Below are 72089 nucleotides of genomic sequence, written 5' to 3' on the forward strand. Positions count from 1 at the left end.
ACAACACAAGGAAGTGGCCAAATATTTTGATGGAAAAATATTTTTCTTTGATATTAATCAGTTATACACAATATTACATAGATGAAAAAATAATTAATAATCCAATTCGTACGTCCCTCACTTTTGATGGAGAAGTTTCATGATTCATAAATTCATATATATATATATATATATATATATATATATATATATATATATATTTTGTATGTATGTATGTGTGTGACATGACTAGCTGTACCCGTAGAAAGAAGTTCTGGAATGGTAATAAAAGTCGTTTTGCAATTAGAGAGGTGCATAGCTAGATGAAAAGCACAAGAGTCCAAAAGGGAGACAAATAAATCATAACAAAACATAATCAAGATTAAAAAAATTAATCCACAAAAATAAAATAATGTTCCCATCATGCTATTGAGATGAATCCACAGCCGGCTAACAGAATACATCCCTAAGCAAACTTCTAAGACTTTTCCACTTTACACCACATTTACTTGACCATCTTTAGGTAATGCCTATGTCCTTCATTTGTCTCTTTCTCAAACCTTCTCCACCTTCTCCTTTCTATAATACTCCTCCCTCATCTTAGACCTTTACCCCTCATATTTTCACCCCAATTAACAATTATTTGCTCTCCGATCTTGTTGTTGTTCAGCATGGAATTCGGCTACCAAGAAGATTCCTCCAAAAGCTCGAGCGACGAAATCGATCGATCGTCCGAACAGAATGATGAGACGGGCATTGGCAGATCCTACGAGTGTGTGTTTTGCAAGAGAGGCTTCACCACTGCACAGGCTTTGGGGGGACACATGAACATACACAGAAAAGATAGAGCCAATAACAAGGCCAAACCCAATTTTCCTCCTTCGAGTTCAAGCAAGGTTGTTGATGAGAGTAATAACTACGCAAATCCAAGCTATCTTACAAGAGGGAATTACTATTCTTCTACTCTTCCTGATCATAGGGAGGTAGATGTTAATTACAGTTACTACCATCAATTGTATTTTCCCTCACACGCATGTGGTGCCAAATCACCTTCACATGTACAATATAGTAGTGAGGTTTTGTGTGTAGAGAACCAAAGGGATCCTCATCTTCTGTTTGGACAAGATTGGAGGCAAAGGGGTTTGAGTTTGTACACTAATCCACTATGTGTATATGAAAATAAAGACAAGATAGAAAACAACAGTGAAGAGGATGATCTGGATTTAGAGCTTAGACTTGGTCATCATCCATAGCATAATAGAGTACATATATTTATGTTAATATATATATATATATATATATATAATATCTAGTATAATATATATAACTATGAGTATTAATGTCTGGATTTTAGGCCTATATATATTTTATGGCGGGCAGTTGTATAGAGAGATGAGTTGCAAGTTGGAAGCAGAAAGAAGCAAGATTTCTATAGCATGGAGGCTTCTTCAAGGAAAGGTTGCAAGATCGTGTTTCTGGTAAGGGAAGGTACTCAAGATATATATACGTTTTCAATCTAGAGAAAATATCTACCTCTACTATATCTAGGGTTCTATCAGAAGTTCTTAGTTATGTGAATGTTTCTTTTGCTGCACTTTTTTTTTTTTTTTGCTTAATTAATTAGGTATGCATTTTCATGACTGTCGCAATAAAAATTAGGTTTATTACTTGATTGTGCGTGTACTTTTCAATTTTTATAAAATAAAAATTCTCTACCTCTATCCAGTCTGATCCTTGATATGGAGACTATTGTTTCTTGTCCATCCTCTCTGCATTGTTTGAAGCATATGTTACACCAACCAACGGATTCTTACATTAATTCAAAGACAAATAAAGATGTAACACTGACTTAGGAGAGAGTAACTGTCATTAGTATTTTTTTAATACGTATTTTTTTATTAATAAATATTAGTTATTAATTTTTATTAAAGTGTTAAAAGGGAAAGATTCAAACCACAACTTCTCTCTCCTTCCTTCTTCTTTCAACTACCGATCAATCTTATAGTTCATTTTTTTTTTAATATGTAGTAACTAGCATTGGTATAAACTCACAGTATAGAGGAGTACATAATTGCTCAAACATAAAAAAAAGTCCAACTAACCATGGATGTGTGTGCAAAGCTATTGTGTTAAATGTAATATATGTGGCTTAGTAAATTTGATTTCAGCCGTTTGGATGAGAAAGTATTTATATGCTTACTTGGTATATCTTGTTATCAGCACTTGAGTTCGAAGTATCTTGGTCATGGGATGATTGCATCAATAAAAATAATGTTTCTTGGGGGCACCATTTTTTTCATCTCCAAATTTTATTTTATGTTTTTTTGTTCAGCAAATTAAACAGGTATGTAAAGAAAATTTATTAATTAATTAGAATCTACAAATATTGTCAAAATGATATGATAAAAATAATAGGCAAATAAGATTATTGTTACAACAATGAGTGGAAGATATATTTGTGTTATTGTGTATAATTTTTTCTTTGACGTGGCGGGAAGGTGACTGAATTGTAGCCTTTGAGACATGCTCCTCATATCCTCACCCAGGCCCCTCCTAATGTGGCTGTACTTTCCAGGTTTTTTAGATGAGTTTCTATAGAATTTAATGTTTAAATTAATTTTATTATACAAACATTTACACAAGTGTTTGTTTAAGTTTATAAAAGAAGCTTATAATTTTCTTATAAATTTAGATTTTGAGGCTAGCTACACCAAAAGGTGTTTGGACGTCCCAAAATGTATAAATTATCTTCGACACAACATTATGACGGCAAAACATATTTTTGTCTTGAAAAAGTGTTTTCTTATATTTGTGACCAGGATCATCTGAAATAATCTCTCAATCTTTTTCAATCAATCTCTATTTCCATAAAAGTGATATTGTCATTTTTCTCTTGGCTTTCCTTTTTCTCTTTTGTCATGCATCTAAAAATTATATTATTCGAACTCTAGATTGATCTTTTATTGAGTATTATTGCTGATGTTTAAAAAGGCTATTATATCTAGTCGATGGTGATATACATGGGGTTAGATTAACTCCCCATGACGGGACCAATTCGATTTTACTACTTACACCAATGAACCTAGGTATAAGTTTTATAGGATTTTACTAACACCAAATAATTGTAAGTATAAGTTTTTTGAAATTTTACCAACACTAAACATTTGTAAGTAGAAGTTATTTTAACTTTTACCTACATCAAAGAATAGTAAGTACATATTTTTGAATTTTACTTATTTTTTTATTTTTACATTTATGTGTGTAGGCAAAAGTCTTCGTAGACATATGTCATTTTTCTTATAAGATATTTAATAAATATTTAATTTTTTATTTATTTTTTAATAAATTTTAATAAAATAATAAATTTATTTTTTATTCTTGACATTTTGTTAACTCCTGATAAATTATTAAATTTTATGTTTATTTTCTGATAAGAAATTCATTTTTTATTAGTCTTTTTTAAGGAGATTGATAATAAATGATTTTTTTTTATCAAAAAATAAAATTTGTTAATTTTGAAGGATTAAAAAAAGTATCAAGGATCAAAAATAATTTTTTTGTTTTATCATAAAACAAAAACAATTTTTTTTATTAAGAAGTAAACATAAAATTTGAATATTTACTAAGGATCACAAATATATTTTAGCCTTTATAAAATATGGGTTTTTTTATTATAGTTATTACAGGTACGAAGTATATATTAAATTTGTTAATAATTAATCTCTCTTGATAAACTTGTTTGATCATCTTTGATGAATTTTTCTTCCTTTTTTTTCCACAAGACTCAAAAATGATATCTCTCTTAAGAGAATCAAATTCAGTATCATTCTAATCAATGATGACTTATGAATAAATATAAGTTGAATTAAGTAGTCAAGTTATTGCTTTTTAAACTAAAGCTAGTTAATTTTAATCCATTTGGGAAATAAATTTTTCAATCAAGTTAATCTTAATCACCATAAAATGTAATTTTATATATTTTAATATACAATGAATTTTTTTAAATAATCTATCACGATATACTTCCTAATTTTGTTTACTTAGGTCATTCAAGTTGAATAAATTAACTCAACTATGATCCAGTAAAGAAAAAAAGAGATGTCTTTTATCCAACCCAACCTAACAAAAGTTAATGATCTATTTTTGACTTGATTAGCAAGTGCATTTTAGAAAATAAAATATACTAACAATGATCGATTAGATTTTTTTTCTTTGCCTAAAAGCAATTCATCTTACATTATTAGTCTGAAAATTATTAATGTTGCGTGAGAAAAAATAATAATAATAAATATATATGATATCATATTTTCGTTTACATATTTTTTAAGACATTTATTTTTCAACTGATTGTTAATTCTTTATCTATTTAGAAGCCTTCTATCATGGAAGACTTTCTCATTTCCCCCAAAGTAGGAAATTTTTTATAACCATCATATCTTTATTCATTTTAATGGATGGATGTGATATATTTATTTATTTTCTCTCTTTTTTTTCTTCTTATCTCACCCTTCCATCTATCCCCACAGCATGCCCTCATCTTCTTCCTTCTTACACTAATTGTTGCAGCCCATCATGCGTCACTGTCGGAGGTGATTTCCAGTGGCGGCATTTTGTATTTATTTTTGTTTATTTCTCGATAACTGTCTTCCTCTTTCTTTCTTTCTCTCTTCTCCTGATTTGCAAATCCATTTTCTAAACCAAATATGAAAATTCAGTCCAAACCCAAATCCCAACAACCCATGTTTCTTCTTAGATCTTGTGCACAGCGAGGTGACGGAGGTGATGCGAAGATCCTTGCGAACGACCAACTGAAAACCTCACTATGCTCACAATAAAACCACTATGTTCCTTAAAACAGGAATAGAATCGAATCATTAATATTGTGAACCATCATATACAAAACCCACCACAAAGCCTATCGGAAAACCACCATGACCCATAAACAGGATCAGAACTAGATTCCATATCACCGTGTACCACCGCGATCCTTCGCAAAACCCACCACGAATCACAACAAATACACCACAAAACCATCATAGATGATGTGATTGTACTTGCAACAACAATATATATATATATATATATATATATATATATAACTTATTTAACTTTTAACTATGCAATAATTTTTGCAAACCATTGAGATTTACTTGAGAAGAGTCCTTAGTCTTTATATTGTTTTTAAACTATAATTTTTACTAAATGTTTTTTTTAAAAAAATGTTGTATACCTGTATTCTTTATTTCTTGCAGAATTATTGTCTGCTAGCTCAAAATTAGACGTTTGGATACGAAACAATACTTGAGCTTCATGAGCAGATTAATTGGTTCTAATACAACAGAATTATTATGTTTGTCCGTGTCCTTAGGCAGAATTCCGTACGTGGTCATTAACCAAACTTTCATAGAATATGTAGAATGAAGATGCAAAAGAACAAATAAGAGAAAAGAAATTAAGTTTGAAGAGAAGAAAAGGGAGCAAATGCATTGCATATGTAATCTTAATTTGAAAATTGAGAGCAGGCCATGGACGGATCTCTCTCTCCTCTTGACTTAGACTTCAACGTTCTTAGTTTCTTGTTTTTAAATGATTGTCACACTCGGTTTGGTCATGCTCGTGCACATGCGTCGTTTCTTATATGCATGCGTATTTCTCAATCTACCCTTTATTTATCTTTTTGCCATCTTTTCATTAATCATTAGCCTCAGCGCGCAAATTAATTGATGTTTATAACTTGTAACAATACAAACAAATGCTACTATCTCTTTTTCCGTTTTTTGCTTACAAGAATGTGATGGAATAAGAGAATTAGGAAGCTTACATGCATGCATAAACATCATGAAATAAATAAGTTATCACATAGGTGAATTAAGATTCAACGAAAAACTTGAGAAGTTCAAAGTTCTAAGAATGACAAACTTGAGAGAATTAAACCTTAATTTCTAAATTTTTATTTTTAAACTTAATATATTTATTTAACTTTTTTAATATATTTTTTAAATAAATTATAATTTTTTATATTTTATATTTTTTAATAATTTTAATAATTAATTTTACTAAACACTTATAATTTAATAAATTAGATTTGTTAACAAAATATTGCATAATCAAAGAAGCACCAATGGTCTAGTGTTAGCATAGTATCTTCTACAGACCAGAGTACAGTTCCGGGCTGGTGCACGTACGGCTTTGTATTTATTTTTATAACTTTTTTAAGTTCTTTTCTTATAGTCAAATGTACAATTACATACCATGTTTAGAAGAAGGCAACAATGGGACCCACAGAGGTGGGTGGATTAACAAGACAAATTATTTTATTATAACAAGGCATGCTTGCTGTAATATGAAGCAAGGAGTTACTAAGACACGTGGATCAAAAGATGAAGACAAATAACCTCCAATCAAGTAGAAAAAGATGCCAGTGCTTGGGCTAGTATACCAGTACCACTGTATTGCATGAGTACCATAAAAATTGAAACCCATTGCAAGTCTAGCTGGCACCATTGATCATGGCTTTGCCCAAAGAGGCTACCCCTCCACCAGTCCACTCCCACCCAAAAAACAAACAAATAAATAAATTGGACTACTCATTCATTCACAAAGGAATAATAATATATTTTAATGGTATCAGCCAAATTCATGAAATAATAGTTCAAGTTTATAAGATAAACATAAGAAGCATTGTTTTCTTTTTAATATATTTTATGTTACATTTTAATAACTACGTACAGTACAATTCAGAATTTTAGTTGTTAATTTATTCATTATTTATGATTTTCACATACGTTGGGGGGACAATTGGTAGAGTTTTGGTGTTTGTTGCTTGTTGGAAGCTTGCATCTCATCTCTGCCATCAATATGCACGGAGCAGCTCAAGGTGTTGGTGGTTTCCATTGGTATTAATGTTTGGCAAATGTTGGTCAATTTTTGTGAAGGTGCTACATTTGGGTGACTTTACTTAACGCTTCCCATTTTTTGTTTGGTGCACCTTTTAAGAAATAATTGACACCTTAAAGGGAAGTTTTTACCCTTCATTTTGTATACCCTTTGTTGCATGTCCAACCTCATTATTGTAGCAGTCCCGTTCGTCGGTGAAGGTGAAGGGACCATTGCATTTCGTCACAATTCCTTCCATTGTTTGCTAGTCACCAGACCATTCCCATTGAAGGCACTGCAAAAGACACACTCAAAGGTAAGTGAGTGTGCATTATTGCAAATTACTGAATCCGGAACTATGTGAGGATGACATGGTGTCGATGTTTGAGTGTCACAATAATGTGCGTGGCGGTAGCAAGTGGTTGGTTGACGGCATGGTGGAGGGTTTGGTGTGGTGTGGAGGTGGTGTTAGGTGGTTGCGGTGGTGGTATAGGGTGGATGCAGGGTGTGGTGGTCATGGAGGTTTGGGAGAGAGAGGCAACTAGTGTTTGCTTGCAAGAAGGATAAAAGGGGAATATTAGGAATTCTGGAGGTGCACCTAGCAAAAAAAGAAAGCTTTAAGTACATTACCCATTTGGATGTGTAGCACCAGATTTATAATGTTGAATGGACCTTTTTTTGTTAGAGTTTTAATTAGGAAAAATGTTATTCTCACCTGCTTTTGTTATTCACACCTCCACGCGAGTTTAAATGAGTTTATTCTCAAAATATCCTTTTGACATAAATATGTTTTCGTTGTACGAAATATATAACAGGATGCCTAAATTAAAAATATTTTAATTTCAAATTAAAGCATTATGCAACAAACAAATCTCTTAAAAATTTACTAAATAAAAAAACATATTTTTAAAAGATTTGAATTATTGTTAATTCATCATCATTATCATCATAATTGTTGTCCTCATAATTGTTATGATTGTTGCTGCATCCTCCATCATCTTTGTTTTACCACCATTGTCATGATCATTGTTGTCCCAACGATTATAAAAAATCACTCAAATTAATTTTCTTCTAGTATGGTTACCATGCCATGGATGCATATAAAATATATCTTAGCACCAAATAAATAGAATATATAAATATTGTTTAAAAATATATTTTTAATTTCAAATTTTAAATATCATTCAAATAAAAGTTATATATGTTAAATTTAAATATAAATATAAATATTTAAGAGTCTTTTGACATATAAAAATCAATAATTATAAAAAATTAAAGACCCACATGAATTTGTCCGAATATGATGACTAGTGAATAAATATAAATATGGATTAGTGTAAAATGCATAAACATATAATTGTTTAAAAGTATTTTTTTTAAAACTTTCAAATTAGATAAATGAAGGATGTTTTATTGCAAAAAGATATACAAACATCATTTATATAAAAGATGTATAGATTAAATTAAATATAAATATCTAAGATTCATTTGACATAAAAAAAATCAATGATTATAAATAATAAAAAAACAATGGATTTTTCCTATTTTTGATTTCCAGTTGGTTGTATGTGCAAGAGATGTAAAGATGGATTAGTGCAACATAATTAAAGTATATAATAGTTTAATTTTTTTTGTAATTTCAAATTAAAAAAATGAACGATGTACATTTTGATATAAAAAGAAATTTTAAAAATTATTCATATAAAAATTATATATATTAAATTTAAATACAAATATAAAAAAGTATCTTGACAAAACCCATGAATAATATTTTCCTACTCTAATATAGTTACCTATGTGTGAAATGCATATAAAAATGAATTATCACAACATAAATAGAATATATAATTATATAAAAATATATATCTTTTAAAAAATTTCATATTAAAATAATCTTAATTATCTTAATTAAAACATATGTATGTGTTGATAATAATTAATTTAATTATTTTAAATCAGAAAATGTATTTTTTAATTAACTTAATTATTATATATAATTTTATGAATAAAAAATAGACAATTTTTTTTTAAAATTTTGTTTCACTCAATTGCATAAGATTTCTCTTCTAGATTTATTTATTTATTTTTATTATTATAAAAATAAAGATAAAGATATCTCTTTTAAATTTAAATTCATTTATCTTTTTTATTTTGATATATATACTAATTATAGGATATCAATCATTTTCCACCCTAAGCCAGTAAACCCTAAAAACTAACATCCTAGGAGTTTTAGCATCACAGTAGACAGTTCACATTCTTCATAGATGAAAAAAGAAGCAGCAGGACGAAGCTGCAAGATTTGCCAGAAGAATGCATCGCAGAAATACTATGCACTCCTGTGGATGTGTGCAGTTTCTCCCTTCTGATTTGTCCTCTAACTCTATGAAGGCTCTCTTTTTCACTCTCTCCGACCGTCCCACCATCGTCGACCAGGCTACCAAGGTCCAAGGTAACTAATAATGCCATTACAAATTGAATTCGATGACTTTCCCCATACACTCTTCTTTGGTTCTCTTCACCTTTGTTGGAAATCGCAGCAGAGGAAAATTTCCTAGCTTGACTATAAGATCTTATTGTGTATTACTGATAACTTCGTTCAGAGAGAACGTGAGCTATTATATTGCTTATGCAAATATTTTTGTTCTAAAAAATTTCTGATATTTTGATTTAAAACATTATGTTGTTTTATTTCTTTTCTGATTTAAACTATTTTTTCCTCTCTCATCTCAAATTTGAAGAAATTTTTTTCAAAATTTCTTAGAGATAAATTATTTTTAATTTTCTCACATTTAATTATCTATATCTCATATCTCATTTAATAAGTTTAAATTACTTTATCTTTTTTCTTGAATATACTACTATCTGATATAAATATTTTATTTATATCAAAATTTATTTAAGATAAAAGATAAAGTAATTTAAATTTTAAAAATAAAGATATAGATAATTATTCACCCTAGCTAAACCCTAAATATAAGCATATACGGTAGAAGGTTTAGCTTGACAAATCACAATACATATTAGGCATCTCTAATGGGAGGGAAAAGAAGCAGGACGAAGTTACATAATTATACATATGGATGTATATCATTTGTCTTTGTTAAGGAGTATTTGATAGAGGAGAAATTTTATTATACTTGCAAATCTTGATTCCTGGAAAAGTCAGATTATTAAGAATTATAATTCCTCAGAATAATATGTGTTTAAATTTTTTTTTAATTAAAATTGATTCTTGATAATTATAATTTCTTGACAATCTTTTTTTTAATTGTATATCAAACATAAAAATCATAGTTTTCCAATTAAAGATTCTTGAAAATGTAAAAAAAATTCATCCATGTGTCTTGACGAGCATTAACAAAATTAATTTTGCAAAATTGATTTCTAATTTAGGTTAAAAATTGATTTTGAAGCACTGCGATTTATGGCACACACTTAATCATTAATTTTTGGTTGAGAGTGGATGCTTTTGATCAAAATTATCTGAAATGAATTGTGTTATGTGACTGGAATTAATTAATGCAGAGTTTTGAATTGGACAAAAAGACTGCGAAGAAGTGTTACATGTTTTCGGCCAGAGATCTCAGCATTGAATGTAAATCGGGTAACTGGACACGTACAAGTGCAAGGATGCAAGAGTCCAGGTCTACACTATTATTCACATTTTCCTTTTGTTTTACTATGTTTTGCGGATGTTTTTAATTCTGTGGCGTATATTGTTGTACATGTGTTGCCTGCAGGTTCAAAAAAGTTGCTTGGCTCCCTTCTGAATCCTTCTTTTCCATTGGTAGGATGATAAACACGGGTATACAGCTTTTCTTGTGTTCAAGTTGATCGAAGCCAGCAAATCATTTTCTAGTGCCAGATCTACAAGTGTTACTTACTGCATATATAAAACGTCCTATGGAGAGAAGGGATGGGTGGTTGGAGATTAAGATTGGGAGCTTCAATTCAGGCCTAAAAGAAGACCAAGTGCCATTGAAAGTGAAGTCAATTAGAGATAGATGGACCCCCAGTAGTTTCATTATTGAAGGAATAGAACTTCGGCCTCCATGTTAGGCCTAGAAATAATATAAGCTTGTTCCTGTAAACCGTTTTTATTTAAAAAATAAATTTTTACTTATTTTAATAAAATAAGTAATTTCCTGTTTTTTTAGTATGTTTTTGCTTTTAAAAAAATTCTGTTTATTTTAAAAAGGAAAACAAATATTATCTGCTATTAAAAATTATATAAAAAATATTTATTTTTAAATTTTTTTCTTAAGTTTAAAGAAACTCGGCTTGTATTTATCAATTTACCGAGGGTTGCCACGAGGTTTTTTTTTTCTTTTTTTCTTATTAGGACACTTAACAGACCCTATGACCATTTTATGTTGAGGTTCTATGCGGATCATGTTGTCCCACAGTTGCGGGATGAGTTTTTTATTTTTATTTTTTTTATCAGCAAACAACTTAACAATTTATTAGAAAGGTACCACAGAAGTACCATGGAGATTACATGGTGTCAAAGAGGGCTATTGCCTCTTCATCCTTTATCAAGTACATATCCAAAATTCTGCCACTATACCCGTACATGTTTTCCTCTACCATAGTAATTTTGTCTTTTCCACACTATATCAGATCAATGTGTCCATGTTCCCATAATCCTGGAATATTACTCTTGCACTCACACAATGTATATATACTCACCAAATCCATCTACAGTATAAGCTATATGCATTGGATACATATTATTGGGTTGGGAAACCATTCAAAAAAAGAGAACTGGAAATTCTTCCCATTATGGGATGAGTTGAACCGCTAAGAGTTGAAGGTGTTCAATTATGGGAGCAACATTTTATCCTTGCCAAAGCAGGAGCAGCTGAGGCCATATGTAGAGGGTTGGGGCCTCTTATATAAAATTTATAATGTGATATATTATTATGTTTTAAATTTAAATTCATTTATCTTATACTTTGATATATATAAAAGAAGGGATCAAATTATATGGATGTAACTTTGAAAATACAATCACAATTGCAGTTGCATGCTGTCGAAAAACTGTCACGCTGCTGACAGATATTTAAAACCATGTTTCCATTGATTGGATGATAAACACGAGTATCTTGTCCCGAAATACCCAGTATGCAGCTTTTCTTGTGTTCAAGTTTATCGATGCCAGCGGATTTCGGTACCTTCCTAAGGTGTTATCCGTAGATTTTTCGGCCTCACCATCATCAGCCATAGCAGTAGCAGTCATAATTTCGTGGTGCGACCAACAAAACGTACTAATATTACTAATTTGAGAAGCGATGGGTAGTTGGAGACTGAGTTAGGGAACTTCAATTCAGGCCTAAAAGAAGAACACCACCGTCTGCTACTGCTGCTGACTAATGTTGTGGAGTCATGGAGGGATATATGTAAACCCGGTGGTTTCATTCTTGAAGGAATATAAGTTAGGCCCAAGCATGTTTCATCCATCAATTAACTTAGTAGCCAATTAAGATAGATAAGTCTTTACTCTTTAACAATTTTTAATAGGTTTAACTACTCATTTGTTTAGTGTAGTTTCACTATTCGTATTTTCTTAATATTTATGATTTAAAAGTAATTTTTTTAGTCTTATAATTTATATTTTATTTTTCTTTTAATCCTTATAATTTGTATTTTAATTTTTTTTTAATTCCTATAATTTAAAAATGGTCTTTTTAGTCTATATATTTTATATTTTAATTTCATTTTAGTTCTTATCATTAAAATATAAGTAATATTATCAATTACAATTAACTATAAAAATATTAACAACTAATTCGTAATTAATTTATCGTAAGATAATTTATAATAAAAAAATAGTTGATAATTTATAATTAATTTGTAACTAATTATTTTTATATATATTTTGTGTAAGGACTAAAAAGTAATTAAAATATAAATTATAAGAACTAAAAAGATTATTTTCAAACTATATAGAATAAAAAAGAATTAAAATATAAATTATAAGGACTAAAAAAATACTTTTAAACTGTAAGAACTAAAAAATAATTAAAATATAATCTATAAAGACTAAAAAAATTACTTTCAAACTATATAGAGACTAAAAATATCATCATAAATCAGTGACTCATGAATAATAATTAAGCAGCCAAGTTATTAATAACCTCTTTACTATTTTTATAGGGTAGCTGAGATTGTGGTTCAATTGGATTTGCTCCGATTTCCAGCTAAGTATTCCCTCGAGTTGGGTGGGAGATAGTTTTAATTTAATTGCGTTTTGGTTTGCCTATTTTAAATGCCAAATATGCATAGATTTTACATTTCAGAAAAGGGTTGAGTTTGCATTCCTGAGAGAAGAAAAAAAAAATTGTGAATGCTTCCCTTTGAATGCCAAGTTGCAATTGAGTGGTTTACCGTTTTCAGGATCAATGAACATGATCATTTTGAAGGACCTTCAGATCCCTCTGTTACATTACATCATTAGTAAAGTATCAGCAGTAACCTTGTCAAGCTAGTTGTGTACTTTAAGATGAACTACGTACTTTCACGGTTACAATTCCATTCTCATGTATTAGTTCTCTTCAAGAAATGGAGCATGTGCAGCTTTTCTAGCAAACTACGTACCATTCAGATTTTGCTGCAAGAGTATTAGGAACTATGATTTGATTAAACTGGAAACAAATTGAAAGATGAACCAAGTAAAGTGAAAAAAATATATATTAGGATTCAATTCAGATAGGGATGGGTGGTTGGAGATTGAGATAGGGAACTTCAATTCAAGACGTAATTAAAGAAGACCAAGTACCAATGAAAGTGAAGTCGATTAGAGATTTATGGACCCCCCGGTTGTTTCATTATTGAAGGAATAGAACTTAGGCCCTAAGTATCTTACATAGGCCTTGCCACGAGTTTGGTTTTTCCTTATTACGACACTTAAACATCCAACTAATGTTAAGCTGTGATGTTGCTTGCTGATTCTTAATCAACTCTTTAAACTCCTATAAATGTTATAGACTTGTAGCATGTTTGGATAATCATTTTGTGTTTCCAATTGCATCCATATATTGACGAAGCCAACGAAGGGAAGGGACCCACAATGATGGATGGATTAACAAGACAAATTATTTTATTATGGGAAGGATAATAGCAAGTCATGCTTGCTATGCTGTAATATGGGGCAACGAGTTACTGAGACTAATGGATCAGAGGATGAAGACAATAATAGCCTGCAACTGGTCCTAGAAAAAGATGTGAGTGCTTCACCGAAAATCAGGGGACATTGAGGAAAGAGACTAGCAAGTAGCAACACGTTGGATGTTGATACCCAGCACTATCAACAGATAATCTTAGTCATTAAGCTTTTCATATTTTATTGTTTAAATTTGCCTATGAGAGGCAATAGAATGCCAGAGCATTGAGTATCAATTTAGTCAATGAATTTTGAAATTCTATTCTCTTCCTCTTCCTCCGGTGTGCGTGAATTTGTGTGAAGCAATTATTTTTTTCTCTCTCGTCTTCCGCTGTGCATGTGTGGGTTTTCAATTTTCTTGTCCACTGCAATCAATTTTGAACTAAAAGGCTTTACAACCAAAAGCTCTCCAAATTCATTATGTCAAATAATGTTGTTAAAACCTTAAATTGAACTGCTATACTTCAGTTCAAGTTCAACTTGAATCAATTGATAATATCAAAAAAGTGATAAAACTAATTTACATATAAAACAAATTTATTAAACATGTAAAAATATCAACTAATGAGTTAATGGTTATCAGTTCGTTCAATTAATTCAGCAGAGTTTTAATTCATTCGAAGTGGTCTACACGTCTATTAGGATGAGACTAACCATAACCAAATAAATTCAGGATCAGAACGATAGCATTACTAGATCCTCTTTCCTCAACAATGATCAAAATATTTTTCTTGATAAATAGAGTACGAATCTTCTAGAGAATAGATGAAGCATATACATAATCTAAACCAAAGAGAAAATATGCACAAACTGGTTTTTATTTTCTTGTACAAACTGGATATGGACATTACTCGTTGGATTAAACGAAACAGCAAAGTCTTTATACAAACATAAGGAAAATCTTACAAGTAACGCTAATTACAGGAATAGTGCGAGTAGCCTCCTTTTCGATCTAACATAAAGCTGACAAGTGCGTGAAAGACCAATTACCTAGTCAGATAGTATATTATAAGAAAAAGCACGACAAAGGATGCTACAAGTGAAAACATTCTTCGGCTGGATTTTGTCTCAAATACCTGAAAAATGACACAAGATCATTAAAGAAAGACATGGAAAAATAAAAACTTGATCGTGAGAGGGAAGACAACACTACTCCTGCCACATCTATTGACATTCTCCCGGAGCAAAAAGGAAAGGAGAAGACAACAAATGTATATATTAGTGCATTCAGGATTTAAAGTCCACATACCATTTTGAATTTATCCATAGTGCCTGAGAGGACTCCTCTCGAAGAATCCATATCGTTTCCCTATATAAAATACCAACAGATTATAAAAAAATAATGCGATATAGCAGAGAAAATGCAAATGTTTTCAATAAATGCAATAAGCAGTACGCACCATACGATCCAGCATCCGGTTATGACTATCCACTTCCTCATTTATATCACCTGACAACTGTTGCAATTATGCTCTTCAAAACTTCAATATAGTTGATAAAGTAAAAGATATTAAACCAGCACAAAACTGCACACTGTTAACATCTTTACAGGATACAATTGCGTGCATTCAAGGTCTTTAAACACTCTAAGAAAGGGTTTCAAGAACCTAATACATATAATAGTACAAAACTTAGATGCAATTTCATATATACTTTTGGTGCTATTCTCTAATTAGGGTTGGAGTTTTACTTTGATATCTGAATTGATATTTAATGGATTTTTTTATCAAGTGATTTTTTGAGGTACTTCAATTTTGATTAGAGAACAACACCAAATACACCTATAAAAGTGCATCTAAGTTTTGTCCATTATAATGCTCAACAAAGTGAACAGCATCAGTTACACTTACACCATAAGAGAATAAGATCTAATGAATGATTTGGGTCAACAGTGATTCTGTGAAAAAGTTGGAGTAATTACAAGATTTGAGTAATAAAATTACTCAAAGCAAGGAAAAAAAAACGACTTCTAACCTTTAACGCATTATACATAACGTATATTATAGGAAGTTCCAATTTCAAAGTACAGAAGATTCCAACAAAATGAAGAAATGATTACGAGAAAAATTAGATTATAAACATTGAGATGTTTACCAATAGTTGATACAAAATGAAGAGACAATTATTGGGTGCATCAATTATTAGATACAGAAAGACATAACTGGGAATATAGGGCATGTTGCAAGCAATAGTAAGCTTACTCTTTTCAGCAGATTAACTCTATCTTGCAATCCATCCAATGCTTGTTCATTATCATGTTCATCAATTTCATGGGAAGAAGTTGAGGAGTAAAGAGACGATGCTCTGATGCCACCCTCCTCAATACCATCAAAAAGAGCAACTCTGTTGTTACGACCATCTCTGAAACAGAAAAAATAGAAAGATAATAAATACAAGCAAGATAATTTTCACTTCTAGACATTTGAACAGTTTCAGACTTATCAGAGTCATCTGACATTTCCATAAGTGCATAAACTATCAAGGATTCAAGATAGATAAATTAAATCAAAAGGAAATAGAAAGGCTGTCTCAGCTTTTCTGATATCAGGGGGGAAAGACACATCATACCACTTAAACATTTCTAAAAAATAAAATTATAAACAGAGACCAAATAACCCCTAAAACTGATCAAACAAAAAATAAGAATAGTGCAGCAGAACTCTTTTTCCACCAAATAATGAGAGAGACAAATGAAGCTTGAAATTTGAGTACAAAATCTTTTATCACCTCACCCGTATCCTGGGCAGCAAAAGGTCACTCGATATTTACTAAACAATAACAGAGGAATGACATTTTCATCTATTATGTTACACACTCATATCCATTATCCAACCACAACTTCATCATAGTCTTTTGAGTACACGGGAATACTTGCATAAAGCTTGTTTCTCTGTGAGCATCAACCACATCGTTATTTTCAGTATCCATGTCCATGGCAACAGATGTGTTAAGTTATGCTAATATTTTGCTTGAATCTGGGTGTACAGGTGCAGACAACACGTGCCCAAGTCCATCACCACTGCACTCAATTTTGCGAGTTTTCTCTCACATTCAAAGAACCGACTCAAAAAAGCATCCACTCGAAGCCTCCAATACATATAATGACATAAATAGACAGTAAAAAACAGGGTTAATCCAACACTAATAAAATACTGCCCAGCAGTGGTAACTCTTTCAGGAAGCATACACTGAGATAGGAAAAACATGGAAAACACGGTTTAATTATTCAATCAACACAATTCGACCACGTCAAGTTATAAAACATCTCCCCTCATATTTGTTAGAGGAATCTAGATGCCAGATTGCCAGTGATAACTTAGTCATCACTGATCTGAGAATCAAAGCTATTCTTATTCATTCCAATTGGAAGATGCAAGGAATCATTCAACAGTGGAATTTGAAATCAATAGTAGCACCGAAACTAAACTCATCCACAATTCACCACTCCACCTACCTCCCAACACACAAAACAATTCCAAATTGAAATTAAAAAAACCAAAGCCACGAAACAGCAATTCACAAACAAACCACACTCATCAATCGATTCAAATAGTCACGAGACAGAAAATCCAAACCCTCCAACGACGCCGTATCCACGGATCTGAAGCAACAAACAACTATTTCCCAGCGTAACCGAATCAAGTAACGACCGACACTTTATTTTCAGAACATATTAACGAGAGAGAACATGAATTTAATCCACACTAACCTCCTAGCATTCATGATTCACCAGATCACAAATTCCAACACCGTTTGGCAAGTTCTAGATCGCGTTTCCTAACCCAACAAAAAATAATCACGATTGATTATAGGAAAATCGTAAGAAAATAAATGAAAAAAATCCAGATCTGAAGATGAAAGGAAGAGGATTAGGAAGAAGAGAAAGATGCGAGAAGGTACGCGAACCTCTGTTGAAATAAATAATAAAAAAAAAAACTCAGTGAAAAGCAGAAAAAGAGAGGTAGAAGGAGAAGAGAGTGAATCGGAGGTTTATATACGATACGAGCTTCACGAGTGTAACACTGTAATTACCTTTGAGTTAAAAGACTTTAAAAGGTGGTAATGTGCAGGGCCAATACTTAGACTCATGTTATCCACGCACGCTATTAGTAGTAACCGTGTATGTGTTGTCTAGTATTCTTTTCTTCTTAATTGCTGGCTTGAAAAATGGAAGAGGTGGATCTTGTTCTTTTCTAGGGTCTGTTGTCCAGCTAGTTAAGTCTTGTTTTGAAAGTAACTATGAGCCTCACAAGAAAAACTTTAAATTGTTATAATTCATCAAATTTTAATATTCTCATAAATCATATAACAAATCATCTGGTTGGTGCCAGTGAAATAGATTCAAATTTGTTAATATTTTAAGTTTAAGTTTTATGGATAAAAATAAAAAAATTGAAAAGAAATTTCATTAAAAATCATCAATTAAATTTTCAATAAAGATTATCAATAAAATTATAGATATTTTAAACAAATGTTACAATGAAAAAAAAAACATATGTTAAACGTGTTTGGTGACTAAATGTTGCTCACAGTTGATGGTTAAACCAATATAAATTTTTGGTACACTACTCTTCTTTATCCTTACACTTAATAACATGTTTGATTGAATTTGTGGTTCTTTATGCTCTATATTGAATTGTTTAGGGCTTTCACTCCTCTCTATAATTACGTCTTTCACAATTTCACAATTGAAGAAAAAGTATTTTGTGGAAGAGTTTTTGACAAACTCAATTTAGGTAGCACACTATAATTGAAGGATTATGATCATTTTCTTACCTTTTGACGGAGACCAAGTTAATTTTCTCTCGGTGCATATAGAACAAACACCAAATAACATGTGAATGTTTTTCGAAACAAAATCTTGTTGTCCTTTGCGGTGAATAACTCATGTTTATGATAGCCATTCAACCCAACTTTTGAGGCCCTGTTTGTTTTCGCGTTCAACCACATTGAACACCAAAGTTTTTTCTCACAAAAATTACGTTTAATGTAACTCAAAATGCGTGATTTTTGTAAAACAAACACACTATGTTTAATAAATGTATAGACTTGTCTTTTAACTATAACAGTGGTCTTTTATGGTTATATTATAAAGTGAACAATGATATCACCGACTATATATTTTGGGAATACTCTTTTAACTACTTCATAAAAATTAATAAATTATCTTTGAAATTGTTATTTTTATTTCTTTTTACTTAATTAATTAGTGCATCTCCACTTTATTTTTTTTTAAAAAAAAAATCAATGCAATAAACAATTTAAAAGGTCTATTTTAGGATTAAGATGTATTTTTTTTAATGAAATCTTATAAACAAAAACAGAAATAGAATATGCCAAGACATTCCAGTAGGTTAAGCCAAATAGAATATCATACACGTGAGAGGGAAGACTCCATAAACGTGGACTAGCACTAGATCATAGGGTAAGGGCAAGAAAGTTGTAACACAGATTGAAGGGTAGCATTAATGAAGCTCAGTGACTACCTCTATTTTAATTGCAAAGAATGAGGAATATGTACATTAGACATCTTAGGTTGCTGTCTGGAAAAGCAGCAAAAATCCTTCAAACTAAGATGTTTTTTTGATGAAGTCACAGTTTTAAACAGTTTTGTAACATTTAACGCTTTTTTGTACAAACTAAAGAATGAAGAAGCCTGGAAAATTTGGCCACATTAAACCATGTTAGCATTCACAAAATCAGATCACTAATTCCAAAATATGTAGTTCCATGTTGAAAGGCATTAATGACATAATCAACTTGTATTTGAGCCAACCGGGTTTTGAATCGAATGCCACCCTAATTGAATCTTGGTTTGCCATATGGTAAGTGACTAGTCCCTTTTACTAGGCCACCTTAACACCGCATGGTAATCCTTATCCCATTTGATTTGCAAGGTTCCAAGACAATGAATACAAGGATTCCAAACTGGAGGTTAAGATTTCTCCAAATAATTGAAGTGTAATAACTGATATAACAATAACCTAACTCGGGAAGAAATAGATCACAGTTACCTGAGTACAAATTTGTACAGTCTTGACATGGGTTTTGGTTTGGTTCCCATGTTATGTTATCTTCTCTTTTGATTTTTGATTATATATATATATATATATATATATATATATATAAATTGGACATAAAATCCATTCACTTTTATGTTTTGTTAAATTAATTGTAGGGATGTTGATGTAATTAAGTATTCCATATTTTTTAAAAATAAAAAGAAACTTATTTATCTCTTCCCACTCATTTGTCTCTTCTCTCCCATTTATCATATCAAACCATTATAGTTACCGTTCTCTCTCCTCAATTGCTTTCTCCGGTGACAGAACATATGCCAAGAATGTAAAACACCGTTGTAGCAATAATTAGGAATAATACAAATGTTTTCTAAAAAAATAGGAACAACACAAATGTAAAAACTACTTTAACAATAGAGATAAGAAATGCACCAAGTGTTGAACGGAAGAAATAAATATTCTATATGAACAAAGTTATGCGGTTTCATCATCTTCCACCCGAAAAAAAACTTGACCTCTTGGCAATTACCGCGTCCAAGGACACAGTGTGGGTGGAAGCATCGTTGCCATCACCGTAGGAGGAAGTGATGGAGGAGTGTGATCGTCCCTTCACCGTGGATTTGCAGAGGGAGCACTGATTTAGAGAGGAGAAAGAAATGAGAAGGGAGGAGAGAGAAATCTGTTGTTTTATTTGTTTTTCTCTTACAAATATTAAATACTTAATTACATTTACACCCTTATAATTAATTTATTATAACAAAAAGGTGAATGGATTTTCTTTCCAATTTTTTGGATGTACAATACTAATTTACTCTAACGTGAGAGTATATTAGGAATCCACATATATATATATATATATATATATATTCTGAGGGTTGTTGGCAGAGGATCAATATGGAGAAGGGTATCAATATAGTTAGGATACTTCTATCTATTGTGTTATCCTCAACTCTTCCTAAAAAAAAAATTGGGAAGAGAAAAGTTTAAGAACATCTATTATAAACATACCGATAAATTAAAACCTTAGTAGAAGAGCACTCAATTTTCAGGGATGAATCAGCGTTGTTTACATGAATATAGTGAAGAGGAGAAAAATGACAAACAGTATAATATTATTTGTGACAGGCCAAGTAATGAGCATCATACCAATGGGATTGATGACAATTCACTTGTAGATACCAGACACGATTGTCCAACACCAACAGCACCTTCACCATAGCCTCGCACACTACTGGGACCACCGACTGCAAATGCTTGATATGGAGCAAAGGACCCCATAACTGTTCCACCACTCATCCTGTCAGAAAATCAAGATTGTAAAATTAAGATGATCATGAAATTTGAAATGCATAAATACGATCTCAAGTGCTTCTGTTTTTGCCATTCACTTTAGAATATTTTATTTATCACTTTATATTAACCATTCTATTGCTTCTTAATAAAAAAAGATTATTCTATTGTTTCCGTCTTTCATGAGAAATTATTAATTATAAGGTTAGCTTGATGTGAAAAGAGAAGTAAGTGGATTTGAACCTCTCTACTAACATCCTAACAAAATCTAACCATTAACATTTGATAAAAAGAAAATTAAGTTATCGTCTGAAACTACTAAGTGTTCATAGTTCCTGTCAAATTCTATTTTCAAGTTTTATTAAAAAAAATTAATAACACTTAATATATATATATATATATATATATATATATATATATATATTATATGAAGATTGGTTGGGATAATAGTAATCTTAGATCAATCTATTAATTTCACTATAAGTCTTGACGAATATAATATTGCACCATAACAACTTGTTGAACACATAATTAAACTTCTCCCAGTCATTTACCTAGTGGATAAGGCAGTAATGCATGATAAGCACTGAACGTGGAAATAGAACTAACCGTGAGAAGAAAAATGCTGGTCCAAGTTTGATTCCTCTTGCAGCAGAAGCTTCAAACCATTAGTAGGTTAGCGAGGTGGGTGGAATTGGAGTCCCTAGTTCCATCTGGACACTAAATAACTGAACACAAACAAATAGTTATAAATTGAATATTACTTGCCCATAAATAATAGCATCTTCTCCGAAAGTTAGTTTTAATTTTTCTATAAGCAATTTTTAACTTATATGAAAGAAAAATTTACTTAATTTTTCTTCTTCTTGTAGGAAAGTTCATCCAAACAATTTTCAGGACTTTAATTTCTCACTTTTGGATTATCCAATGAAGTTAACTTACGTTAGTAAAGCCGTGATCACTTTCATCTTCATAACGACATTCTTGACTAATCACTATCATGTTGTCAGATGGACCTCCACTAGGTCGAATTTAAAAATGTGGTAAGTCAAAATTATTCATAAAGGTCAATTTAATTTCTGAGAACTGAATCGAATAAATTAAATTTCATCAACCTGCTAGTCAGTTGAAAACCATCTCGATCCGTGCTTATAGAGCGTCCTCCGTGGTGCGTAAAGTGAAAACGCTGCACAATTGATCGTAGTATCATTTTTCCAACCCAACAAACATGACCAAGAATATTCTCTACATTAGAGAAAGGCATGCATGTGGAACTTAATTCAATTTAAATGCACAATATATATATATGCTTTTTTTCCTTGACCCTTAGATTAAGCAGAAAAACTAATATGGAGTTTGACTAACACATAAATAAAGTATTACTAAAAATTGTTCTCGTCAAGAATTAATCATAATATTTAAACCAACATTAACTTATAACTCCGCCAACCTTAAAGTATACACCGGTTGCTTTGGCTTTGGTCGAATAAGATTCTGAAGGCACAATGTAATCAAACCCATCGACAACTCGGACAACCTTACACCTCGACTAAGGGAATGTGAAAAATTGTTCATGGGAATTCCATGGACTCCAACCTCGGGCGAAACTGAATGCTATCAAGGAAAAATATTAAATAAATTTTACTATATTTAAAGTTAGTTTATTTATAAGTTAACAATAAGCTTTTAGAAAATTTAACAAGGAGAATTTTTATAAACCAGCCTATGTTTTAACTTATGAACAAACTTATTTCTTTTTTATGGAATGGAAGTAACTCAATTAACAACATATACTACCTTCATGAGAAAGAATTGGTGTTTTTTTTAACTCGCATAATATATGTTTTGGGAGGTACAAATAACTTTAATATGACTAAGTTCCATCTGAGAATTAGTTTCATAATCAATTCAAATGATCCAAGCTTATAAGATACATTAGTTATCAGTGAAAAGTCTAATAATGTCTTAATTACGATAGTTACCAAATGAAAACTTATTTCTTTTTCTATAAGTGCAAATGAAAAGATTTATTCAACAGGCTAGAATGCAACAGTACAAACCTTAATAGTTAAAGACAGGGGACCAAGATGTAGAGGTCTATGGTACCTATTCGTGACCAATATGTCTGAATCATGCAGCCCCTTGTGCCACGACATATAGCAAATCTCTGTAATAAAATAGGCTAGGGTGCTTCAAGCGAAGGCTGCATTGAAGAATGAAATTGAAATAATTGGTTATATATATGTACACTAATTACAGCTACGTACCCAATTTGATGATGTAACCGTGAATAGAAAATTTAGAAACCAAACCAAATCGTGTACCTGCCAGTAGCCATAGAAACCAGAATGCTTGATAGCCTGTTGGAGTTCATGAAAAACATCCTCAGAGAATATATAACTCAACCAAAACATTCCAACGTAGGTATTGAAACATAGATATTCTCAAAAACCTGCGAGGGGAGAACATGCAAGAACTACATAGCTTTCGAGTGAAATCAACTCCAACGTCGAGCTTTGCTGTCATGCACAAAATTTCATAGTGAATGCAATTACTTGGTAACGAATTAATGATATGCAAAGTTAAGTAATTAACCAATTAATTAGACATGAACTAAAAGAAAATGACAAATAAATTAGAACATCTTCCAACATGGATACTTTTGTTTGCTCCCATTTCTGAGGGAGCTATAGACTAGTTCGGTTCAAGAACTGAAAGAAAGAATAGGAAACGATGATGTACAACAAAGTTTAATTTCGTAATTTGGCAGCAAGCTAGGCAACGTGTACATATCTGTTAATGAGAGAAAATGCTATATGTTTCCAAGCTATGTTTACAACAAAGGTGGAGGTTCCAAGCTTTCTAGCTTTGACATTCTTTGTTTGACATAGATGATGAGGAGTTTTGTAACCACGTTGCTTCCTCATTAGTCTTTACCTCGTTAATGAGAGAATTAATATGCTATATGTTTCCGATTATATAATATTATGATCAGTTTTATTATTATTTTTCCTTATTATGATGAGTTTTATATTATATTATAAACTTAAATATATTTTTAATTCTTTAAATTTGATTAATTATTTTTTTATCCTTCAAAGAAATTTTTGTTCCTTTAAATTTTTGAAAAGTTATTTTTAGTTGCTTTATTTCTTTACACTAATATCATAATTTGTAGCTGTTTTTCATCTTGAATTTTTTAAATTTAATTTTTTAAAAATAATTTGTGACAATTTAAATTTATCAAAATACATAAAAAAATCAACACAATTCAACATTTATATTTTTTGTTATTCTTCTTAAAAACTGTCAAAAATATGTAAAATAAAAATGACTACAAATTTGCCTTAGTAAAATATTTTGGTGATTTAAAATTGTGAGAAATTATTTTTTAAAAAATTAAATTAAAATATTTATTTTGGAGTTAAAAATGATCATAAATTATAAAATTATAAAGATAATGAATAAAGATGAATTAAAAAAAATTTAAAAGATAATAAAAACAATTTTATTTTTTGAAGAAAAAAATAATAATTACTTAAAATTAATTAAAAGATTAAAAATATATTTAAATCTAAATCCAGTAAGTTTAAGAAGTTACTTTCAATCTAAATCCATCTTCTTATTTTAAACCAATGACTTAGATTAATTCATTAAATCCCAATCCCATCACCTGACCTCCTTTCATCACTGACCAGTGCTTTCTCATTCTCTGTCTCGCGATAATTACTGCCACTCTTTGTTGCCATTTTTGCTGTGCCTACCAATCTAAGACGCCACCACTCAGTCTGCTTTGCCGTCGTGGTCATTCTTGTTCATGGTCTGTTCATTACGACTTTTTTAAATTTTGTCTTAATGTATACTGGGTGTGATTGGAATATGTAACAACTCTAATGAATAATAGGCTTTGTTCATTTGCACATGAGCTGTTTGTTATAAAATCTGAATGTTCATTCACTGCTATTTTTACGTGTCTGATGTGAAATTAAACACAACTGCCATCTTGTTGGATGAAAGTGAATGAAGGTGCCTTATTTGAAATCTATCTAGGAGGTTATTTTGTCAACTTTGTTGTTTTATTTTTGCCTAACCTTGTGTCACTTTATATAAGAATCCTGAGATAATGTTTGTTACACCAAATTTACACGTTAATTATCAGATGAAATTGTTTTCATTAAAAGGAGTCTGCTTACAAAGGGACCAAGGTACGCTAAAAACGTTGCATGCTTGTCCATCAACTGTGAATTGACCAAAATACCTTCTCTATATATTATTTATATTCGGTTAATACTTAATATTAGTCTCTTGCCATTGTAAGCATCCTGTTACAAGATGATATTATATTTGAGACTTGGACATCAATTCCATCATTATTGTTAATTTTAAGATCTGTTGTGGAATGTTGATTTTGAGATTGAGTTTCTTTCAGATATGGATATTATCTTATATCCCAGTTGATTTTCTCGCAAGGCTTCACTCTGTTCTTTTTTTTCTTGCAAGGTTTCCAGCAGATTTTGAGATATTTACAAGGCACTCAAAATCTGGGAATTCTATTAAGGGTGGTGTTGACTCATTGGCAAGTGCACCAAATCGTGACAAGCAGTAAAGTTCTCGGAAGTCCGAGTGTCGAATCCACAGGGACTTTGTTTGTACTTAGATTAATGCAAATCCAATTTAAAAGCAAGAGATAAGAAATTTAAAATAAAAGATAAAGAAAGATAGAAGATAAGGTAAAGAAAAGATAAAAGATTTAAAGATAAAATTAGAAGATAAAAGAATTAAAGATAAAATTAAAAGATAAAGAAAAAGATAAAAGATAAGAAAGATAAAAGATTTAGATAAAAGATAAAGATAAAGTCAAGATAAGATAATGTTGGGAACTGACTTGCCTAGTCTGCCTAAAATGTATGAGTTTATGATTTTTTCTTTACCAATTCAGGTGATTTTATCTCACCCACATCTATTCATTTACTTGTCCCTGATGTCTCACGATGACAAGCCTATTTTACCTATCTATCCTCCAAATGCCTTTGCAAAGACTCAATAGATAAAATGCATGAAGTTCTAATTCTAGATGTTTACTTTGACGCATGGGCATAATGCAATCACTCTATGCCTAGCAATGATTTTATTATGATATCTTTTCTTCTTGTTCTATTAGAAGTTATCCTCTCCCGAGCGTCTAACCCCTAAAACTAATGCATGCATATCTTCTTTAAATCTTATTTAGAAGTTACCCACTCCCGAGCATCTAACTCCTAACAGAGTATAAAGATGAGTATGCAAGATAAAAACAGAAAAGAAAATAGGAAAGAAAAACCTGGTATTGCATTGATAAATAGTGAAGAGTACATCATACATCACATTGGCTTCTAGGCCTGTCAGGCCTTAACTAAGGGGGTTTAGCCACTCATGGCCATTGAGGGCTTTACAATGAGAATGGGTGAAAGAAAGAAAGGGAGTAAATGAAACCCCTAGGAGAGGGGGTTCTGTCGTGGTGTCTTCTGTCCCTTGGACTGACTCTCTATTTATAGCTGCTGAAGTGGGTTTTGGGCCTTCGTAGGCGTGCTCAGCGCGACACCCCCTCGCTCAGCGCGTGTAGATCGCGCGCTTAGCACGCATGTTGCAGGCTTAGCGCGTGCTTCTGTTAGATCGCGGGCTTAGCGCACATGTTGCAGGCTTAGCGCGCACTTCTGTTGGATCATGGGCTTAGCGCGTGACGCGCGCTCAGCGCACGTATTGGGCTGGGCCTGCTTCAGATTTTCTTCTTTTCTTCAATTTTTCTGGCCTTTTTGCTTGTTACACCTCCAGTTTTTATATCTGCAGCCAAAATTCAACAAAACATCAATTCTTTAATATTTAAGCGCAAATAACTGCTAAATAATTATTTTTAAAGACAATTTTTCCTTATTTTCTATTATCAAAATACAATTATTTAGCAATTATCAAAATCCCCCAAATTAAAACTTTGCTTGTCCCCAAGCAAATCAAATTAAAAGCAGACTCCGAATGCTTCAACACTTTCAATGGCTACAATTTCTCAGATTCCTCCAACTGGTCCTTTCCGCATTTGTCATAATCTCACAATGGAAGCATAAATTACATCAAGATGAAATTGGTTAGTATCGGAAATCAATCAAGTTGGTTTGCCTCACTTTCCTCACAAGGTTAGTGTTTATCTCTACGCACAAGTGTCTGGGATGAGTGTTTAAAATTTATAAGTGTCTGGGATGAGTGTTTAAAATTTATACGACCTGCAATTAAGATTCCCAAATTTGCACTTCATCTCAGTTAAAGTTATTCTTACTTACATTTGGTGGATCACTAAGGACTTTTATTGGCTTGTAATGGGGCCTGGCTAGACAAGAAATCATGGTTTTTCTGGGATTTCAAACTTAAGGTTATAAGAGAGCATTCATCCTAGAAAAACTTATACTTAGCCTAGGCTTTATTTGTTTTTCAGCCTTAACACATATGCAATCTATTTTTCTTATTTCCAACCTTAGCACTTATGGCACCTCTTTTTTTTTTTTTTTGCCCTTATTTTCTTTTTCTTTTTTTTTTTTTTGGAAAGAGACTTTGGGCTTACAAGTTTTTTTTTTTTTTTTGGTGCCTTATTATGTGCTACTTTTACATTCCCTAGACCATCTTCATTCTACCCATCCCCCAAATTAGGGGTTTATTATGACTAAAACCTTTATGCTCTCTTAAAACCCTAAAATAAGGTTAGAGATATCACAATTAGGCTCAGGGGTTTTATTTAAAAATAATAATTACTAATTTTGGCTCAATAAGGGTGCAAGGGATAAATTTCATCACAGGTTGGCTTTTTGGCTATGTGGCTAAAATAAAAAAAGAAACATGGCCTTGATCATATCCACCTTATGTAAATAATCTAACAGTCTAAGAATGATGCAAAATTAGGAATTTAAAAACAGACGTTCTCTCATAATTAAGTTCACACAACTCTCCGGGACAAGATAAAGTTATCGGCTTACCGGAACGTGATCTTTTTCCATCAAGCTAACCTTTTCTCTCTTTGTGATTCATGTCTCACTGTTTGACTGACTCTTGCTTCCAGAAAACCAGTATTTTCACAATTGTCATGTAGCATTTCAAGTGTTGAATCCTTCAGAAAAAGCCTAAATAGTGACTTCACAGATATCATGCAATTTTTATTCAATGACTAAATTTAAACTACTGAAATTAAAATGCATAAAATCATAAGTAAAGAAAAGAAATAACACAACTACCCCAAAAAAAAACAACTGCAACTAACTAAAGAAAGATAGGGTAAGAAATCCTGGGTTGCCTCCCAGTAAGCGCTTCTTTAACGTCATTAGCTTGACGAGTCAAATGCCTTCAAGGTGGCATGAAGGTCACAAAGAACACATCTTCCTTGCATTTTCGCCTCTTAGCTAGAGACGCCATGAAACTCATGTATGTTGGAAACACCTTCCATATTGTAGCAAGAAAAGTGCTGGTGGTCAAGGAGGGAAGGACACTTAAGGATTTATCATGTTTTCCATGTCTTTCTTCCTTGACAATCAGTTGATGAGGAGTGGTATTGACTTGGAAAATACTTTCTTGTTGAATTTTTACTTGTGAGTACTTCTCCCATTGTTGTGCTTTCTCCTCATTTCTTTCTATCTCTTCCTTCTTTTCTTCTTCCACATCTTCCTCAGTTAAAATTACCTTGCACTCCTTTTTGGGCTTCATCTCAGTATTTACAGTAAAGGTTTTGGTGGGCCTTTCAGCAACTAGCTTAGCTAATTGTACTTCCAGATTTCTGATTGCTGCATCAGTGCTCTTCTGATGTGACCTTGTTTCCTGCATGAATTGTACCAGCAATTCTTCTAGCCTACTGCTTTCTTCCTGTGGCCTGGGCTCTTGGTCGCATAGAATGACATAATCATTGGCCGCCATATTCTCTATTAGCTCAATAGCTTCTTCTGGAGTCTTTAACTTGATCTTCCCACCGGCTGAGGCGTCAAGGAGTTGCTTGGAATGGGGTTGCAAGCCATCAATAAAGATGTTGAGCTGGACTGGCTCACTAAACCCGTGTGTAGGAGTATTCCAAAGTAACCCATGAAAGCGATCAAGGGCTTCACTCAATGATTCATGAGGGTGTTGGTGGAAGGATGAGATTTCAAACTTTCCCCCAATGGTCTTGGACTCTGGGAAATATTTCTTCAAGAACTTCTCCACCACCTCGTTCCATGTCCGCAGGCTATTCCCCTTAAACGAGCGAAGCCATGTTCTTGCTTCACCGGCCAAGGAAAAACAAAATAAGTCAAGGTGGATGGCATCTTCAGGCACTCCTACTATCTTCACCGTGTTGCAAATGTCGATGTATGTGGCCAGGTGTGCGTATGGATCTTCAGTTGGTAGGCCGTAAAATAGATTCCCTTGAATCAGCTGGATCAAGGAATATGGATATGAGAAGTTGGCCGTCTGCACCTTTGGTCTAGCTATGCTGGTGAAGTACTGAGGTATAATAGGGCTAGAGTAGTCCTCTAGCGTCATTCTCTGTGGATGATTTTCTGTCATGATGAGTTCTTCGAAGAAGGAGTGTGCACTGTTAACAAAAGAAATAACTACCGTGCACGTTATCACAGAATAAATACTTTTTTTTTATTTTTAAAAAAAGAAAAGAATAAAGAATGAGTAAAGGGAAAAAAAATTGAAAAATAAAACAAAGTAGCTAAAATAAATAATAGATAAAAAAAAGAAGAAAAAAAACAAAACAAATAAAATAAAAATAAAAAATAGAAAGTGAAAACTAATTGCTTACAAATTGGAATATGCAATTAATCAAGTACGAAAAACAAAGTCCCCGGCAACGGCGCCAAAAACTTGTTAACTCGTTGGCAAGTGCACCAAATCGTGACAAGCAGTAAAGTTCTCGGAAGTCCGAGTGTCGAATCCACAGGGACTTTGTTTGTACTTAGATTAATGCAAATCCAATTTAAAAGCAAGAGATAAGAAATTTAAAATAAAAGATAAAGAAAGATAGAAGATAAGGTAAAGAAAAGATAAAAGATTTAAAGATAAAATTAGAAGATAAAAGAATTAAAGATAAAATTAAAAGATAAAGAAAAAGATAAAAGATAAGAAAGATAAAAGATTTAGATAAAAGATAAAGATAAAGTCAAGATAAGATAATGTTGGGAACTGACTTGCCTAGTCTGCCTAAAATGTATGAGTTTATGATTTTTTCTTTACCAATTCAGGTGATTTTATCCCACCCACATCTATTCATTTACTTGTCCCTGATGCCTCACGATGACAAGCCTATTTTACCTATCTATCCTCCAAATGCCTTTGCAAAGACTCAATAGATAAAATGCATGAAGTTCTAATTCTAGATGTTTACTTTGACGCATGGGCATAATGCAATCACTCTATGCCTAGCAATGATTTTATTATGATATCTTTTCTTCTTGTTCTATTAGAAGTTATCCTCTCCCGAGCGTCTAACCCCTAAAACTAATGCATGCATATCTTCTTTAAATCTTATTTAGAAGTTACCCTCTCCCGAGCATCTAACTCCTAACAGAGTATAAAGATGAGTATGCAAGATAAAAACAGAAAAGAAAATAGGAAAGAAAAACCTGGTATTGCATTGATAAATAGTGAAGAGTACATCATACATCACATTGGCTTCTAGGCCTGTCAGGCCTTAACTAAGGGGGTTTAGCCACTCATGGCCATTGAGGGCTTTACAATGAGAATGGGTGAAAGAAAGAAAGGGAGTAAATGAAACCCCTAGGAGAGGGGTTCTGTCGTGGTGTCTTCTGTCCCTTGGACTGACTCTCTATTTATAGCTGCTGAAGTGGGTTTTGGGCCTTCGTAGGCGTGCTCAGCGCGACACCCCCTCGCTCAGCGCGTGTAGATCACGCGCTTAGCACGCATGTTGCAGGCTTAGCGCGTGCTTCTGTTAGATCGCGGGCTTAGCGCACATGTTGCAGGCTTAGCGCGCACTTCTGTTGGATCATGGGCTTAGCGCGTGACGCGCGCTCAGCGCACGTATTGGGCTGGGCCTGCTTCAGATTTTCTTCTTTTCTTCAATTTTTCTGGCCTTTTTGCTTATTACACCTCCAGTTTTTATATCTGTAGCCAAAATTCAACAAAACATCAATTCTTTAATATTTAAGCGCAAATAACTGCTAAATAATTATTTTTAAAGACAATTTTTCCTTATTTTCTATTATCAAAATACAATTATTTAGCAATTATCAGGTGGAGGAAATGAAGAATTAATTGCTTATACTGGCAGTGATTATGCAGGGGATCTTGTTGGCAGGAGGAGTGATCTCTTGGTGTTAAAGAAACAATCTGTGGTCAATGTGTTTATAGCAGCTGCTTTATGTGTGTGTTAATGTGTTTGGCTAAGAAGAATTCTAGAGCATCCAGATCACTGTCAGGAAGGTGCTACTGTGATGTTTTGTGATAATGTCTCTACAATTAAGTTATTCAAAAATCCAGTTTTACATGGAAGAAGTAAACACATGTTGGGTTTCATTTCTTAAGAAACTTATGTAATGATGGTGTTATTGAGTTAAATTATTGCTACAAGAGATCAGCTATCAGCCATCATGACTCATGACAAAGCCACTTAAAGTTGAAGTTTTTTAGCAGCTACGAAGTGCTTTGGGCTTGCTTGAGGATTCTGAAAGAAATTGTTGCAAGGAGCATGCAATTTAAGGGAGGGATTGTAGACTGAGTCAAATATTTTGTTTTCTGTTTTATATATTTATCTGATTTTGTTGCTGTTTTTATTCGGTTACCCATGTTTAGGATTATGTTGTTAGCACGTGGTGGAATATTTAGCTGATTTTTAGGAGTTCCGTTGTAGTGCTAAGTCTATATACAGAGAAAAAATTGTACAACAAATGTTTTGACTCTTCATAGCCAAAGCTAAGGTAGCATAACAACTGGAACTATATTTTTCTGAATGATGAAGAAGAACTGGCTTTTAAAACAGAGAAAAAGAGTTGTTCTTTTTTTTTTTTTTTTTTCCCTTATCTCACATAGAACTGATCCGATATTTCCACTTTTCTAAAGGAACCTTTTCATTTTTTTTTCCAATCAAAACTATTCGGATAAGTGAGAATTTAAATATGAACGTTACTTTCTATTAAAAACTATGATATATGGAGGGAGAAAATGTAGCAACTGGAAGTCACTTTTAAACGGTTTTAAATTTGTAAACAATAAAATAAGAATTATGAGATAAAATCTTAGCTAATACACACTTCTAAAAACAATTCAAATCTTCTAAAGACTCAGTGAAATATTTTAAACTCAATAATCAACCGAACAAGGCTCCAGTTTGATCTATATTCAACAATTGATAGCATCTCTGTTTACATGGAAGCCACATGGTTTGAATTGAAGAAGAGAAAGGCAGGATATGAGAATCTAATAATAACTAAAAATATAATGAAACATGATAGCATCTCTGTTTAATTTTATACCAGACAAGTAAAAATAGCCATGAATGAACATTCAGGATTTATAGCAAATAGTTCATGTGCAAATGAACAAAGCCTATATTATTCATAAAAAATTCAGACTTATTACACACCGTTCATTTTTGTCCTCATCAATTAATTTCTTTTTGAAAAATAAAAGTATTTTATCATAGGTCTTAAATATAACACTTTACATGAGAAGAAGTAAAAATTCTTATAGTTTGGACCAATACAGGATTAAATTAAAGTTATTAAAATCATATATTAAAAAAATTTACTCCAATTAAAAAAAGGTGGTTGCAAAGCTAAAAAAAACTACTTTTGTTTGTCCATATTTTTACGGTTACTATTTAGTGTAATTAAAATTAATTTCAGCTTTAGTACGTAAATAAATAATATTTTTTAAAATATGTTATCTTGAACCGACATAAAACATAAATAAACGTTGAACGAACAAGTGAATGGGAAGTTGTCGGGAGACTTTACCGGCAGGTGGCAGCATCCGAAAGCGACAAAATCTTGCACTTCCTAGGTGCGGCGTTCGGCGGAAAACCAAACAAAAAAAATCAGTCAATATTTCTGAAATTCAACTAACCGCGTAATAGTAATGCAGAGGCACACGAGTGTATCAGACAAATAAATAACATCACAATGATCACATGTAAAGAAGTTGAGACTATAATTAAATTAAATAAAATAAATAATTGTAATTTTTTCAATTCCTAATTTTTCCTTCTTCCTTCCTTGTCTCTTCTCTATAATAATTCTAAAGGAAGATAGCAAATGTAAATCCTTATTATAAATGAGTAAATGTCAACATTTGTTAGTGAAATTACTAAAATAGAACTTTAATTTTAATAAAATAATATTTAATTAATCATTTAACTCCTACATTTTATGTTTTAGTCCTTATACTTATATGTTCTATGTTTTAATTTTTTAATAAATATTTTTATATTTTAATTTAGTCCATGTATTTTAATTCTATGATAGTTTTACATGAAAGCTAATAATATACACTAAAATGTAAAGAAAAAATTGCATGTGTAAAGACTAAACATAAAGTAACTAAGTAGGTGTTTGTAAAAGATTTTGTAGAAAGTAGATCTATCTTATCTCTTTTGTCTTTATGTCCAAAAGTTAAAATACGTAGAACTAGAAACTAGCTATAATATATATATTGTTTCAGACATAAGTAATTTTTTACGCCCACATCATTTTCAAACACACATTAATTATATGAAGTAATTAAAATGTAACGGTGAAATAAAGTTTAGAAATAAAAAGATTAATTAAATGAAAAACTAAATTGAACAAGTAAGACATTGCACCAAAATCTTATCCTCATGAAAGAAATTTTGACCTTTACTAACAAGCATTTGGTAAGAGTCAAAATAACTCAGCTAAAGCCTATAAGGGTCCAACACTCAAACCCAATGCCATTTGAAAAACAAGGTACTGTGTTGGCTCAATCATTGATAAATGTCCCCTCAGAACCCTACACATGTGCCTCCCATGTCGCCCATTCACATTTGTTACAAGACACTTCCCTTTTTTTCTGTCTTTTATTCTCAATCATGTCCCACCCCCCTTAACTCCAACCATTTCCATCTCATTCCCACACTCCTTAAATAAATCCCCACATTTTTGCACCATTTCCTAGTGTGTTCGTGTGCCTCAAAAATTTTATTCAATTCTTTGAACTTCACACACACTGATAATAATAATAACACGATTCCATTATTCTAAAGCAAACGTACACACGCTATGACTTCTGCAACTGGTAATGACACTGGCTCTGCAGGTTCTTCTTCTGGCTTTGGATCTCCCTGTGGGGCATGCAAGTTCCTAAGAAGAAAGTGTGCCGCTGATTGCATTTTTGCACCTTACTTTTGCTCAGAACAAGGAGCTGCTAGATTCGCTGCCATTCATAAGGTGTTCGGTGCTAGCAACGTTTCCAAGCTGCTCCTGCGTATACCAGCTCACCAACGTTTTGAGGCAATGCTCACACTTGCTTATGAAGCACAAGCTCGCGTCAGAGACCCTGTTTATGGTTGTGTCTCCCATATTTTCACCTTGCAACAACAGGTACGTACCTACAGTTATAAATTAAGCTCTATCACAACAACACAACTTCATGACTTTCCTCTTTCTGGATATTATATATTTATGAAAGTTTAAATTAATCACTTGTTCTGGGGCCAACTGTTTGTGATTTTTTAACTAGCTATTTGAACTCAAAAAGTTATAACTAGGTACTTAATATTATTAAATTTTAATTGCCCCTAATTTATTTTATATATATATATATATATATATATATATTAGTGTTTTTATTCACACTTTATGTAATTTCCCCCATTGAACAATTGTCCTAATAATAATAACATTCTTTATAAATATGACATGTATGAATTGTTTTTATAATTAATTCATCAAAATACATGATAAGTAAGATATTTACAATTACAAACTTCAAATTGATTTCAAACTTTTACACTTTCACATACATAAATGTGCATACACACTTATAGAGACACATGAAAGCGTAAAAAAACGCAGAAAAATACAAACACGTGTGTGCGCATACACGCATGCATGGATATATATATATATATATAAAAGTTATTACACTAATAAATATATATACATGTATATTATCTCCACAACTTAAAATTCTTGGATCTATTCCAAAATATAACTTATAAAATTTTGTGATTTTCAATTGCAGCTAGCTAATGAAGAACGTGTTAATAGTAGGTTAGAAAGTGTCCTTTTTTCTTCTTCCTATATACTGTAGATATGTTTGTCTTTTAATAATATTCAGCAACCAGTCCAATAATATGATTCTTTATTGACTACTAGTCAATCATCTCATTATCAATATACAAACAAATTTTCTTTTATAAGCAGGCATTTTAATTGGTCATGGATTCTCTTCTCTTACACAACTAATTTTTGTCTTTTGGTTTTTATGTAGGTAGCATGCTTGCAGGCACAAGTAATGCAAATGAAGGCACAACTAGACCAGAACCAGATGGAGTCCAGGAACTTGGAGAATCATGGGTCAGATAATGTTATTAGACAACCATTCAATCCATTTTGTTTCACTTCCATGAATAACCCCACATCTCCTCAGAGCTCACTTGATTCAATTGATTATAGCAGCATCAATGATGGAATGAGCATGCGAGATGTACAAAGAAGAGAGGATTTCTCACTGCAAGCTTGTAATTTTAAGAAAAGATCTTATAACAATGACTTGGATGAGTTGCAAGAATTGGCACTCAGGATGATGAGGAACTGTGACTAGGAAAGTTATAAAGTTAATCCTTAATTGTCTTTATTTAATTTCTTGAAGGATATTAATATTCCTTTGATGCTGAAGGGTGATAGTTTTTTGCCTAGTGTTGTATATACTAATGAGTGTCGAGAAGAAACGTGCTTGTCATAAATGATAATCCTAAACCAGCACTAGGCTTTTCTCTGTTTTTGGATTTAATCCAAAAGAAATCAAATTTTTGAAGACAAGTAAAGTCTTTTTTCTCTTTAGCTAGCTCTCTTACGAGTTATATTGTTTTACTCAAATTAGTGTAGTAATTAACGTCCAGTGTTTAAATAATGTAGTTTTATTTTAAATAAAATAATAAAAGGCATGCCCCTTGAATACATATAGGAAGCCTACAACTCGGGATTGTCTTGAATTATTCTGCATTGTTTTGCCTTTGAATTATGTGGCCTTCATGTCCTCCTCTGTCCTCTTTGTTTTTTCAAAAAAATAAAAATAAAAATATAACATCCTACTCCTTACCGGTAAGATTTTATAAGCAACAAAATTATTTTTTCAAATATTTAATTTTAAACAATCTCATATTTATCCATTTGTTCAACAATCTTTCTCGATTCTTGCTAAATGTGATATATATATATATATATATAGATTTATATTCATTTCTTTTATTACTTGTGTTTGTGTTTTTAAATATAATTTTTTTTCTTCAAATTATCTTAAATGTCATAAATCAATTAAAAGAGTCTTATATTTAACCAGAGAAGTAATGATAGATGAGCACAAATGGATTTTTTTCTCTGCCCTTGTTTTATGCTAGTACAAGTAGTGTCATATTAGCATTAATCGTGAGCTACACTAGTTTTGTTTTTTTTTCCACAAAGAAATGAAAAAACAACTAAGGGGACGAAAAGAGATCACTGTGAGCCTTAATCATAGCTTATGAGTCCGCATGTCTATAAAACTTTTGTACACGTTTATGTTGCTAAAAGTTGGAAATCATCAGTAACTTAAGTCAAAAGTTATCACGTCGCTAGCTATGTTTTGATCAAAATGCAATGTTTCCTTGGCTGAATGATGATGAGACTTCTTTTCAAGATTTTGTTTTGGAAAAAAGAATGAAATAAATATAAGTGTACGCTTATTTTTTCTTCTATTTCCTTTTTATTTCTCTTATTCTTTCTAATCACATTACTTATTGGGTCTGCCACTTCAATTTTATTTCTTCTTTTTTATTTTTTTTTTTCCTTTTCATCTTTCTCTTTCTTAAAACCCATACATTCATTTTATGGTTAAAGGCAAGCATAACGTTAGGGTCGTTGGACCCGCCCAGTTATCTCGTTTTGTAAATTTTAACGAATAGGTTTACCTAACATTATTGTGTTTTTCTAATAGTACCTAAACACTGATGATTTTGTATACATATGAGTAGACACTGTTTCCTGGATTCAATGCATAGTCTACAATCTACATCACAAGTTTTGTTTCTCCCCACTCTATAGTAACATGTAATCGGGAGACACCTATACATAGAAGACACCTGTACACAGAAATTACAATTAAATTCAAAGTCGTTTACAGTCAATCATTGTTGTTGAGTCTTGAGTGTTTTTCCAATTTCTAACTTTCTTCTTCTTCACTTAATATGAAAGTTAATTCTACACGAAAAATTATAACGTTTATATTGCTTCTCGTTACAGGGGAGAGAGTATATAGTAGAATCATGGAACCTCAAGGACAACTAATTCTTGGAAAATGTTATGCGAAAATCAAATGGGACAACAAAGTTGTCCTACTTAAATAATTTATATGTAACTTTTTTTTTTAAAATGTCAATAAAATATTTGTGACTCGGAATTAATGAAGAAAAAACAATTTATGTCCCTAAATTTGATTACTTATTTTCTCTATTTTTGCTGTGAATTTTGGAGTGTATTTTTTGTACGTGTGTCCATGGAAGAGATAAAAAACAAATAATAGATAAAATATTTATGTGATATTATATACAATGCTAAATTTTTATGTTTAGATAGTAAAGCTATTTTTTTTTCTTGGCAAATACGATTGGCTTGAAAAGGAGAGAAACATAATCATTTTGCATTGATTTACTCTTGTCCGGGCATATTTTTCAAAGCATTGTTTTCACTATTTTGTACGTACATACAGCCATTTAATTGAATAATAAATACATTTAGTTGAATAAATTTTTTGGAGTAGGGTGTTGACACTACTACTGTGATTTTCCAGTAGGAAAATAAACAAAAGAAAAAGTAATGAAGCAAAAGGGAAATATTACAGGGCCTATGTTGGCCCAGAGTGGTAAAAAGAAAGAAAATAAATACACAGTTACTATTTATACTTACTCTCTTTACTAGTACACTCCCTTCTTTTCTTTTCTAAATTACCCTTGTATACACACTCCTCCCATATCTTTTCTACCTCATGTTCTTTAGAAAAACACACATTTCTCTTATTTTCAAATTTATCAATTGCATCATAATCACAATTGCAATTGTAATTAATAACCATTCTCCCAAAACCAAACAAAATGGCCATCTTGCATCAGTCAATATCGGTTTTCATATAAATCAATGTTCATTAAGTGATTAATTTCTATATTTTGAAGTAGTATAATTTCTATATCATGACAGTTGACTCATTCACTTGAATTGGGCTTAAACCATATGTCATATGTAAACCTCTTGCCCAACACTAGGAGATCCATACTTTCTATGAACTTAATAAATTAATTATTTGTTCTTTTTTCTTTTTTTCTAAAAAGAAAGTAGGGGGGCCAATTAAAGGTCCCCACTAATTATACAAGCTTAGCTTTCTATGAACTCGTCATATCCCGGCCACTGGTCTCTTGTTTAATTATGTCAGAATCAAAAACATTTCTTTCGTTCACAATTATATATGGCTTTTTACACGGGTATTTTTCTTTTATAAAAAATATTCAGATTTTTTTCAGTCATGTATTCATTTGAGGCAATGCGCTTAATTTAGAAAATGATTTAAAGCTTTTACTAACCATTTTGTAAGATATATAATATTATTCAAATTTTACCTAACATTAATTTAATGTTCTTGTCAACAATTTCAAAATCTGAAATAAAGCCTTCCAATATAGTCGAAGTAATTAGTAGTGGGGAAGATAACAACTTTTAAATTATAATAAAACAACAAAATAAAAGAGTAAGGACCACCATATTGAGTGTAGAAGCTGAAACCAATGAAAAGAGAATCCCAATATACATATTTGATAATCATGGAGAGAGACAGACTCAAGTGTCTTGAGCAACCATTTTCATACTGGAGCAACATATACTGGAGCAAGTCATGTAATCAAGCAAATGAATTAATTAAACTCCTTATTATAATACTATATATATCAACCATTTTCATTTTTTTTTCCAACACAACAATTTTTAAACGAATTCAAATATTGTCATGATTCATGCCATTATATATCAGCATGTTCAAGTAATTCAGCTTGCCTGATTAAGAAAATATACAGAGGTATTTGATCCTATATCTTCTTCTTTCATTTTGCTTCTTGTCCCTGTGTGATTGGTGTTAGGGAGCTGGCTGGCGTTTATTCAAAACTTAGGATATACATAGTAGAGACTTAAATTACATTCAAATCAAACCATTAACAAATTTCAAACTATTTGTGCATCAATTTTAGATACCATATATATATATATATATATAAACGTACCCATAAGATCTGTATATATATTAATAGTTGAATTTTTCAAACAATTTATATAGCAGAGACAAAACAAAAGACTAATTAATATCAATTAGTATATAATTTTTTTTAGTAATATATACTATTTGTCAACACTATGCACTTCTTTTTTTAGGTCTTAAAATTTAGTGAAAGAAATATAAGAAGTGATGATCCAAACTCATTTACATATTAAAGAATTATATTATTCCTTATGATGATGCAGTACACATTCGTTCAATTAAGTTTGTTGTACCATCCACTCAACAAAAATGAAATAAAAACGCCGTTGACCTTTGTTTGTTTTTTTTTTTTTTTATCAAGTCCTAGAATCAATATAGTTTTATCTTGGAGACTAATGAATCCTGGAACATATATACTACTCTAATATATATACCCAGGTCAGGCTGGATGCAAGTCCTTCCTAGAATTTTAGGGATTAAAATCATGATATTAAATGAATAATAAATATATATCGTTTTCTTTTAAGGAGATAAATATATCTCGTTTAGTCATTTTAAAAAAAAAATTATTTTAAAAGGTGGATCTGTTACTCCAAAAATAACTTAATTTAAAGCAGCCTTATTACAAGAATATATATACCTTAAACTAACGTTAATGATATGTTTTAGAGTCCAGAGTAACCCTAATTAAGGCTGTTCTTTTTTAATTTTACAATACATATGAGCCACCGCGCATCATTGAAACACGTTAACACATTCATAAATATATAAGTACATTAGACAAGCAAGAGACATTGAAAAAGTAAAATCTCATGAATCTGCAGTGTAGAAAATTAAAAGACCAAGTCTGCTTTTCCACTTACCAAATATTATAGCAGAGAAAGTAATATATATATATATATATATATATATATATATATATATATCTTCATCATATCTATAATTAAAACCAAGCTAAGGAACTACGGCGGACAGATTTATACTTTTTGCATGTAGAATATACAGCACATATATTTAACCTTATGTTTATTGCACATGCTTATCATCCTGTAACCGTGTACAAAAGGCGCAGTAAGGAAAAATAAGAAAATGCAACGTATGTTGTCCCAAGTAACAGTGGTAGCTTGCAAGAAAACTCCTTAATGGAATGGAGTTTTCTAACTTATCCTTAGTAAAATAGGGTTAAACAACCTCAGAGTAGATGCATTAGTAAAAATTAGTCTGAACCATATATCCGCCGTATAGTCTGTGCCTTTCCCTAGCTGATAGCTCTAAGGGATTTATTTCAGAGGAATATTTAAGAGTTCCGTACACGGTTTCTGAACTTAATTAATCTGCTACTTTGGAATGTTTATAGTACAATCAGTTACTTTCCCAATGGAACTTTCCGAGGCACGTTCAACATGAATCCACCTTTCATATTAGATTTACATTCTTACAAACTAGGTTTTCAAATAAATAAGAATTGGCTCTAACAGAAGGGATTAATCTCTCACAAAGTAGCAAATTAACAAGATTGTCTCTGAAAAAAGGATATACGTGGAGGAAAAAAATACAAACACACACTTAAAAAGTAATGTTCTAAATATATAATATTCCTCACACCAAAGTGTTGTATTTAAGAAATGGTAATTAAATATCATTAAGGTATCTAGGGACAGGATTTATTAATAAGTCAAAATTTAGGATATGTGCTAGGAACAAACCCATTTAATGAGCTCTCATAATCTCATACAAAACCTGCTGAGACTTAACAGGATTAAACTCGATTAAAGACAATAGAAGAGGGTGGGCTAATTCCATTCCAATTATAATGTCAACATTCCTATGCTTTCCTAGCTAGCTTATTTAGGGCAACAGAGTATATATAGTGCATGCTTCACAATATGCAGCAGCAATTCAAAATTGATAATAAGCTTGTCTTCATCAATTCTTTTCATGAATGTGATCGAGTTCCGTATCCAAAAGCCACTGAATGTAGATCCTCCACTTCATGAAAACCCCATGTCCTCCTGTTTGTTTGCATGTCATAGGACATGGAGTAGTTATTAGAACTATCATCGAAGCTAGAGGAGTTGTTTCCTTCCATGGCTCCTGAAGTTTCATAATTAATTCCAATAGGGTTTAGATCTTCCATGAGGGCATTGTTCCCATAATGTTGTGTTGATAAATTAGTACACATGTTAGGAAGAAATTCTGGCCCCAGGTTGGAATTTCCCACCTGATTAAACCAACTTTGAAGATCTTGAGGTAAAGCAGAAGAAGATTTTTCAAATAATTTTTCACTAGGGTTTTCATTGATAGAGCCATCGAGACAACTCTGAGCAGCTTGTTCCTTGAGATAAGCTAGCTGTGCTTGTAAATTGACCACCTACACAAAGATGAAATTAAGCAAATGATTTTTATCCATACGAATTGAAAATAAGTATCAGAGTTTTATGATAATTCATACACTTAGTTTAACCAACTGAGTTCAATTCCTTGATAAATTAAGCAAAAGTGCATGCACAATACTAATTAATTTATAGTACAAAGTAAGCACATGCTGGCTAGCTAGGGCTTTCAATTTATATGCAAATTGTGAGAGGGAAATTAACAAACCTGTTGTTGGAGTGCAAAAATATGGGAGACACAGCCATAAATTGGATCCTGAAGTCTGGCTTGAGCTTCATATGAGATTGTGACTGCAGCTTCACAACGGTCACTCACAGGAAGGTGAGCAAGAAGCTTTGAGACATTGCTTGCACCAAAGACCTTATGAATGGCTGCAAAATGGGTAGCACCTTGCTCATGGCAAAAGTAAGGTGCAAAAACACAACCTCTCACACATTTTCTTCTCAAGAATTTGCAGGCTCCACAAGGAGATCCTGAACCAGTCATCTTGGCCTTTTCAATTGGAATTTGAGGATACCAATTTGGAATTGTTTCTGGCTCTACCAATTATCTCTTCAGCTTTGTGCTGATGATCATGATCATTTACCACCATCTTTATATACACCGGAGGAAGAGGAAGGGATATATTAGATTAAGGAATAAATAATAATGTAATGTTCCCTTAATGGCCTACATTGTTCATTATTTTTTTCTGTACAAAACGCTGCCATCCCCTACTCTACATTTTTATTTTTATCTCTCGAAAATGAGATTCCATTCAGCATCCTTATACGACAAATGAGCTAGCGTTAACCAAACCCATTTTGTTTAATTGATCATTGGATCTATCTGCCGTTGTCCTTCTTTTCTGATTAATAATATAAATCGTTGCCTTATAATTAAGTGATAGCCGCAAGTGCATATTTATTGGACACTTATGCAATGTTTATACTTGACCGAGAGAATACTATATGAGAATAGAATTGGAACCGGGTTAATAATTGTTTACTAGTTAAAAACTTGTTGCAGCTTTATGGTAACTTATAATTATTAATCAATGCAGTTTATGATTTCTCTCATAATTAATCTTTTGATTAAAATTCGGAAGCTTTTTAGGATTATCTACCATTATTCGACAAAAGAACTAACTATTCTCAGAACGCGCGCCCAACTGTTACCCACAATTTTTTTCCCCTTCCCACACGTATAAGTTTATAATTTTGAGGTTGGTACCGTAATTGCCATTCTCAATCATTTTTTTTTAGTTAAAAAAACTTGCATCATACTTTTAGCTAGAACACCCAGAGAAAACAACAAATTATAAGTCTGATGATTAAGTACAAGGGAGTACTATCACCAATAGAGTATTGTGGTACCCTTCCGTAACAATATTTTAACTTTGCTGATAAGAAAACAAAATATAAGGGTCTCACTAATTAGCCCTAAGAAAAAACAGTTCCTTTTGTAAGTTTTTTCGAAATCAAGATAGGGGCTTATGCATAATTCTTTCCCATTAATTAGGATAGGAAAATGTTAACAGTACACTTTCCCGTGAACTCTTTAATTTAGTATTATTATTAATTTAAATTTACAAAATAATGTGTATGATTTACTAGTATTAGATAGAAATGAAATTCGCATGATATTGCGAGTCATAACAACTTTAACCAATAAAAAATGTTACGTAATACTACTACTATATATGTTGCTAGCTATTAGATAGAAAATGAAATTCCCCATTAGTGTATTATTGCTTGCTCGACTGCATACTGGTATATACTGTAGTTTTGCACATTGGATCAGTAACCTAAGACGGCAGAAATAAATATATGCATGGTAGTTTTATAATTAATGTCATTAGAATGTACAGTAACACTTCCTCATACTGCATAACGTTTTAGAAAAATAAATTATTCTAGAATAAATGTTATTTTATAAAATTAATGTTGTATTAAATATTTTTTTAAATACTATCCTTAATCAATACTTACTAGGATAAAAAGAATAAATAAGTCATTAATTAGAGAAATAAAATATATATTAGGAAGTTAACTAATACTTTATATGAAATTTAATAAATTAATTATATTTATAATGCTTGTGTTAAAGCCTTAAATGTCATATAGGAATGAAGGAAGTATAAATTAGCGATATTACTTTGATTAATGGTACATATATTTTTTTGTCGGTAAAAATCGAAGACAAAGAATTTACAATTCACATGTTTTTCTAGTTAATGAATTGAACTAGACTTCTGACAATGATATTCATATATTTCGGTTCAATGCTAGTAGTTTAAACCAATAATTATCCAGGCAGTCACTGTAAATTTATACAGGGACAATTTGCCTCTTTGAGGGGCTCTCTAACAAACTAGTGGGGATTGGTGTCTTTAAACAAGTACTCGTTATTAATGTTGAGAAATTGTAATGAGATTGATGAATTAATTAAACATTTAATATGAAACAAGTGTCAAGTGATAAACATTTGCTGGTGGATTATTCTTGTTATAAGAATAATAATTATCCTGTTGTACAGGTAATATAAGCATAAAAGAAACTTTAAAAATGATATAAAAGAGAAGAAGATTCCAACAATGAGTGAAACAAAAGATAGTGACACAAGTTTAGAGCACCAATGAAGCTAGGTAAAAGAGAGAGGGAAGAAGAGAGAGAGACGATTTTGTTGCCCTTTCTAGAGTTGGAATTGTTTAAGCCTGAAGCTCACGGTTTGTCTAGGAATACTGTATAATTGTCATTTAACAAATATTTCATAACTTTCAATCACTTTCTTCTGTCTAGTATAGGCACCAACATGTAGACCTCACCCAAATGGCCAAATGGAAAATTGAGGCCCCACTCTCAACCCAAGCTAATTATAACACCCCAATAAAAAGCCATCAAATAAAATAAAAATTGCGTAAAGAAAACTTTTTTGGGGGCCTGGAGTAGGAGGGGGATTGGACAAATTAAACGGTCTTAATCTTGATTCTTGATCAAGTTGAGAATGTAACCAAACAAGCGAATTGTTATTTGCAAGAAAGAAAGAAAAAACATTAATTTCTGTTCCATGAAAATGCCATGTGCTTTCTAAACCTCTCCACTATAATTTTAAAATAAGACTTTTTTCTCTCATCGAAGGGTTTATTATATATCTTGGTTTATGTTGTTTAACACAAATTACTTGTAGTTTTAAATGTTTATTCAGTTTGTAGAGAAGTTAAACTTGATTTGTTTGCTCAAATTTATCGTCACTTACGTTGAAAGTTAATGTATTTATGAAAAATTGGGCTGTAAAGGATTTCACTTTTATATATATATATATATATATATATATATATTATTTTGAGAAACACTCATATATTTTTATCGGATAGAGGATATATAGTATCATGCAAAATATTAATTATCCCAAAAAAAATATTATATGCTAAATTTAAGAGTAGTTTATAATTGTGCTAGAGAAATAACATATGCAGGTTAATTAATATTTATATGGATTGGCATATCTTTGTACCTTTTCAATATACCATTATTTTTTTTTTGGCAAAAAATGATAGCCTGACAAACAAAAAACAAAATGCTACCCCATCACATTATGTGTTGTTCAATAGGCATATGGACTAATTAAAATGACTAAAATAATTTAATGTGGAAAGTAAAAAAATCAAAACCCTCAAATTATATAAGGACTAAAACAACCAAAATAATTAATGAGAACTTAAAAACAAAATACCCAAATTATAATGAAACCAAAATAATTTTATGGGGGTTAAAAAAATAAAATATGCACTACTTCAAAAAAGACATTCAATTACCTAAGTTAAAAAGTCTTTTAAATTGATTTTGAACTGATATTTTATATCCATCAATGTTGAAAGTCAAATACTTTTAGCATTAATTTTTAAACTGAGGTTGAAAACACATTTTTATGGAACTAAAAAATAAAACACTCAATTTATAGGATTATTTTTAAACCTAAACTCATTTGAGCCATATCGCAACCCAGAACCATGAGCTCTTTTTAGTAATGCAATTTGAGATTTTCACCAACCACGAAGACCGAGGGCAAAACAAGATTTGATAAGAGCCCCTTAGTCTTTGCATTTGTCATTTGGGAGTAACAAAGCCAACTACATTAATTCTCTAATCCAACACATCAGGTTCTTTGATGCAACATGTTGGTTACATGCCACCATCGAAGTAGAATAGCCATCGTCACTAATTGGTCAGGTGGACAAAGAGAAGAAAGAAGAGGATGTCACAGCTAGTGTCTCCTTTCTAGCCCAAAAATAATAATGATAACATCATATATAGGAAATGCAGAGAACTTTGACATTCTTGGCTTCATGGAGAAGTACTTGGATTTGGTGGAAGAAAAAATAGCTAAGTACAACTCAAGTGAATGCAAAGCCAAATGGGGAAATATAGTGGAGGATGATTCGTGGTTGGTGTAAACTACATATCACATCACTAAAAGAGCTCATGATTCTGAGTTGCAGTTTTGCTCGAACAATTTAGGTTCTGGGTTGGTTCACTTATTGTGGTAGCTTCTATGGTTGGAATGGAAGGAAAAGACATATGGTAGAAGGATAAAACAAAGGATTTGTAATGATGGTGGTGAATGAGGGATTTTAATTTTGTTTTTTATTTTAATTTGAGTTAAATATCTTTTTTAGTCCCTGTTAGGTATTTTATTTTTTAACCCTCATAAAATTATTTTAGTCATTTAATCCATATAATTTAGGTATTTTACTTTTTTATTGCCTATAAAATTATGTTTTTGATTTTAATGACTATACCTACCTGGAAGACAAGTGATCCAATAACATGACACATATGTCTATGTGGATAACTCATGGTGCAATTTGTTGCACTTTATTTGTCATATCATATTTTAACAAAATTTCAATAAATATAGAAATTAATTAAAAAATACAAAAAAATGTTTCAAAGACTAAAAGGTCTAAATAATTTTATAGAGTAAAAATACAAAATACCAAAATTATAAGGGCTAATTTAAAAATATATTTAAACCAAAAAATTACAACATATAGTTATATATATATATATATATATATATATATACGTACTCTATAAAATTAAGGGTGACCAAATTCAAGCCTTACAATGTTTAACTTAACCTTGTCTATTTCTATCCTACATCAAATAAAACTTAACAAATTCATTGCCACAACTTTTAGTAAATAGAATTGTTATTACATTATCGCAATTATGAAATTGAAACTATATAACTACTACAAAATTCAGATCCTACAACAAGATTGTGGATTGATTGCAAAAATAACTTATAAAAACAAACACATATAACAAGGTTTGGAGGAAGGATTGTTGAGTTTAAAGGACAGAATGACGAAGGAGTAAAGCTCTCCAACACCATCTTCGTCACATCCGAAACAACGTCGTGAATCTTAATGAAGTTCAAGACATATCTAGTTCCGATCTTGTCAAATCATTCACATCTAGGATTGGCATTCGCATTTAACAAACGCGAATGAAAAATATTACATTGGTTCTAAATAGAATTAATATTGAATAAAATTTTCTTACTTCAATTCTTTTAGACCAAAAATTAAAATTCTAACTTTTTACATCATTTGAATTTATATCGTCAAAATAATAGCTAGGTGTAAAACTTTATTTTTAATCGAGGTTAAATGTCCAAAATGCAATTGTGTAAAAGATAATTTATTATATTTTTTTTTCAAAAAATGACTTTTTATTATGAATAATCATGTAAATAACGTTGTTAGATGACGATAATAAGAAGTTAAGATTTTAAATTTCAATTAGCATAAGAAGACTAAATTATTGAAATAAGATTTATGAGTTGTGTTTATAAAATTGTAAACATGTTAGCAAGGACGGATCCACACAATAAATATCAGTGTGGCTAAAATATAAAAGAAATTATAGACTAAAATATATTGAAAATAAGAAATAATGTTGTTTAAGGAAATGTATTTACAATAAAAATCGTCTACTATCCATTTTTGAAAATGAGCTAAAATAACATCATTGTTGATTGTTCCAAGAACATCTCTTTCTATAAAAGTTACATGACGATCATTTAATCATTGATCATCTATTTTGTTACATAGCTGACTCTTCACAAACTTCATAGCTGAAAAAACACGTTTCACACTTGCAGTTGCTACCGGCAAAACTAAAGCCAACTTTAGAAACCTATAAACTATATCAAATGTGTTGCACTTTTTTGTTTTCACAAGCTTTGCACAAAGGTCTGAAAGTCTTTTTAACTTTACAAATTTTGGATCACATCGAACATTTCTAACATAATTCTGAAGCTGATGTCGCACCACAACTTCCGGCACATCTACAAAATCATCTGGATAAAGTTCAACCATCCTCAACAATTTTTTCACATCAAAAGCTTCAAATGATGATGAGGGACTCAAACATGAAACACATTGTAAAAGTTTAGTATTATCTTCATCAAACCTATCATTGAGCTCATGCAACTACAAATCTAAAACACTAAATAAATAATCATGCTTATAATGATGAAAATCAAAAACACTAGAAGTGGTAGCATGTCGTCTAGGTTTCTTCCCTTGCACATACAGTGCATCCAAATCAGGCACATAAATATCATGCTTATTGCAAATTTCCATAACCTTAGATATAAGTTCTTCCCATCCATCATTCCTCATTTCTTGTAATTCTTCTTTGGTGGCTTTGACAAGTGATAAAACATTCAAAAGATCTTGATCACGCTTTTGTAGCACTACACTTAAATCATTTGTAAATCCTAAAATCTCAACCATCAGGTATAACATGAAAATAAAATCAAAGGACTGAAGCACATCTAGCAAAAGCATAGTTTCACCATATTTTTCAAATGACGTATCTTTCTCGACTTCTTCAAGTACCTCAATAATGGCATCATATATAGTCATCAAACTAGTGAAAGTCCTAAAGTGGGAACCCCAACGAGTGTCACCCGCTTTAGTAATAGATTATTCTTGATTTAATCCACTACCAGTCTCTATCTGACCCTCTTCAATCAATTTAGCAAATTGAGATACTTATTTGTCCCGAAGCAATTCTTGTCTCTATCCTTTTGAATCGTAGGAGCAGTCATAAAGTTATTGCCCGAAGCACAACCTATTACATTAGCTATCTCTGGGTTATATATTTATTTCATTAAAATTTTATTTTAATACTATATGTTTATTATTTTAATATCATAACTTAGTGCTGATTTATAACTACAAACATGTAGCCTTTGTAAAAAAAAAAAAAACAAACTAAGAACGTGTAATTATAAAAAAAAAACGTTATTTTTAACATTATATTATTTAACATTAGTAAATATTTAATATTTAAACAAAAATAATAAGTATAAAAAATTATCTTAAAAATTAAAACTAATGATTTTTGTTATAATTACATGTTCTTTAGGTTATTTTTTTATTTATCAATTAGCATAATAGTTAATTTTACTAAATATCTTTAATTTAATAAACTAACTTAAAAAGTTTTAAGTTAAAATTATAATTTCAAAAGTTTTGGTGTGGCTATAGTCACACTCTGCCTCAACATGTGTCCGCCCCTACATGTTAGTCTAATATTATTTTGTATTTTAAAATTAATATTATATATTAAATAAATGTAAATGTAAGATGGATACTAAAATACTTGCATTCATACCCATCCTAATTAATTTTGCAGGCAAATATATATATATATATATATATATATATATATATATATATATATACTCGTATATAGACTAAGAACCATTTAACAAATAATTATCCTTTCGATTATTAATACTTTTTGTGGGTCCCTGCTAAATTCTGATCCAACTGCCATCCTACTAGTGAATTGATCCCATCAGGTATTCCTATTCTAAGCACACGTGAATTCAAAAGGATTGACTAAATATATACTTTTTTAGCTGATTTTTATGTTTCTTTTCCTTCTCCCCCCGGATCACATGACCCTGAACTCAATGAATTTAATTTGTTAATGATTCACTTCAGGACATTAACAAAATAAATTCATTGATGTGAACATTAGGCGATTCCAGGAAAGCACTCTTATAGTTCATGTAATTAATTAGGTGTAATCTATTAGTTCATTATAGTAGTAAGGACAAATCCCTGAAAGGAGAAAGAGAAAAAGAAGAAAACGATCATTTTTTATACAAGAATTAATAATTGCTTTATATCCGTTGCACAAAAATTAATTGTCAAATCTATCAACAACAAAAAAAAAAAATTAATTGTTAAAGAAACATCTTAACATGCAGTTGCAATATATAAAAGAGCAGGTTTTAGAATCCAATCACTGCTTCTTCCTGCATGTACGAATTTGTCGGTATTGTTTGACAAAAGAAAATCCATTATTAATTAATTGGGTTATTCAATCATCTACAAAGAGTACATAACATGGCCGGAAGATGCCACACGCAATCGTATGTTTTTAGTAGATACATAATGTCCCACCACCATGATTTTTTTTCTTTCGATGCTAAACTTAGACAAAGTGCAATGCATGTTTCCCTCTTCCCTTCTTCCATAAACAAATAAATAATTTTGAGCGCATGTTTAAAGCTCGATTCTGTTTTAAATTTTTTTTATATTTATTTTCTGTTAGCGTATACTGGAAAGGAAGAAAATGGATACACTTTACAGGTGAAAATGTCTCGTCCGATTAATGTTCTAGGAATATTAATTGGAAGAGAAAGCCTTTTAGTGTGTCCAGAGTGATATCCATAACCTCTGTTGCATTGGCTTGCCCTAATTCTTTTCTCTCCTTAGTATAATTCACTTCATATTTATTAAACTCTCAATTTGATGTGATAGTACTACTAAAAAAATTTGATGATTAGCTAGGCAAGTTTATATTCAATTTCACTTTTATCATGTTTTCTTTTCTTAATTTATTGAGCATTGCTATATGTAAAATCAACTAATTCTCTAAAAAATAAAAACAAATTATTTGAAAGCACATAAATAGACTATATATATATATAAAGAGAGATCAAATTATATTGGTATAATTTTGACAATTATTATACAATTTTAATATAAAAATGTATGTTTTATTGATCCAATTATTAAATTATATGTACATATTATCAAGATTATTTATGTTAAAATTGAACAAACAACGAGAAGGTAATTGAATGATTCATATTTTAGTATATTTTAAAATATTTATATTATGTCGATTTTAATTTATATGAATAAAATAATAAATGATTTTAAATTAATATAAAATTTTGCATATATGATCTATGTGAAAGAAATTTCATTCGAATGGTGAATTTTAAGAAAAGATTATTTAGTTAAAAATTATATAATGATGTAATAATTATTAAAGTTACATTAGTATAATAATTATATATATATATATATATATATATATATATATATATATATATATTCTAACCGGTCTTTCTAGCTATATGACAAGGATGAAACTTAATTTAAACCATATATTACGTACATAAAAGTCAAATTAATTACCATTTCAATTAGGACCAATTATATATATCATTTCAAGAACTAATTATGCCAATAAAGCTAAATTATTAAGTCAAAGTTCATGAATCACTTTTAATATTAGTACATCTTTAATTTGAGGAGCTCAAGACCAAAATAGTATTTATCTCTCTAACAAATAATTAACCCAACCTGGGCGCAAGGCTATATATATCACTAATTGGTTAACAAGAGCAATGTTTAATCAGGTTTGAGCCACAATTTCAAGCTCTTTTGCAGCTCCTATTATATTCGACCTGGCTGGCGATTGTTGAATAGAATACCATCAAATATTGTGAATTTAATTAACTAAAAAGGGTTAATCAAAATTGACAGATGAAGAAGGCAAGAGGGAGCGGGAGACCATACACAGGGGAAACAAGTACTAAATTAAAAATTAGGTATATTTATAGACATTATAATATAAATTAGGTATGTTCAAAGGGATAATAATAAAAAATAATAAACAGTACTATGTGTCATGAATTGATAATCACATGACTTGTTAAACTAGGTTTGTCAAATAGATGAATTGGATAATTTTTATTCAGGCATGAATAAATTAAAAACAATCCATTAATTAATTTATAATCATTAAAAATTATATCATACACGATTCATTAATTTAATAAAAATAATTCAATTCATCCATTAATATTTTTTATGGATAGAATATAGATATATAATTCATCCATAAAATTAATTTTAAAAATTAAATATTTTTTATTGCTCTCACATCCATCAACAAAAAATATTTTTTAAAAATATTTATATAACTTTTAACTGTCTCTCTCCCCCCTTCTCCTCTCTCTCTCCCCTTGTCACTCTATATATTTAATTTCCCATTCTCATCACTACTTAATCTATGATGATCAACATTCCGACAATAACTAAATAATTAATTAAAATTAATAATTTTCATTTTTTTAAAGGAAAAAAAGGTTAGAGAAAGAAAGTGTCCTGGATCTAGCAATCTACTTGAATAATAACAAAATTTGAATCAACATATTTATCTTAATTCATGTCAATTCGAGTTTCCATGTTACCCAAAATCATAAACACATATATAAATAAGTATCGAAATTAATATCTTAAAAATTGTTCTAATTTTTATTAAATTTTAAAAGGAATTCAAATATGAAAAAAGTATGTTGGACTTATTATTAGTCATAAAGTGTTAATTAAATAGTTTATTGGTTTTGAAAATAAGAGCAGATGGATTGTTATCCCTGTATTTAATTTTAGGAATTATCTAATCTATTTTTGGTCTTTTTTTAACAACTAATTGCATAGGAATAAATTTTACATTCTGAATAGATTATAAACAAATAAATTCGTTTACCATCGAAGTGAACTACTTCAATGAAAAATACAATACATTTCTTTAAATATACTATTTATTATTTATTGGTTGAAATTTATTATTTAATAACAAAAGGCTAATGGGAGGGATTAATACGTGTACAAGAAATATATTACCGGGACGCATGGGGAAGAAAATACATAAAGACTAAAATGAAAAATTAAACATATAGCATAGACACATAAAATCATATTTTTTAAGTTATATTTTTTTATTTGATTACATAGTAATAAATTTGTTGATTTTTAAGTAATTACTTTTATTTGTTGATAATAAAAAAATTACACTCTTAAGTAAAAAAGATAAAGTCATAAAATTAACCATACTTAAATATTACCAGTGAGTTTGTTTAACTTAAAAATTAATCAATTTTAAATTAAGTATTTGTTATCTAAATACTTTTTTAAGTACATAAAATTTATTTTTTTATAATAAATAAAAAAAATTAAGAAGAATATTTTAGATAACTAAAAAAATTACTTGTTTTAAGTAAAATATTTATTTTAATAAATAAATTTAAATAAAATGTCTTATTATTAATTAATACCCTTGGATTAGACACCGCACGGGTGGTACCATTCTTTATTTTTGACCATGTCATGAAGCCCACGCCTAGCCAATCCACGTCAGCAACAACCCTGTAGTGTTTCGTGCTGTACTAAATTACACATGCTTAAACAAATCTCTTGGATTTTAAAAAATGGTCAAATGACAAATGGGGATCTGGATGAATATGTTGGTAAATATTATATATATATATATATATATATATATATATATATATATATATATATATATATATATATATTTCTATTCTTAAACAGTTTTTCTAAACATATTATGTTTACCAACTCAATGTTTTTGTAATCCATTACATTCCTATTATTTTGGGATTGAATATTAGGTGAATGTTTTATTTTATTTTTTAACTGTCTTAAAAAGAAAATTTTATTATCTTTTTGTATAGTCTTTTTTCTAATAATAATTTTATTTTATCAAAATATCTATCATGGGTATGAGTAGGTCCCTTTCTAGTAAACCTAAAAATTTTGCGGGTGAAATTTTTTTTTTGTTATAATAACAAATGAAATTTTGACTTACTGAATTGGATTTATATTATGTGGTTTCTAAAAGAGAAATAAAAATTTCAACTTCCTCTATTGATATCATTCAAATTGATATTACCAAATCTTCCACCACCAAGCATGATGTTTCTGATAAAAATATTTTTTGTCATAGACGCATTTTAAGTGTTTTGGCTGATAACATTTATAAGAATTTTTGCCATACTAAAATTTTTGTTGAGTTATGGGTAGCACTTGAATTGAAATATGGATATGCTGAAAAAGGTTTAAGTTGACACTCTTGTGAAAAAATGATTGAGTTTCAAATGGTTGATGAAAAATCTATTTTCAGATCAGATCCATAAATTTGAAAATATTGTTTATTACATGAAATTGAAAGGAGTTGTTCTGCCTGGCTTTATGATTGTAACTTTCATGACTTCAAAATTATCTCCTTCATGGACTGATTTTGCTCGAAGTTTGAAACATAAATATGAAGGTTTCACCTTTGATGATTTGCTTGTTTGTCTCCATATTGAGGATAAACATCGTTTTTCTCAAAAAATATTTGCAAAAATCCAATTCTCATTCTAAGGCCTATCTTGTTGAGAGCTCTTGCAAGCCTTTTTCTAAGTCCTTCAAGAAGCATGGGTTTAACAAAAATAAGTTTGGTAGAAAGCCTTTTTTTTTCTAAAAATAAGAACATTGTTTTTAATAACAACAATAAGCCTAAGAATAAAAGTTTGGGGAATGAATTGAAGTTTTTTGCTTTGTTTGTGGGCAAGCTAATCATTTGGCCATGAATTGTTTTCAACGCCACCGCCAACCTATGTTTTCCCCTAAACCTTAGGCTAATGTTGTTACCATTGGTGCTGCCTCTGATTCCCCATCTGACAGGTACCATGTCACTAGCCCTGAGTTAAATTGTGTTTTAAACTCAAATGATTGACTTATAGACTCCAAGGTTAATGTTCATATGTGTGCTGATAAAAAATTATTTTGTTTATATCAGGAATCAAGAACATGTGTTGTGAGCATGAGAAATGAAAGTATGACACATGTGTTAGGAGAATGTCAATTGAAGCAAGAGCTATCTTCAGGAAATTTTCTTTTTTTAGATGGAGTCTATCACATTTCTTATATTAGGACAAATTTAATAAGTACTTCTTTGTTAGTCCAACAAAGATACAAGGTTCTTTTTGAGTCCAATAGAGTTGTTATTACTAGACATGTATTTTTATTGGTAAAGGATACATTTGTGATGGTCTGTTTAAGTTAAATCTTATGTCTCCTTCTATTAATAAAATATCTAACATTTCTTTTTTTGTTGTAAATGTTGAATGTTCTAATATGAGGCATGCTAGGCTTGGACATGTGAATTTGAATTCTATTAAAAGGATGATGTCTCTTAATCTTATTCCTAAGGCTTTTGTTGATTTGAAACAAAAATGTGAAACATGTATTCAAGCAAAGCAACCAAGAAAGGGTTTTACTACATGTATTGAAAGAGAAATTAACTTGCTTGAATTGGTTCATAGTGATGTATGTCATAGTAATGATGTGTTGACACGTGGTGGTAAGAGATACTTTATTACTTTCATTGACGATTTCTCCAAATATTGCTATGTGTGTTTAATTAATCACAAAAGTGAGTTCTTTGATAAGTTCAAAGTATATAAAACAAAAGTAGAAAATCAATTAGAAAGAAAAATTAAAATTCTGTTTTGATAGAGGTGGAGAATACGCATCTTTAGATATGAGTAATTTTGTGAAATGCATGGTATTATTCATGAAGTGACACCTTTGTATGCTCTTCAATCTAATGGTATTGCGGAAAGAAAGAATCGTACCTTGCTTGATATAGTGAATGCTATGCTTGTAAGTTTTGGTTTGCCTAAAAATATGTAGGGTGAAGCTTTATATTATGCATGTCATATTCTTAATAGGGCTCCTTATAAAAATTTTGAAAAAAACCTTTATGAGTTATGGAGAAAAAGAGAACCAAATCTGAAATATCTTAAAGTGTGGGAGTGTCTTGCAAAGGTTAACATCCCTATTAATAAGAAAAGAAAAATTGGACCAACCGTTGATTGTGTTTTTGTTGGATATTTTTTGCATAGTACTACTTATAGATTCTTGGTTGTTAATTCTAAAGTGTTCAAAATTTCTAATAATACTATTATGGAATCTAGAGATGACACTTTCTTTGAAAATGTTTTTCCTTTGGAAAAAAAAATTGTCTAAACCCGTTTGTGATACTTCTTATTCTGATTTGTCATCTTGTAGTAATTCTAATAAGGATGTTGTTTTTGAACCTATAAGGAGTAAAAGGTCTTAAAAGATAAGGATTTTGGTTCTGAATTTTGTTCTTTTCTTCTTGAAAATGATCCTAAAACTTACGGTGAGATCATGAGGTCTATTGATGCAGTTTTTTGGAAAGAAGTTATTAATGATGAAATGAATTCTCTTAAAACTAATAAATCTTGGTTTCTAATTAATCTCCCCCCTGGTTGTAAAACTATAGGTTGCAAGTGAGTTTTCTAAAAGAAACTAAGAACGGATGGATCTATAGAAAAATCTAAGGCAAAACTTGTTTTGATTGGTTGTAAACAAGTAGAAAATGTAAATTTCTTTCATACATATTCTCCAGTTTCTAAAGTTACTACTATTAGAGTTTTGATTGCCCTTGCTTGTGTTTTTAATTTGGAAATTCATCAAATGGGTAAAAACTATTTTTTTAAATGGTGATTTAGAAGAAGAAATCTATATAAGCCAACCTAAAGGCTATGTTTAATTGGGTAAAAAAAAAAGAAACTTTGCAAACTTGTTAAATCTTTATATGGTTTGAAACAAGCTCTAAAGAAATGACATGAAAAGTTTGATCAAGTTGTTCTTTCATATGGTTTTCAAATCAATAATAGTGATAAATGTGTGTATGTGAAACAATTTGATGATAGTGGATATGTCATTTTATGTTTGTATGTGGATGACATATTGATATTTGGTAATAATATGCATTTCATAAATGATGTAAAGTATTTATTGTCTAGTAATTTTGATATGAATGACTTTGGTCCTATAGATGTGATTTTAGGTATTAATCTTGTAAAGAAAGATGATAGCATGGTTTTAACTCAATCACATTATGTTGAAAAGCTATTGAAGAAGTTTAATTATTTTGATGTGAAACTTGTTTCTACGTCTTATGACTCATCCATTAAGTTAAAGAAAAATTTGAGAAAAGAAATTTCTTCTCATAAATATTCTCAAATTATTGGTTCTTTGTTGCATTTAACAAACTTCTTTAGGCTTGACATTGCATATGCAATTGGCAGATTAGGAAGATATACTAATAATCCTGATCATTTTCATTGGACTACATTAGAAAGGATTTTTAGATACTTAAAAGGAACCATTAATCATGACATTCATTATACATGTTTTTCTGTTGTAATTGAGGGGTTTAGTGATGCAAATTGAATTTCTAATTTTGATGAAATAAAATCGACAAATGGTTATGTCATTACTTTAACTAGTGATGCAGTATCATGAAAATATACTAAACAAACTATTATTTCACCTTTTGCCATGGAAGCATAAATTATTGCTTTAGATACTACTACTGGTGAGATTGAGTTTCTTAAAAATTTGTTATGTGATCTGTCATTATTAAATAAGTCTATACCTTCAATTTCAATGCATTGTGATAGTCAAGTTTCTATATCTAAAGTTACTAGCAAAAATTTTAATGTAAAAAGAAGACATTTAAGAGTGAGACGTAAGTTTATCAAAAATTTGATTTCTCATGGTATTATTTTGCTTGACTTTGTAAGGTCAAAAAACAATATTGCAGATCTGCTTACAAAAGGATTGACACGTCAATTAGTACTTGAGTCGTCGAGGGAAATAGAACTAAAGCTCATTATTTAGTCATAACAATGGACACATGTCTCTGTATGATTGGTGATCACAGGAATGAAGTTCATCGGATGACAACAAAATTGTTTGTTGACTAAAATGCAACAAAATATTTATTTTGCGTAGTTGTTCCATTTCTCATTCCTATAAACGAGGTATATTGTAAATTGTAACAATATTAAGGTTGAGGTATTTACATATGTGTATTTTTTAACATTAAAAAATACTTCTTAATGGATCCAATGACAATTGTTGTAGGGGTGAGAGTCACAAGAATTCACCTAGTATGTGTAGTGACGGGATCGCCATTGTGAGATATGCACTAATTTCTAGGTGACATTCACAAAACAAGATATATGTACAAGGCCGTCTAATATGTAACCACTAATTATAACCTAAATGAACATCAATATTGTAGGAATTGTATACTAAAACCAGGTTAAAGAATGTGTAGTTTAAGACAATTAAGTTTTTATTTTTTTCTCAAGTGAACACTAATATTATAGGGGATATGTATCACATGTTCTTTCTTTTATGTTTTTATACAATTTTTGTTTTTCAAAATGTTTTAAAATTTTAAATTATGTGGAGAAATGTTGGTAAATATATTATCCTTTTCTTAAACAGTTTTACTAAATATATTATGTTTACCAAACTCAATCTTTTTGTAATCCATTAACCTCCTTTTATTTTGGGATTGAATATTAGATGAATATTTTATTTTTTTACTTTCTAACAGAATATATATAAACAAATGAGATCAGAAGGTAGAATAATCGCAAAACGATAAAATAGGGGTCTAGCTTTCGTATAAGGTCTTTAATTGTGGAATACACACCCAACCAAAGATGACAAAACTCGTGATAATATATATTAAAGACTCGCAGGGAAGAATTCAACATTTTCAGCTGGTGTTATTTTCAATTTATATATATATGGGTGGAAATATATTAGGTAAAACAAAATTTACTTAGACAAAAAAAACAAAAATTTACTTAAATAAGTTTGACTTTTTTAAAAATTTATGGTTCAAATTTTGATTTATTACCTGTCATGAGTATTATTTATTGGCCCAGTTTGATTAATTTAAAAGTTTAATTCAATTTGTTAATCTATTTAAAAACGTATTTCATATTAAATTTTTTATGCAAGTTTATTTTTTCTACATAGGCTAAGACTAATAACAGGCTAATAGAAAAAGAAAAAACTTCATGTAAAATAAACTATAATCCATGAAAATTAAAATTGTCATTACTTAAAGTACGAGACAAAAGCAAAATAGGCAAACTCTGTCCTATACGAGTCAAGTTTAACATGCTTATATAATATAAACTTATTTTTAATGTCTTATCTAACTTTTATGATAACTTATTTAAAAGCATATTTTGTAATAAGATCTGTAATTGGGAATAAAATTTATCCTTTAAAAAGTTTATAAATTTAACTATTTATGTAGGCAATATGCTTATTATTTATAAAAAAAATACATATATGTTTTTAATATTTTATAACAAATTTAATTAATAATTAATAATACTTACAAAATATTATTATTTATATTTACTTAAATAGGTTGTTAGCTTTTTAGACCTAAAGTATTTTTAAATAACCTAAAGTCTAACCTTTTTAACCAAAAAAGTTTTTATAAAACTTTAAGCCTTGTATATTCCCTAGAAAAACCTAGTGTGATTTCGGCCTATTGTAGTCTTGGTCATTGGCAGTTGTTAGATAGACTAACCTGTTTTTATTCCTACTCAAAAGAAATATAGCATTATATATATTTTTAATTTGCACGAATATGAATTTACATGTGGTAGAATTTTAGTCATGGGTTATAATTAGATATATTATTTAAAGCCCTTACAAATTACTTAGAAAGATTTCAGATTTAGTTTTTTCATTAGGGGTAAAAGTTTAGGTAATTTAAGTCTTAGGGGATCATTATGGTTAGGAAATATCTCAAGACTCAAAGAACATTTATAGAGATATTTACATATGACTCATCAATAAGGTTTTCACATATCAATAATAAATCACTATTTGAACTCCAATTTTTGTCCCATTTTATCTTATTTTTTATTTCATTTTGTTATCAAAGCTTATGTGTATGTGTTAAGTGTGAACAGTTGAGCAGAAAAGCTAATCAATTGAGAAAATAGCCAAAAAAGAGAGGAGAAAAAAAAGGAAGTTTTGAGCATCTTCAAAGAAGACGACCCGTGTTGTATCTGTTGGCTTGATAATTGCTATACATACTTAGTTTGCATATTTAAATTACATAGTAATCATCTAATTTCTTCTCTTTTAATGCTCATTTTTACTTAAAAAGATAAAAATTTAACTTCTTTTGAGTTTTTATCTCGAGAATGCTAAAGTTAGTAAATTTATAGGCTTTGCTCTATTTTTTGTAGAGTTTTGATACACTAGCAGAGGACTGGAAGATGTTGAAGAATTGGAGTAGCACGCCATTGCATGCTCAACGTGAGAAGCCAAGTTGGAAGCTAGTTGTATCATGTATGGGCACTAAGTGCACATCTGGAGGTTTACCGCGTAGTTACTTAAGCCAGTTGTACCTTGTATATGCGTTGGGTGTGCATATGCAGACTTAGAGCACAGTGATTTTCGAAAAGCATGACTGTGCAGCATTTTGAAGAATATAAAAAGGCTACACTATGCTTTTTGGAGGGAGTTGGCAGCAAGGGCATGAAAAAGAAGCAAACCACTCACTTAGGAGCTCTTCTTCTTCCATTTCTTTGTTTCATCTTTTTGGAGGGAGTTTTTTACCCATTATTGGGAGCTTTGAGACCAAACACTCTTTGATGTAATGATCTTTACTATCCATTTAATGTTATTTCAATATTATTGCTCCTTTTTAAAGTTTATTGTCTTGTTTATGGTTTAATCATCCATTCATATGTATATTATAGGGTTTTAATCATTGGAAAATATTTTTACCCTAAGAACTTGAAGGAGCTTCTAGGTAATTCATGTCTAGGGATAAAATGGTGTTATTAGCCTTATTTATGCATCTTTATTCTTAAAGCAAATTACTTGATTTAGCTCTTAAGGGATTAAGAGTGAAATTAGGTGATTTAGGCTCTTTCACATGAGGAATCATAGTTAGAGTTGTTTAGTTGATGAATGTAATAATTGGAATAACTTTAAATGGTGAAAAATCTTTAACTTCTACAAAAATATGCACCAAATATCATTTTCCACCTCCAAGTGTTTGTTTTCTTGTCTCTTGCATCTTACTCTGCTTTCCTATCCCTTGTTATGGTTGAAGTTTATATTTCTGCATTATCACTCTCAAAAATATTTAGTTTTAGTCATTTCTTTGCTTAAAATTCAGAATATACAAACTTTGAGCACAATCAAAGTCCATGTGGACTCAACACTTGGTCTTACCGTTTAATATTACTTTGATGAATTGATACACTTGCCAAGGAATTAATATGGTCATGCTATTCCAGCATGGTCATGCTGATTTTTTAAGAAAATTGCTCATCAGAGTCATACATCTAAGCATGGCCATGTTGTCTTCGGCATGGAACATGCTGACTCAGCACAACCTATGCTTACCTCTGTGTTGTTGTTTAATTGTCATTAGTATAAATAAAAAAGGAAAGGCATTTTTAGTTTAGCTTTTACTTATTTTCGAACAACAAAGGTTTCTAAGTGAGATAAATGCACCGAAAATAATAGGGGTTCTAATATGTAAGGGTTTTTTTTTTATCTCTTTTATTCTCAGTGCTATTTTGTATGTTGTTTGGCTATATTGTGACCATGGTTGGCTAAGCCCTTAGAGCTCGAATTATGATGTAGTTGTACCCATGTACTCTATTTCCTTATTTTAATTGAGTTTTTCAATGTTATTCAATTAATTGTGTCGTTCTATTGTTTTCTCTTTTACATTGGAATTGATCACTCTAATTCATAGTTAATTGTGAGTTAGTGACCATCTACTCATAATTAACTGACTTGTAGAATAATAGAATTTATAAAACTTGTATGACCAAATTGGTGGCATAAATTTTCTTTTTACAAACCTCTTTATAATTCATCATTAACCCTAAATTAAATCTCAAATGACCAATTGATGATTAATTTAGGAGGAAGAGTATTTTTCATACCTTGACCATAGGCTGACAATTAAATTAAGAAGCATTAGGTGATTAATAGATAATTGAGGGTTCTTAACTATAATAGGAATTAGGAAAAAATAGGTATATGCAAACTCATGATTCAAATTTATCTCTACTCATACATTTCTCTCTTAGAAACTGTTGTCTGACTTAATATTTTTATTTCTTTGACGTAATTGATAAACAATCTTCAAATTCAAGATAAAATTTCTAAAATTATTTAGTTTATGTAATTTAAATTATTTAGAAACACAATTAGTTTTTATGATATGATATTCAAACTTCCAAGCCAACGATACTATTACATAAGGTATATTTATCCTTGTGTGTAACATTATTTTATGTATCAATCAACAATAAGATACAAACTCACATGCTTATGATTTTATATTTGTTGGTCAAATTTAACTACTTTAAAGTAATTAAAAATAAAGTAAGTAATTTCAATTATTTATGAGAGAATCAATAGTTAATACATATTTATAATTTATAATTTTCTCATCAATGAATGATTCAATTTTTTTTTACTTTTATTCTCTAAAGAGAATTTATCACTTTATATTTATTGAACTTACATAAAACTATGAGTCAAAGATGTTTAAATTAATCAATAATAAAACAAAATCTTAATGCTCAAGTCATCGATCAATGATAGGACATCCAAAGATATATAATGCACCGGCTATTGCCTATAGTAGTGCATATACATATAAGACAAATTGGTGCACGTGTTGGTTGGAACTCAAAAATGTCAGATATGGAAAATTCTTATAGGGTCTAGGCTAGCTATATATAGGAAGCTATATGTGTATCTAGGTTCAACAAGATTACAAGATACTTATTCAGTCATGCTTTCTTAGCCAGATTATGATAATTGCTGTCCGGTTTGCACTCTGTAGGAAGAAAGGGAGGAGGGGATGGACATGATTGTTGTTTGGGAGAAGAGTGCTGGAAATGATGCTAACAAGTGTCTTAGTAAGACCGGTCAAGCCAACACTGAGGGTTCAATATGGGGCCACTGCACGTGCAGGTTTATGAATGATTACCAGATATATAGGGTTTGGATGTCCCTCTTATTTATTCTTCTCAATTAATGTAAAATGAGACTACAAGTAACTAATTCCATGTATTACTTGTTTTTTTATATATATTTTATAGTTATATTATACGTGTAAAATATTCAATTAATTTTTATTAATGATTAATTTTTACTTAATAATAACTTAATCGATCATTAAATTTTTTCTTATAACTACAAATTTAAAATTTTACTTAAAGAATTTGAGTGCAGTTTCACTCAAATAAGATATATTGCAATATAAAAATTACTTCTTAAACATACATCAATTTTTTCATGTTAAATTTTATTATAATGGTGACATTTATTTTCCTCGTGACAGTCAATAAAATAAGTGAAACTCAAACTATTTTAATAAACAACTCACCTATCAAAATGAGTAAGTTAACTACTTTTTTATACGATGAATGTACTGTGCTGCATGGTTAATGAGACTTTAAACGTGTTATGATGTTTAAACTAAATAATCGTATCTCAAAGATAACCATGATGATACAACTCAAAAGCGACTACCTCTATAGATGTTCAGTCAAAGGACTTTGAGATCTAAATAATACCAACTAGATGGTATTGCTTAATGATTGAGAAACATCTGAATAAAGCTTCGTTTTCAAGAGGGTATCTAAACAAATATTGGAAAAACAATATAGCTTGTGTCCGGTACTTTCCGCACTCTAGTTTATTCACAAGAGACTTTCCAATTTAAAATAAAATCTAGTGTAGTTTGAACAGGGGGCAGTTGTTCAAACCATGAAGTATATGGACCGGTTTAATTTTATATTAATTCCAATAAATTACAAGAACAACGCAAGTAAGCTAGGTTGTCATTTCAAAAGGGTTAACAGTAATAGAGAAATCTCGTGAGAGAGATGGGAGTTTTGTCATGGTTGATAATATTCTTTGTTCTTGCTTGTAATTAAAGAATGCAATGAAAGAAAGCTTTCTATGACCAAAACCTAGTGATCACAGGTGGAGACAACCTGGAAAAAGCTTAAAGACATAGTAAACTAAACATACATATATATATATATATATATATATATACTTAGTTCAACGCTAAAGTAGGTCAATTGACTAAATCGAATGACATTAGTTTTGTGCATACATGTGACTCAGTGACTCTATCATGAGAAGGGTTGGTCCTACAAATTTTGTACTCGTATCCACAAGATAGACAGTCTAAGAATTAATAAAACCATTCCTTTCCCTCGTTTAGGCTTTGTTTCAAACAAGTTACCCAAAATTTTGGTGCCGATCCACTTAGAAATAAAGTTGTTACTGCCGTGCCTGCCAACATACAAAAACATACTACTATACTAACAAAGACTTTAAACTTCCATTTTCTTAAAGCTTGAAGACATTAGTTCCTTGATTTAATAACGGGGTTGCAATTTAAAAGGGGTTGCAACTTAAGTGCTATCTCTAGAGAGGCTACATGTCACATCAATTTATGTTTCTACTCAATTATTTTTCTCAATTGGGTTTTCCCGTTCCACCTGACCTAACTCTTACGCACCTTTGCGGAGCTTTTGAACCTCGAGTTAAATGACACAAGGAGCCTACTCATGCACTAACGTGATTATATGTCTAAAAACAAAGATGATTTTCTCTTTTTTGCATTAAATATATTTTCATAATCTAACTTTCACGTCAATCAAAGCTAGTATGTTTTTCAAGGCAGCCCCACATACTACAGCAACCATGTTGAAAACAAGGCCTATCGAGATGCCATGAAAACGTGCACAGAGAAGCACCTATGGTGTGAAATTAAAACAACCATGCCACTTTGTATTAAAAAGGAACAAAACGTACGTAGATGTAGTTTTTCTAAATATTTTTAAATATTATTTTTTATGTAACAAAGGTTTCTATTAAAGCAAGGATGTACCAAAAAATAAATAAAAAATACGACATTTGTCCTATAGTATTCGTCATGCTAGAAAAAAAATAAATTTAAAAATAATTTTCATTTTAATTTTTTAATGTAATATTATTTTTTTAACTTATACCCCTTATAATATTAATGAGGAGAAAAAAAACAAAAATAAAATTCACGATAATAAGATTAATTTTATAAAATTATTATTCTCTTTCATCTATTTATTACTCCCTCTATCCTAAAATAATTGTTGTTTTATATTGTTTTACACAAATAAAAAAAGTAATAAATAGACGAAAAAGAATAATAATTTTACAAAATTAACCTTATATCATCATTAATTCATTTATAGATGTTATTATTTATCATTAATATTATGAGGATATAATTGAAAAAATATAATTAAGGTTACATTGAAAAGTTAAAATAATAATTATTTTAAGATAATTTTTTTTTTTTACATGATAATTGGAGAGAATAATTTTTATTTATGCGTAAAATAATCTAGGATGACAATTATAATAGAATAGATGGAATAACATATTATAAAAATAATCAATAAATACCACAAATGGTTAGCAATACTCAACAAATTGGTTAGCAATACTCAACAAATTCAAAACAATAGAATAACACACCAACAATCACTTAATGAGGTTTGATAAGTATGTCTAAATTCTTAAGAACAAAATGGGTGTTCTTATTATTGAACCAGCAAATGGGATTACATCTCATATATATATATATATATAACAAACATGATACAAAATTATAATATCACCTTTGTATCGGGTTGCTTGGCCCTCGCACCCCACAAGTCATAACCCTACAAACAGGTGGTCCAAGCCCAAAGGGCAAATATTACTGTGCTCGGCTCCAACATTTATGAGTCATGCGCAACACAAACCTTTATTTCATAGAATAAGTTGAGTCTATCAAGGTTCGAGGATCTCTATACTATCTCTATCATAATTGATGTCATGTCAATCATATTTACATGTAATTTCTCAAAAGATCATAATGCAACTGCGATCATAATAAAGATCGTAACAAAGACCGCAATTTATAATCGTGTGCTAATAATCAACATAAATTATTGAAAATTTTGAAATGAAAATTCAATTCTAATTCAGTAAAAATATATTAAGAAACTACATTTGAGTTTTAATTTTTTTAGAAGAAAAATACTAACTCAATATTTTTAGTCTATTAAAATACTAACTCATTTTAGCATAAAATCCAATTAAGTAATGCACATTTTATTATAACTATTATTTGCCGCATATTTGATTCAACTTAAATGAAAAAGAAAAACAAATTTTTAGTTCATACATAGATACATGCTTATGGAGTATTTGGTATATGAAAAAATTTTAGTTTTTCAAGAATCTAAAAATGAGAATGTTTGTTTTTATATTTGATTTGTTTTTATATAAAAAAATAACATTTTTCAGGAATCATTGTTTCTCGAAGTTTTTTTTTTTTACCTATGTTTTTGAAAAAATTATATATGGAAGAGGTGGGAATCTTAACATTTCCAAGTTGAGAAAATAAATTATTTTTGTAAGAATACTACGTTGGATTTAATGGAGCTTGATAGAGGCCTGTATTGTTACAAGACCTAACAACCAAAGGTTGGAATTAGGTCATCTTAATCTATGTTGTTGCAAGAACATGTGAAAATCCAGAAGGAATTACAAAGGAAAGAAAAAATTGAAGAAAATCTCATATCTCTTTTTAGGTTTCCTTGTAATAGGAGAATGTCACTACTAAAAAATAATTTTTTTATATAACATTGATTATTAAAAACTTTCAACATCAGTCATTAATTGATATCGTATAATAAAAAATAACCAAAAAATATAAAAAATATATAAATCAATATCGATTTTTAAAAAAACTGATGTTATGATTCATTGACAACATCAATTTTTTAAAAATTAATGTTTTGAATGTATGACAACATTGATTTTTCTAAATGAGATTAGCTCTCAACCATGATAAAATTCTATGGCACTTATTTTTAAAAAATAGATTTGGATCTATCCCAACGTTGCCAAACTGAATTGTACAAATGGAAATTCAAATCTTGTAATGACCTAGTGATCAAATTAAATAAACATCAATTCAATACTTTATTTTTTTTCTTTTAATATTATTTTTCTATTGTTCTCTTATAGTGTAGATTTCATTTAACTAAAATCAAAAGCTTATATTGAATGGAAATATGTTTTTTATACCGCCAGAGAACATGCTTTTGAGGGCCACGAAAGAAAAATTACAGAACAAAACAAAACAATAAAAACAATTTATGTATTTTACCTTGGATGCTGTGACATGCCATGATTGATATCCACAGGCAAAGGGTATGCCTTGCCTGGAGTACAAATATAGTCAGAAATTTTGTAGACATTTTTTTCTGAGGTTAAGAAAAAAAAAATGCCACATATGAAGCTTATAGGTTGGTCCCCATGCTCTCCCATAAATTGGTTTGTGATATTGGGGGAATTTATTATTGGTTATGGTAGTAACGGGTAACAAAAGGATATCACATGTATCAGAACACACTCTTCCTTTCCAATATCATGATTTGGTCGAGACAGATTATGATTGTCAAAATAATTCATCTACAACCCCCTCACACACTCCCACTGACAATCAGCTGTATGAATCACATAATCACATAATGTTATTTGACTCAATTAAAGAACAAATCTTTAAAGATAGAATTTTCTTTAAGATCTCTTTTAACAATTTTTTCAAATGTTTTTCGTAATTTCTCTTTCCTCCCGAATTAAACACTATACAATCTATTCTTCTTATGGGTCAGAAGCAACATTCTCTATATCTTTCAAATTATCTAAACGATATTTTATCATCTTTTTTATACTAATTTTTTTCTCATATATAATCATTTTGTATTATTCCTTTTTATGTGACCACACATCTATCTTTATATTTTCATTCTTATTCTCACTTTTTTCTCTTATTGCGCACTTAAAGTTCAATATTTACTATCATAATATAGCTGCACATATAACGATACAATAAAATTTGCCTTTAAATTTTGAAGTTAGTATATACTTTGTGACTACAAATAACAACACTTCTCCATTTTAATCATGTGGCTTGTATCAATGAGTAATATCATCATTAATTTTCCCATCATTTTGTAATATTAATCTCAAATATTTAAACTTATGAAATCTCTATTTTTACTTGAATCTTTTTTCTCTAATCTCTTGCTTAAATAGCAGTACATTTATTGTGTCTTACTCTTACTTAAACAAAACTTTTTATTTTCAAAATTTATCTCCATAGTTCAAGTTTAAAATTAATTGTTTCACTTAATTTTCCAATCAAAATTATATCATAAAAAATACTATTAAGAATCAATTTAAAAAGAAAAAAAAGAAAGAAATGATCCTCGTAAAGATTGGCATTAGAAAAAAGTAATAGTGCAAGACTGCACGACAAATAACCAAAAGGTGCAGGTAAGCGCAATTTTCCATTGGACTCCCCAAAGCACATTCAATAAAAATAAAAAATAAAAAAGCTCTTCAATCATTGTGCATTAAGAATGTAAATTTAGTTTACTCCATTACTAGAACAAGGTGAAATGACATCATGATGAATGGATCACTGAATCAAGGTAAATCGTATTGGAGCAAGAAAAGTATTCCACCGGCTGATGCATAGTGTGTGTTTGAATACTATTCCTTTTCATTTCTATAATTAAATAAAAATATGTAAAAAAAATTAATACATCTAAAAATTAATTAAAAAAAATCTTATAAAAAAGACCAAACAATTTTTTTAAAAAAAATATTATAATTAGTGACGGATGAAATATAAGAAATTGATTTTGCTAATAAAAATCGTGATATCACCGTGAATTTTAAGAAGCAACAATTTGTTGCTTTGAATCTACCGTGGAAATGACCACGATTTTGTTTCACCGTGAGATTGACGCACTGAAAGCGTGTAATGGATGGACGCAAAAAAAATTCCTAAAAATCTAGGCTGGAATTCTTTCTTCTGATTTGCTCTGAGCTATTATTTATTATATACTGTTTAGGTTGAAAATTTGACTCTTGATTTTTAACATTATAAATGGTTTAGCGCGAATGGAAAGAAACGGAATTACTCAATACACAAAACTAGATAAGACAGGGATGAAGAAATTCGAAGACACCCATCACTAGTTTAGATCCAAAGCTTAAGCATAAACAGATTCAAAATATGAACAACAGCATGTCAGTCCTTAAGGAAACAGACACAACAATTCAGCATTTTTTTATTTATGATAGAACCAAACTATCCACAATTTTTTTATGTATTTTAGCCTAAATTGCCAAACTTCTAATCTACTGTGCTATTGCTAACACCTCCGCACAGACTGAAGAACTGTAAGGCACCCCCTAAGCACAGAAAATCAGCTACACAATGTTCAGTTTTATTACAATCAAATGATACGGGAAAATTAAATTAAAATAATTAACAACATTTTCTATTTAAATATACCTTCCTTCCCACACCATGGCACACCTTTAAGGACATCTCTCAAAGCATAATAATGGCTATCACATCTGTGGTCTGTGATAAAATTCCCCGAAAAGATTACCTTCTGGAAATGCTCACCAGGCTCCCTCTTGTAAAGGGTGAAAAAATCCTTTCCAGCATCAATTTGGGATCCCAAGTTCCTCTTAAGATAGTAAACAGTCCCAGGTATAAATAACTCCTCGATCACTGCAGTTTTAGTTCCCGCAACTTTCGTGACACCAGAAGTCTCCTTTGCAGCTTCGGAGGGCAGAGGTGCTTCGGTAGCAACTGGCAACTCCTTATCAGTAGTACCAACTGTTTACACACCAAAACATCTGATTACAGACATGTCACAAAAATGACACAATAAATGCAAATAAAGAGCACAAATAAGCATTAAACATTAACATGCAAAAATTTAGTTTACAATTACTTCATTTGTTTTAGTAGATGTAATGTAATGTCTACATTATCAAATAACTGTTTTGTTTTTTTTGTTTGTTTGTTTTTGTGTGTGTGTGTGTGTGTGTGTTCAAAGAAGCCGAATGTTGATGTCTTAACATTCAAATATCTTGTTTCTCACTTCTTAAATACTGCATGCACCATAAATTTATCTTGAGCACAAGAAATAAGTCTGATTGGTTCTTCAACATAATTACTCTCAACTTCTCACTAATGGGAAGGGGTTGAAATGCAATTCTGCGAGCATATAGGCACTAAAAGATATAAGAAAAGTACTTCCCCAAGAAGAGACGGCAAAGAAAAAATGGAGTCACTGTAGAATCTAGGTCCACTCTTCCAAAGACAATTAAGTTTTGAACCAGTACAGCAAAAAGGCTTACCAGCTAAACTTTTGTTTCCCCTGAAATTTGTATAATCAGCAAGTTTGCGAGCAACATCTTGCACTGAAGACACAACCTCCTTTGCATTTGTAACCAAATCTGTGATGCTTTTCCAGTCTTCTTTCTCAATTACACTCATCCTGAAGAAAATATTATATACTTTGATCAAACCTTTGGTTGGGTGACTACCAAAAACATATTAAGCTTTTGAAGCCATTGATACCTACAAGATTTTAGATATTTAAGATCTGTAGTGTTGTAGACATTCTCTGTTGGAATACTCATTCACCATCCACATATTTTCACCCCCATGTCTCACTTAGATAATACCAATTTCCAAGACAATGATTTTCCCTTTCTTTTCTTATACTTAAAAAAAAATACAAATACAAGGAAAAGACAATATAGCAGAACTGCAGTTGGTTGCTTTCTTGCATATCCTATCAATGGACAAGATGAGGGATGTGTGCTTACTTCAAGATTATAAACTAAATATCACTCACCAATCAGTTTGAACAATTTCATTTCGGAGCCTTGCTAGGGAAGCTACACTCAATCTAGGTATAATATCATCCTATACATTTCCAAAAACAAGTCATAAGGAAACACAGTAGATAAATACAGACAAAACTTAATAAAAGAATACTACTCATTACAGGAAACCATAGATATAATTACTTTCTTCCAGATAAAATATTGTTAAACAGACATTGCCCAATGCAATCACATACCTGCATCACAACTGTTGATACATAGCCAGAGCAGCTTTCAGCAAGTTCTCTAGATACACATGGTGGAGTTCCATATCCAACAGCAGATACAATGTCAGGACTAAAACCCAGCTCCTTTGATGATTTTCTATGGATCATTATTGCCAATAAAGAAGCTATAGCCCCTCCCAGAGAATGACCCACAAGTCTTAACTTAAATCCCTGTCAAAAAGTTAGCCACACCTCATGACATGAATGAGAAAAATAAATAAACTAAGAAATGAAAAGCAAAATAGATGAAGTAAGATCATCCCCACCTCATGTTTCTCCAAGCATTTTCTTATGATTTCAATCTCATGACGGAGAAACCAACGTGCAGATTCAGCAGTGCCAAAGTGGGTTGAATAGCCTTCATAGGTGACTTCACCATCACTTGAGGAAAGAATATCAGTGATAAGATCATAAAAAGTATGTGTGCCTCGAATGCCCAAAATTACAAGCTTTTTACGGGTATCAACCCCTATATAGTATGCAGGCCTCATTACACTGGAGTTTTTAACAAATTTTTTGACATTACTTTCTCGTAGCATGCTGTTCCTTGAAATACTACAAGGGTTATCCCTATAAGCACCTTTAGCCAACTCAATATGATAAATGAGATCTTGAACCTGAAATCCAGTAAGATATATTAATAAGAATCAAGCATGAACTGGACCACAATTATTCATATTGAAATGCTAACATTAATAGTAAAAAATCACACTATCACATGAACATATAAATGCCTTCTGCCTCTAAAGTGAAGTTTCAGAAGTTACAATGGATTCTGACAATATCGGAATGCCTTTGAT

At 30.5% G+C, this 72089-nt stretch overlaps 5 protein-coding genes and 2 long non-coding RNA genes across 11 annotated transcripts in view; 4 read left to right on the top strand and 3 right to left on the bottom strand.

Annotated features, from left to right (window-relative positions):
* Window positions 1–317: 317 nt before the first annotated feature.
* Window positions 318–1708, top strand: LOC114381984 (transcriptional regulator SUPERMAN-like). Its single transcript, XM_028341214.1, has 2 exons — window positions 318–1241; window positions 1334–1708. The coding sequence occupies exon 1, from the start codon at window positions 651–653 to the stop codon at window positions 1230–1232; it is 582 nt and encodes a 193-aa protein (XP_028197015.1). The 5' UTR covers window positions 318–650; the 3' UTR covers window positions 1233–1241; window positions 1334–1708.
* Window positions 1709–9061: 7353 nt separating this feature from the next.
* LOC114380781 lies at window positions 9062–11010 on the top strand. Its single transcript, XR_003659865.1, has 3 exons — window positions 9062–9307; window positions 10384–10502; window positions 10599–11010. It is a non-coding gene; the product is annotated as an uncharacterized LOC114380781 (long non-coding RNA).
* A 3794-nt stretch (window positions 11011–14804) lies between these two features.
* On the bottom strand, window positions 14805–18155 carry LOC114382709 (bet1-like SNARE 1-1). Of its 3 annotated transcripts, none has more exons than XM_028342288.1 (6): window positions 18053–18155; window positions 17730–17797; window positions 16222–16381; window positions 15421–15477; window positions 15270–15329; window positions 14805–15096 (listed from the first exon to the last, which is right to left on the bottom strand). In XM_028342288.1, exons 2-6 carry the CDS (start codon window positions 17741–17743, stop codon window positions 15007–15009), a joined length of 381 nt encoding a protein of 126 aa, XP_028198089.1. In that variant the 5' UTR covers window positions 17744–17797; window positions 18053–18155; the 3' UTR covers window positions 14805–15006. The 3 variants fall into 3 exon arrangements, with proteins under 3 accessions (XP_028198089.1, XP_028198088.1, XP_028198087.1); XM_028342287.1 differs by having other exon boundaries at window positions 17927–18057; XM_028342286.1 differs by lacking the exons at window positions 17730–17797; window positions 18053–18155 and adding an exon at window positions 16896–17714.
* Window positions 18156–25007: 6852 nt separating this feature from the next.
* LOC114382168 lies at window positions 25008–32318 on the top strand. Its single transcript, XR_003660191.1, has 3 exons — window positions 25008–25150; window positions 25831–25889; window positions 31573–32318. It is a non-coding gene; the product is annotated as an uncharacterized LOC114382168 (long non-coding RNA).
* Window positions 32319–34249: 1931 nt separating this feature from the next.
* On the top strand, window positions 34250–36359 carry LOC114382078 (LOB domain-containing protein 16-like). The gene is made up of 2 exons (XM_028341311.1): window positions 34250–34895; window positions 35788–36359. The coding sequence occupies exons 1-2, from the start codon at window positions 34575–34577 to the stop codon at window positions 36118–36120; spliced, it is 654 nt and encodes a 217-aa protein (XP_028197112.1). The 5' UTR covers window positions 34250–34574; the 3' UTR covers window positions 36121–36359.
* A 4954-nt stretch (window positions 36360–41313) lies between these two features.
* On the bottom strand, window positions 41314–42738 carry LOC114382116 (LOB domain-containing protein 29-like). The gene is made up of 2 exons (XM_028341355.1): window positions 42394–42738; window positions 41314–42163 (listed from the first exon to the last, which is right to left on the bottom strand). Exons 1-2 carry the CDS (start codon window positions 42670–42672, stop codon window positions 41729–41731), a joined length of 714 nt encoding a protein of 237 aa, XP_028197156.1. The 5' UTR covers window positions 42673–42738; the 3' UTR covers window positions 41314–41728.
* A 26647-nt stretch (window positions 42739–69385) lies between these two features.
* Window positions 69386–72089, bottom strand: part of LOC114380859 — a 5231-nt gene continuing 2527 nt past the window's right edge. For all 3 annotated transcript variants that reach the window (XM_028339947.1, XM_028339948.1, XM_028339949.1), the window contains 7 exons: window positions 72057–72089; window positions 71556–71906; window positions 71260–71460; window positions 71032–71102; window positions 70529–70668; window positions 69669–70001; window positions 69386–69565 (listed from right to left, as the gene is read on the bottom strand). The exon at window positions 72057–72089 is cut by the window's right edge and continues 167 nt beyond it. In XM_028339947.1, the coding sequence (XP_028195748.1) occupies window positions 69507–69565; window positions 69669–70001; window positions 70529–70668; window positions 71032–71102; window positions 71260–71460; window positions 71556–71906; window positions 72057–72089 (1188 nt within the window). In that variant the 3' untranslated portion in view covers window positions 69386–69506. The remainder of the gene's footprint in view (window positions 69566–69668; window positions 70002–70528; window positions 70669–71031; window positions 71103–71259; window positions 71461–71555; window positions 71907–72056) is intronic.

The sequence above is a fragment of the Glycine soja genome, chromosome 13 (genome assembly GCF_004193775.1).
Source record: "Glycine soja cultivar W05 chromosome 13, ASM419377v2, whole genome shotgun sequence".
NCBI classification, from domain to species: domain Eukaryota; kingdom Viridiplantae; phylum Streptophyta; class Magnoliopsida; order Fabales; family Fabaceae; genus Glycine; species Glycine soja.

What these genes read in the sequence shown, in the direction of transcription:
- LOC114382709 (XM_028342286.1), bottom strand. Translation starts at nt 16,954, where the DNA reads ATGGACATGGATACTGAAAATAACGATGTGGTTGATGCTCACAGAGAA. An exon ending in ACCGGATGCTGGATCGTATG is followed by an intron (nt 15,330 to 15,420) that starts GTGCGTACTGCT and finishes TATTTTATATAG; the next exon opens with GGAAACGATATGGATTCTTC. An exon ending in CTATGGATAAATTCAAAATG is followed by an intron (nt 15,097 to 15,269) that starts GTATGTGGACTT and finishes GTCATTTTTCAG; the next exon opens with GTATTTGAGACAAAATCCAG.
- LOC114382078 (XM_028341311.1), top strand. Translation starts at nt 34,575, where the DNA reads ATGACTTCTGCAACTGGTAATGACACTGGCTCTGCAGGTTCTTCTTCT. An exon ending in TTTTCACCTTGCAACAACAG is followed by an intron (nt 34,896 to 35,787) that starts GTACGTACCTAC and finishes GTTTTTATGTAG; the next exon opens with GTAGCATGCTTGCAGGCACA.
- LOC114382116 (XM_028341355.1), bottom strand. Translation starts at nt 42,672, where the DNA reads ATGACTGGTTCAGGATCTCCTTGTGGAGCCTGCAAATTCTTGAGAAGA. An exon ending in TTTTTGCACTCCAACAACAG is followed by an intron (nt 42,164 to 42,393) that starts GTTTGTTAATTT and finishes ATCTTTGTGTAG; the next exon opens with GTGGTCAATTTACAAGCACA.
- LOC114381984 (XM_028341214.1), top strand. Translation starts at nt 651, where the DNA reads ATGGAATTCGGCTACCAAGAAGATTCCTCCAAAAGCTCGAGCGACGAA.